The sequence below is a fragment of the Pempheris klunzingeri genome, chromosome 17 (assembly GCF_042242105.1).
Source record: "Pempheris klunzingeri isolate RE-2024b chromosome 17, fPemKlu1.hap1, whole genome shotgun sequence".
NCBI lineage: Eukaryota > Metazoa > Chordata > Actinopteri > Acropomatiformes > Pempheridae > Pempheris > Pempheris klunzingeri.
Window position 1 is genome coordinate 8,372,707 of NC_092028.1, and position 60,948 is coordinate 8,433,654.

Consider the following 60,948-nt stretch of genomic DNA (forward strand, 5'->3'; position numbering starts at 1 on the left):
ATATAATTACTCACCCTAGTTGATGAGTAAGTATTCATTTTGTAGCAGAGTGGCACCTTTCAACCTTTTATCAATAGATATAATTTGGACTAATACATTAATAGCATTTTAATGTCAGCAACATTTCAGTGTTGTAGGTTGTTGAGGTGGTGCTGCTTTCATGTGATTTTAATTCCTATTTAAAAGCATAAAATATTGATTAGGCCAGAGTTTTAGTTTAAAAGAGTTCAAGATCAACCAACAGTATCAACTGAATGTGGAGAAATAACAGTACTGATGTTCTGTCAAAGACGCCTTTGTACGGTTGCTCTCAAAATGATTCAACCCCTTTTCCACATTAGGTGTATCGGCAAAATTTAGAGACTTTCGCTGTGTTCAATGAATAACTCAAACAAGAACAATTTAAATAGCTCAACACAACTAATACTCCAGGTGGTTTCTCCAAATTCAACACAATATGTCACTTTTAATGACTACTGCAGTCTCAAAATTATTCAACCCCTGAATAGAATCCTTCATAAAAGTTCTCATTTGTAAATCAGGTGCTGTCTCAAGCACACATGTAACTAAACAAGGGCCTCATTAGTTGCATCAGGTGTGCTTGAGACAGAACACATCAAATACCCAGACTGGCTGTGGGTTTGTTTGATGTTTGGATGCATGAAATATGGGTAAGTCAAGAGAACTGTCCAAAAAGTTAAGAGAGGAGATGACTGCTTTGCACAAACATGTAAAAGGATACAAAAAGATAGCAAAGACACTGAATGGTCTTAGAGATACTGTTGGTAGCCTAGTTCACAAGTTCAAAGCAACAACAAGGAAAAGCACAAGACAAGTCGGCTCCAATAAGCTCAAAACCATATAAATAAGCCACAGAAGTTTTGGGAGCGATGAAACAAAAGTGGAACATTTCAGGTCTATGGATCAGCAGTATGTCTGCAGGAGGAAGAATGAGGCAAACGCTGAAAGGAACACCCTGCCTACAGTGAAGCATGGCAGTGGCTCAGTGATGCTCTGGAGCTGCTTTGCTTCTTCTGGCACTGGAGTGTTTGGAGGGCAAGATGGATTCAACCAAGTATCTGGAAATCCTGGGAGAAAACATCATTCTGTCTGTGAGGAAGCTGAAGCTTGGGCGTCATCAGACCTTCCAACAGGACAGTGATCCCAAACATACCTCACAGTCCACCAAGGTGGGCTTCAGAAAAAGTCCAGAAGATACTAGAGTGGCCGTCACAGTTGCCGGACTTGAATTGATAGAAAATCTCTGGTGGGATTTGAAGAGGGTGGTTTTTGCAGCATGCAAACCCAAGAACATCAGAGAGCTGGAGGCTGTTGTCCATGAGGAATGGACTAAGATTCTTGAGGAACACTGTCAGTACCTGGTGTCTGGCTATGCGTCATGTTTGCAGCAGGTCATAACAGCAAAAGGGCGCTCTACTAAGTACTAAAGATGCTTGTGAAGAAGGGTTTGAATAATTTTGAGACTGCAGTAGTCATTAAAAGTGGCATATTGTGTTGAACCACCTGTAATATTAGCTGTTTCAATTGTTCTTGTTTGAGTTGTTCAACACAGCTGAAAGTTAATAAAACTTTATTTGCAATTAGGGTTGAATAACTTTGAGTGCAACTGTGTCTATTGAAGTTAGCATGACTTGCTGATAATTCAACTTCATGCTCAGAAAGTTGAGTTTTTATGTCAAAAGACAAAAACATAAAAACATAGAGGTGAAAGATATGAGGGAGAATCGTTTCAAAAGCCGAGAGGCTTCCATCCAATAGGCCTTCTATTTATATTACAGTCAATGCATTGTAACTAGTTGCATTATTGGTAAGTAATACTGATTAAGTGGATGTAACAATACCACAAAGTAAAGATATTTCATCACAAGTATTCAAAATCCTACTTACTGCAAATAAAAGTATTATCTGTTTAATGAAGTATCAAAAGTAAAAAATGATAAAAACTAGTCTCTGTGACTGACACATTATTACATGTTACATCATCTGCAGTCGTATCAATGGCTGTTGTAGCTAGTTATCTGTAAAATATTAGTCTGCATCTAACCAGATAAAGGTAGATGAGCATCACCATCCCAGAAACATCACCTAGTGAAGAAAGAGAGCCGATAATGTAGTTTAACAGCAGCACCTGGTGGTTAGGAAATGTACCTACAGTGGGGCAAAAAAGTATTTAGTCAGCTACCAATTGTGCAAGTTCTCCCACTTAAAAAGATGAGAGAGGCCTGTAATTTTAATCATAGGTATACCTCAACTATGAGAGACAAAATGAGAAAAAAAAATCCAGAAAATCACATTGTCTGATTTTTAAAGAATTTATTTGCAAATTATGGTGGAAAATAAGTATTTGGTCAATAACAAAAGTTCATCTCAATATTTTGTTATATACCCTTTGTTGGCAATGACAGAGGTCAAACGTTTTCTGTAAGTCTTCACAAGGTTTTCACACACTGTTGCTGGTATTTTGGCCCATTCCTCCATGCAGATCTCCTCTAGAGCAGTGATGTTTTGGGGCTGTCGCGGGGCAACACGGACTTTCAACTCCCTCCAAAGATTTTCTATGGGGTTGAGATCTGGAGACTGGCTAGGCTCCAGGACCTTGAAATGCTTCTTACGAAGCCACTCCTTCGTTGCCCGGGCGGTGTGTTTGGGATCATTGTCATGCTGAAAGACCCAGCCACGTTTCATCTTCAATGCCCTTGCTGATGGAAGGAGGTTTTCACTCAAAATGTCACGATACATGGCCCCATTCATTCTTTCCTTTACATGGATCAGTCGTCCTGGTCCCTTTGCAGAAAAACAGCCCCAAAGCATGATGTTTCCACCCCCATGCTTCACAGTAGGTATGGTGTTCTTTGGATGCAACTCAGCATTCTTTCTCCTCCAAACACGACAAGTTGAGTTTTTACCAAAAAGTTCTATTTTGGTTTCATCTGACCATATGACATTCTCCCACTCCTCTTCTGGATCATCCAAATGCTCTCTAGCAAACTTCAGACGGGCCTGGACATGTACTGGCTTAAGCAGGGGGACACGTCTGGCACTGCAGGATTTGAGTCCCTGGCGGCGTCTGGCAGCTGGCAGCTCTCTGTGGGTCATTCACTAGGTCCCCCCGTGTGGTTCTGGGATTTTTGCTCACCGTTCTTGTGATCATTTTGACCCCACGGGGTGAGATCTTGCGTGGAGCCCCAGATCGAGGGAGATTATCAGTGGTCTTGTATGTCTTCCATTTTCTAATAATTGCTCCCACAGTTGATTTCTTCACACCAAGCTGCTTACCTATTGCAGATTCAGTCTTCCCAGCCTGGTGCAGGTCTACAATTTTGTTTCTGGTGTCCTTTGACAGCTCTTTGGTCTTGGCCATAGTGGAGTTTGGAGTGTGACTGTTTGAGGTTGTGGACAGGTGTCTTTTATACTGATAACGAGTTCAAACAGGTGCCATTAATACAGGTAACGAGTGGAGGACAGAGGAGCCTCTTAAAGAAGAAGTTACAGGTCTGTGAGAGCCAGAAATCTTGCTTGTTTGTAGGTGACCAAATACTTATTTTACCGAGGAATATACCAATTAATTCATTAAAAATCAGACAATGTGATTTCCTGGATTCTTTCCCCCCATTCTGTCTCTCATAGTTGAAGTGTACCTATGATGAAAATTACAGGCCTCTCTCATCTTTTTAAGTGGGAGAACTTACACAATTGGTGGCTGACTAAATACTTTTTTGCCCCACTGTACATTAGCAGTTACCACATCTTCACTGATGCAGCTCTGAAAAACTTTTAGGTTCTTGTCTCTAACAGCATGTTTCTGATTCCATTTTATAACACTGTATTATTGACACTGTGATTCTTAAAGGAACATGTTCGATTGTATGCCATGGATGGATGGATAGATGGATGGGTGGATGGATGGAGGATTTGAACATGCATCCTACTGGATAGAGGAAAAATGATATTTCTGTGACATAAAACTCGTCTTTTATGACTTTTCTCTCGTTTTTGCTTGCTTATGTTGAAATCCACCCACACAGATGAACCCACAGGCGCAGACTGATGCATGACGCCGTTAGATAATCTGAGCGACATCAACCTGGCTGCATCAAGAGATTAAGATTAAAAGAGATTAAGATTTGGGAGTCAGCGTCACACAGATATCACAGTGCAAACTTTAATCACAGTAAAAAGTGATGCAGCAACTCAGTAGTTTCCCTGATGCACATAATCTTTCTCAGGGGTCAGGAACGGACAGTGGCTGTTCATCAGTTAAGTGTTTTTAATGTGTATTTTCATTTCAGTTTATTGAGGATTAAGCACATGAATAGCAGTTCCTCATGTACAAAAACGCTTTTATTTCCCTCAAACTGTTCCCATACTCAGTCCATACACCTTCAGACCAAACATATAAGATCCGTCGTGTCTAACACCCCCAACCACCCCCAAAAAAACAACTGATGCCAATAAATAAATAAAGAGTCTTAACATTAGTCACAAAAAAGAGAGAAATGAAAGAACCAAATCAAGCATTGTAAAATGAATATGCATGTATAATCAATGAGAGTGTTTTAATTGAGCTTCAGTCTCCACTCAAGGTCCAGTTAGCCTGCTTGTTTCTTGGTCTTAAAGTAATTATGTCATTATTATTTTATTATTATTATTATTATGTTTGAAAGAGAAAAAGATTGTTTTTCCTCCTACAAATGCAAAGTTGAATTCACTGGAAATAAAACACAGTCTTGCTCAGTTTAATACCATCAGAGGTTTTGCTGCTGCAGCTGTACTGGGTCTGGTATTGATCAGCTTATGGTGTGACAAACTTCAGGTAGCTGCTTCTTCCTAAAACACATTACCGAGCGGGTGCACAGACTTTATGTTAATCACTTCTATGCCTGTGCCTCGCTTTAACAGTTTTTTCCCTTCCTGTTTTGTTTTCTTTAAGTTTTTTTTTGTTGTTGATTCTCCCTTTTGAGAATGTAATTAAGTTTTTAGCCTTTGTGGAAAACCTAATGATAATCTCATATTCTCTTTAGGGTATAAAATATTGGGTTATAAATGTCACATAAAGACCACTGATCATTTCTTACAGGTTCATCCATTCGTGCATGAAGTTGTCAGGAACCATGTGCTAGTTAACCATATGTTTGGTACCCTCATTATATGATGTAACCACCTTCATTTAATATTCTTCTTCTCACTGAGAGCGCATCTGTGACACTGACGTGGACCATGTGGCACTTCATGGTATTCTGATGTTTTTCTGAGGTTGCAGCCAAACACACAATGTGGAACTTTGCTGTAGTAAAAAAAAAAAGAAAAAAAAAAAAGGGTGGGGGCGAGAGAGACGGTCAGAGAGGAGGGGTGGGGAGGGAAAAGCGGAACCCGGATGCTGATGCTGCCCGATGAGGAGAAGGAAGCTCGAGAGAAGCAGGAGGAGGAGTGAGAGGTGGAGAGAAAAAAAGAGAAAGGGAATATTGGAGTGAATGATGGACACTCCAGTGGAAGCTGGCAACTTCTGACAAGATACATTTCCTGCAATTTTCTTTATTATTTTTTCTTTCAAATTTTTTTTTCTCGTTTTTGCGCGGGAGGCAACAGCTTAGCGCCGGCTGAGGGAGGAGATGCGGTGATATCATGAGCATAGCCGGCCGGGGAGAGAGAAAGAGAGACAGAGAGGAAGAGAGAAGGGGGGAGGGAGAGGGAGCTCGGGGAGGGGGAGAGGCGGGGTGTCGGCTTCCACCACCAGGCCAGCTGAGGATGCTTGTTGTTTCTAGAAACAGGATTAATCACCGGGCCGAGCGCTGATCCTCCTCCGGCGCACCGAGCGCACCTCTCTCCGCCGCAGCTGTCCCGACCGAGGGCGCGTTCCGCCTGTCTGGCCCGGTCCGCCTCAGGCTGTTTTGCCTGTTTGATGCTCTCCCCCCTCTTCTTCTATTTCGTGATGCAGGGCCGGGGAGGGGTGAGCCAAAGTGTGCACCGGATATTGGAAAACCCATTCTTCTTGCTGATGCTGTTGTGATAATAGATTATTATCTGGACAGCGCCGCATCTGCACTGAAAGACAGATCCTGACCAAACGAGGCCCGGCTTGACAAGAAATGGGGAATGTGTGAGCTCGGAGGGATTATGAAAACATTTTTGCACGGTAGCAGTAGCGAGGAGGGGGGTCCCTGATATCGATCAGAGAATGGATTCAATCAGGGCATTCTGACTTGGGATATTTGAGACTCTGCTCTTACAGAAATCAATCTGTGGCAAATGTAGCCTTCCTGTCCAGGTCTGAATGAGATCTTTCTTTTCTGCTCCACTTTTGGCCAGCTGCATAAGCTACACAGGACCAATCAGCTTTAAACTACTGTTATTTATAGCAGTGGGGGGTGGGTTTGGTGTGACACAATATTGTGGACATCTCCCATCACTGGCACCGGTCGAACCTCACACGTCCTCCTCTCTCTGATCTTTTCTACCTTCCCTCTGAATGATGCTGCTGTCTGTGCCGTAGTAAAAGAGACCCTGGGAGATACTTTATTCTAGGCCTTACAGAGTGGAAAGTGGCCCGGTTCTCACTCCAAGCACGGACCTGACGGCATGACAAGCAAGTGCATGGGAGTAGCCTGCAGGGCCCGACTTTAGATCACGACCAGCCCTCCGTACCTCTCCTCTCCACCGCCGTAAAGCCGCCTGTGATGTGCGTTACGGCATTACGCACGGAACGGGAGCGACCGCTATCTTGATCTGCCTTATATCAGAGCTAGAATTTCATCTCGGGAAGAATGAGCAGCAAGGAGCTGACGGTTGGCCAGTCCAGCCAGTATGTGGGGCCTTACCGGCTGGAGAAGACCCTCGGGAAGGGACAGACAGGTAGGAACCTCCTGCATTACCCCGGATCTCGTAGCAAGGGAAATAGGACATCTGCAAGGTGCATCAGCTGACTCCAGAATCACTGTAACATATGATATTCAGAGCTCATGGTGTAATCCTTATTCCTCTTGCAAGTCTTCTTATCTTCTGTGGTTTTATTCCGCTACAGCCTACTTAAAGGATCTCCTGACATTCATTACAGGGTGATACATTTCTTTAGTATGCGGGGAGGGAGAGGACAACAGACCGACCAGTCTCTTTGTGAGATGAGTTTGGTCAATGTTTGTGACAATGTCAGAAAAGCTTTTTGAATTATTTATGACATCCCCTCCTTCCTGTTTTCACACTGCATGATGATTTCTGATGCCCAAACACTTCCTTGCTCTCTCTCTTTCTCTCAGGACTGGTGAAGTTGGGTGTCCACTGCATAACAGGACAGAAGGTGGCCATTAAGATTGTCAACAGAGAGAAACTCTCCGAATCAGTTCTAATGAAGGTACAGTACTAACAATGTCCCTCATCTGCTCACCCATCTGTCTATCTGCTGTGCCTGTAGTCACTATGAGTGCTACCACGGTGGCTGCAAAGCTCGTGTAAGCCTGCACTCTGCAACCTACAGAAATAGCAACAGAATTGGAGTCTTTATTTTTGTCAAGAAAAGCCCGTCTGTGTTTTGTAACTTGGAGCTGCCGAGTGTGTGGGCACTGCTTCTGTATATCGAACAATAGAGATGATTTCGTTCTGCTAATTAAGCCCCGTGATGAAAGCCTCTGCAGCTGAAACACACTGGACTCAGATGAAATTGAAATAGCTGTTCATGTGAGTCTTTCTGATGTGGTTGATTCCTGCAGGTGTGTAAAATACAGCAGGGAAAACTTCAGGCGAGAGGACGTGCGGTGTTGTGGTGTCGTGTGTTTAGGAACAGATGATCTTAATGATGCTGATTGTGAATCAGAATGTTCTACAGAAGATCTGACACGTGTCGAGGGCCATGCCTGGGCTGCTCAAACAACATAGATCTGTGTGTTTTCTGTCTACAACCAGATCACATGCAATTGCAAGTGTGGAAATAAATAAGAAAGGCAAAAAAGCCGCCCTTCAACTCCTGCAAATGCCACTGGTCCCCGGTCCTCGGGTTTATACAGTACTGCCTTGGCAATTTGCCCGGTGCCTGCTCTGTGTGCTAACTGCCAGTAACTGCATTACTGTGCTGCTGTCTGCTAGCTTTAGCTGAACTGACACATTTCTGACAATACCAACAGAAAGGAACGTTATGAGCTTCGTAAAGAAGGATGTTATCACACAGCATTAGATTGTACAGGTGAACCCAATAAAATGGCCACAGAATGTGTGATTCTCTTACAGCAGATCATCACAGTCCCTTTAAGTATGTTTCACATTTCATATTTCAACACTAAAGACCTTGAATGACCTTAAATCACATCAAGAATAACATGAATTTACCACTCAATAATAGTTTCAACCATGTGTTGACCAGCTGATGTTGTACATTCATGTGTGAGACTGTTTAATAGGTCATACTAGCTGCTGGAGCTGAAATATGTGCTGATCAACTTCACTACACAACACACACATTTAGGTTAAAGGGTTATTAGATAGTAGATCACATCTCCACTGTAAAGGATGGGGGACAATCCAGATTCACGCAAAAATCCCTCACCAAAGCGAACGTGGGGTTTTCTCACTGCTGCAAGTTAAGCAAGAAACACCAAGATGGAATTTAATACTCAATAGACTTTATGTTCAGAAAATAACCATTTCATTTGCTTAATTGTGAAGCCTCATGTTGAGGAAGATTGATACTAGCGATTAATAACTCTAAGTCCAAACCTTTCTTTTAAACCTAGAACACTAACGCCGGGTGATTTTCACCCACGCGTGGGTTCATTAAACAATACCACACGTCTTTAGTTCGCACGCACTCCTTCATCAGAGGTGTTCATTCAGCTAAAATAGATTTGGTCCTCTCAAACACAGATGTTATTTTTGCAAAGGCAACAGATTAGCAGCCACGAAAAAAAGCCTTTTATGAGCATTTGTCGTTAAAACGGTCAGTATCATTACTCACTTTGACTCAGATTAGTCAGAGACGTGACGTCATATTGTAGAGATGCTTCATTTAGCTTAATCAATCAAATGGATAACGTCCATCTGTCATAACTTTAAACCAAGCTTTAAACATTGATATAATGCCACCTGAAGTTGATATGGCTAAGCAACTTAGCTTAGTGTTAGCAAACGTTGCCCATGTTTTGGTCTCCACCACCTCCTGATGGAAATATCTGTCTCATTATGTTCACCAGTTAGTCACTAACTTCATCTGTCTGTTGTTCTGTTGTCTGGTGCTGGACAGGTAGCATACAGTGGGTTTTTGTTGCCTCCCAGTGTTGCTGGTGGAAACAAAGTTGATGAGAGCAGTGAGAGGGAACCAAAACAGTAAAGTTATGGGCTGTAAAACCAAAACAATGAGCTGGTGGACGCTAAAACTCTCTTTAAAGCTCAAAGGAACACCAGAGTTGGTGATAATTCTCTTTGGTTTGTCTCCGTGAATGACAGCTTTTACATTACTCATACTTATTTTGTTTAAAGTTGATATAAAAATATTGACTAGTGCAGCTTTAAGTATGTTAGACACCACTGGTCTTTCCTTTCTATCTTCCATTTATTCTTTATACTTTTAAAACACATTTTTACAACCCCGACAACTTTATTCTGCCTTGAAATAAATACTATAACAATAATTTATGCTATTGCCTCCCTCTGCCTCACATGTACCTAACTGCGCCTCCACACTTGCTTCCTCCACCTCTCCACCTATCTCTTCCACGTGACGTTTCAATCCCCGTCATTTCTAACCTCGCTCCCCTCCTTTTCTGTCTCCCTCTCTCTTGACCTCTCTCCACATCTCTCCCTCCCTCTGTCTATCCAGGTGGAGAGAGAAATAGCTATTCTTAAACTAATAGAGCACCCTCACGTTCTGAAGCTGCATGATGTCTATGAGAATAACAAATACCTGTGAGTATCTCTTCATCTCTCTCCTTCCTTTTTTTTTTTTAATCTTCTCTCTCTGCCTCTGGATCTCCGCCAGAGCAGGAACAACCTTGAATCTGAAAGGGAAACAAGTTCTGTAAGACAAAACTGAGATAAATAACAACATGTCACGGAAGATATAGAGGTTATGAGCGTGTGTTCGAGAGTGTTTCTGTATGGGAGAAGCATCCATGACTTCCATACATGAATCCTGGTCTGTCTCTCTGTCTCCCAGGTACCTGGTGTTGGAGCATGTGTCCGGTGGAGAGTTATTTGACTACCTGGTAAAGAAGGGCAGGCTGACCCCCAAAGAGGCCAGGAAGTTCTTCAGACAAATCATCTCCGCCCTTGACTTCTGCCACAGTCACTCCATATGGTCTGTGAGAGGCTATTGATCTCATGAGGCCTGCTCAGTTTTATCTGTGATGCTTAACCTCGACCCAGACCTTACCCTAACCCCAACCAGCCCCAACACTGTAGTAGTGTGGAGTGCTGAACAGTTACAGCATATGTCAAATAACTGCAACGTGGTATCTTTTGTTGCATGACTTATTTCCTGTCTGACTACTCACTATCAGCTATCCAGCATTTTAAATATTAGCTTCAATAAACACATGACAAAAGTCTGTGACCTGATTAGTATGAATTATGACCATTACGACGGGAACGTACTTATTTGACCACGCTTCTTAGGATATCTGATTAAAAAGTCAGTCTTTGGTGCAAAGTTACCTTCAAGCTTACAACAGGCTTTACTTGCAGCAGGAAATTGATGTTTGTGTGATGAAAAAAATTGGCAGATGTAGGTTTTTTCCTGCCCTTGCTGGTGCATTGTTGCGTTTCTTTGCGCGCGATCGCCACCCGTAGATGTGCAACACGTCATTCGCGTGCATTCCTGTGCGCGTGAGCAAGACAAACAAAGAAGTGTAGAAACTGATTTATAAGCATGAATGAAACTACAACTTTTGATACCACAAACAATGTATCTACACTTTACCATTAGTCTGTTTGCTGCACCCAGCTAAAAGTGTATCTTTACTAAACCGTTATGTGAAATAACAGAGTTGGAGAGCTGCCATGTTGCTGAAGCACATAAGGTCAATAGGACGTTTTCCCTTTTTTTCCTTATGTTTTTATTTTGTTCTATACCTTTGTGTGTTGGCTGTTTCATTCTTTCTCAGTATTCTCGTGTGGCTGTCTATATTGTGCAGTGCTTCATCAGTCACACAAAAATGTGTGATTGATAGATTGATTTTTTAAAAAGCTAGTTTCGTACATATTACATACATTAAATAGCTGCTTGACATAAACTGGGGGATTTGTTAATATGTCTCATATTTGTCTGAAAAATCTCTCTTGAGCACATGTTCATGATTTAACAAGCTAACTGTAGTTCCAGAAAATGTTTACTTGTCATGCAGAAGTCAACCAAGTGTTAAAACGTTGATGTTTGGGGTCTGGAAAAATACTGAAGAACTTTCATTGAGCGTGTGTGTGTGTGTGTGTGTGTGTGTTTGTGTGTGTGTGTCCAGTCACAGAGACCTGAAGCCAGAGAATCTTCTCCTGGATGAGAAGAATAACATCAGGATAGCAGACTTTGGCATGGCTTCGCTACAAGTCGGGGACAGCCTACTGGAAACCAGTTGTGGGTGAGTACGGGGTCAGATGACTTAACCTAGCTTGTATGTATTTATACTATTGTTTATAATAGCTGTGAATGCTATAATGCTATGCTTATCTTTAATTATTTTTAATATTTAATATTGTGGTATCCCCTCAATTCATAATTGTGCTTCCTATCACATAATTGCTGGCCGTGTTCATTAAAAGCTTAAACATTGTCAAACCACCTGTCCATCAGGAAGGAAGGTGGATTTAACAAATAAATATATTGTGGGATTGTAGCTTTTACCTGGATTGACCTTGCAGGTGTTTTTAGTTTTTGTCCACTCAGGCTTTTTACATAATTCAGCACACTATATGCACAAGAACTACCTCCTTTATCTGTGTATATGTTTGTATCTGGTTACATCATTGAATCATTTTCTCCTCTTTATTTATAGATCCCCACATTATGCTTGCCCAGAGGTTATAAGGGTAAGTTATTTCCCTCTCATTCAGTGTGTTTGTGTGTGTGTGTGTGTGTTTCATGCTACCTTGTCCATTTGTATTTCAGGGGGAGAAGTATGATGGTCGCCGGGCAGATGTTTGGAGTTGTGGAGTCATCCTCTTTGCTCTTCTTGTGGTATTTAGTTGCTTTTCTTGCTTGAATTTCACTATTCAGTTTCTATAGAACAGTAACCACACTGAACCTCATTCACGGTTCCGACTACAGTCAGCGTATCAGTATCACTTCTTAAAGGTGCCCTGTGAAATGTGTGACCACTAGTTGTAAGATAAGATAAGATAAGATATTCCTTTATTAGCCCCCCATGTAGATCATAATCTTTTGTAAAATGGTAATTTGTCATTTTACACTTAAATTACTGAACAGATGAAACATACAATGTATAAGATGTTAATTATTGAGTTTCAGTGGTGCTCGTACATGCATTTTGTTACCCCTTTGAACCCCTGTTTTCAGTCTCCATGCTAAACTAAGCTAACCCGGTGCTCTTGGTAAAAAGGCAAATAGTGTAGTTCTAGAAATGTTGAACTATTCCTTTAATAGTTTAAATGTAGTCCTTTAGTTTTTTGACACACGAAACGACCAACCACAGACGTTATATGGTCGCTCATCCTATTTCATGTTCTCTCTGTTTCTTTCCCAGGGTGCCTTGCCCTTTGACCATGATAACCTGCGGCAGCTTCTAGAGAAAGTGAAGAGTGGGGTATTCCACATGCCCCACTTTATACCTCCGGACTGCCAAGCTTTGCTTAAAGGAATGATAGAAGTCAACGCTGAGAAGAGACTCACGGTGAGGAGGAAGGGACTATTGGGCTTATACACGGAGAGGAAAAAGATTATCTTGTTAACTGTTAAAACATTTAGCATTTACCATTTAGCAACAGACTTTGAATGTATGATATACTGATATCGTATATTATTGTATATGACATCAATACATACCGACTCATATTTTCAACTATAGTTGGGATATAGAAAATGTTATGTTTTCCCAACTGAAACATCATTTTGGAATCATTTTGGCGAGGGTTTTTGTCTGGATGCATGCATTTGCTTCATTGCGGAGCAAAATTATGAGATTATGAGACATGTTTCTACAAATAATACAATACATGGCAGTGCACTGGTGAGATAAGGCAAGATGAGATATGATTAAGCAAGTCAAAAAGTATCCTCGAGCATATTTCCTGATGGTATTTCTCTTGGTGCACATCTTGTGGCTATGATGAACAAAACTGACCATTTGTGAACAGCTATTTTCCAATCATGGCATAGCTACCTGCAGGCTTGTCAAGCTTTAAGTTTGTCCACGTGTTGAAGTGGTGTCCACGGGGCTGTACTGGCCAGAAAAAACTTTGTTCTTGTTCTTGCAACCTCGAGAAAACTAACAAATTTCTCTGTTCTTGCAGAGTATGTATAGACCTTAACACAGTCCTCTTTCTAAATGACTTCTATCTTGTAACTTTAAGAGTGAAAATATACCATTTGAAAGTACAAACAATTATGCTCAGCAGCCAATCAGGATTATGTATGTAATTAGCACTAAGTAGCTCTATACAGCATTACAATAAACCCCTTCTCAGAGTTCTCCTTTTAAAACAAGTCAGCAGGAAGCATTAAAAGTTGTGTTCATTGAACTAACGTTTGCTAAACCAGATAGCCAGCCATAGCTGATAAGATCAGTAGCCATTTCATCCAGAAATGTCAAGCCTGCCGACTGATCGCTGATTTGACTACCTCTGTTTGAAATGAAGGACCAGTTCTCGGTCATCATTATAAACTGCACATGAATGGAGTGGAGACAGGAAGGAAGGCAAGGCTCAACCGACGGTCAATTTCTGCCATTGACATTGCACAGCATTGGTTTCTACAGCATATAAAGCATGAACTAGGCATGTAAGAGGAAGGAAGGAAAGATAAAAGACCCAGCCCCAGGCTTTGCTTCAAGATGTGACAGAAATTGGCCCTGATGCGTAACCTTACAGATGGAAGAGAACGGAGATGAGGAAGGTGGAAAGAAAAGAGCACAGTGATGGGCCTAAAGGCAGCCATGACAGGACTGAGTTGTTATCTCTGTCCTCAGTGGCAAGGTTATTTGGTTACGATATATGTATGGACGATATGAATGAATGGATGGATAATGAAGTGGCTTCATCAGTGGCTGCAAAGAAGGATGGAAGAGATGAGGACCTTTCTTCCTTTTTCCCTAAATGCCAGATTTCCCTCCTGAAAGCAAGGCTTGTAAAGACACTGACAGTTCAGAGCCAGAGAGATAGACGAGAGAGGGTGAGTGAATGGATGAATGAATGAATGAATGATTGAGTGGAAGGACTGCTAGAAGAGATTCCTCTGCACCCAGGTTATAAAGAGCAGCTGGGATAAAGCAGGCAAGTAGGGGTGGAAATGAATTCATGCATGGAGACACCTGTGATAATGTGGCTTGCCAGATGCTGGGGAATAAAGTCAGAGAGAAAGAAGAAGTCTGGTCAGTAAGTCATTCAGCTACAACAGAGCAGATTTAATCAAAGCTGTGGGTCTGTTGATTAATGGAGCCTGAAACCAGGTCAGACTGTCTCTCCGTCTCTGTCTGTCTGCTGCTCGCCTCCATGGGAACCGACTACCACGCAAAAGAGACAGCTCACATTCTAGTTCAAGAGTATATGGTTAGCTAGCAAAGCACAAGATTAGGAGATGAACCTATGCATCTTTAATTCGGCCCTTTTTCATCAGTCCCCTCTGCGCTGCATACAGTTTTTTTATGCGCTAGTTAGCAAACACAAAGCTCTCACTGCATGCAGCTGCTTGCCAGTTTCCTCTCTACAAACAGTGCTCACAGCAGGCCCACTTTTCACTTTTCACATGCTTGCAGAACTTGCAGCTGCTCCATTACTCCAGCCCCCAGAGATACTGTGCAGTATTGATGTGATGGCTACCACTGTATGCAGTCCTAATGCAAAGAGGGGACTACAGATTGGATAATGTGCAAAGCTGCAGGGAAACTTTTCTCGAGGTTGTGAAAGCTGTGACGTTGCAGTTGAGCTAAATGGTCAAACATCGGTATAAGATGCTCACGCTGATGATGCTAATATGTTAATGTGTAGCAGGTATTTATATGTATTTGTTCATGGACCAAGATATTTTTTGATCTGATGATGGTGATTAATGTGCTTAAATGCCGAATGAGGTGTTTAAGACTAAAGCTCTATCAAACAAAATTTGGACGTATGGTTCATGAAGTTCACTGGAACACACTCACGCTAATTCCTTAAACACATTTGTTACTTTTTTGGTGTGCAAAAGAAGAGCTACATTTTGAGCACAGGTCCAAAGCTGACTTGGCAGCTTTAGACTTCCATAAGAAGGAACACAGAACCCAGTGTTCCGTCAAACAGCCGATCTTTGTTGTTGGATGTCATTGGATTCAATCAGTTTTTGAAATAGGTTTTGATCAGTGCTTTGATATTGTCTTCCATTTTTCTTGATTGCAGCTAGAAGCAATACAGAAACATGCCTGGTACCAGTAAGTACATTCATTTTTCTTACTTTTTACTTACTTACATCCACCACCCAGAGCATCCACTCCCACCACTTTTAATATTTTGTAATTATATCAAAATGAACCAGCTACCTACTCTAATATCAACAAAGTGAAAACAGATCCAACGCTAGAGTAAAATTCTCAATTTCTTCTTCTTAATTTCAACATTTTAACAAGCATGATACCAAATCACAGGATAGAGTAGCTTTAAAATATCCTCATACTAACTCTGGCCATATGCTATAATGCTTCTGAGGGTGTTGTATTGGTCTTTTATTGAAGCCCAGATCATCGTAGTGTAGAAAAATACAGGCAGCAGTGTAAGTGTGAATCAGCCTGATGTATTGTCAAGCCAAGATCCCTGCTCTCCCCCAGGTGGACCTCATGGTTTATCCGTTCCTGCTACAAACTTTGAGATGTATCAAATTGCACACGCTAACCACACATGCTGATTTTTCCTGTCAGGAGTGGTCGTAATGAGCCTTGCCCAGAGCAGCCGCCCCCTCGCCGTGTGTGTGTGAAGAGGATCCTTTCCTTAACAGAGCTGGACCCTGATGTCCTTGAAAGCATGTACTCCTTGGGGTGCTTCAGAGATCGGGTCAAACTCACACAGGACCTTACAAGTGAGGAGTGAGTAAATATACTGTACATCCACGTGCAATACTGTTGTGTAGAGTAAACACGCTAATTGGAAGAAATCAAACATCAATCTAACTGTTTTACAAATCGGCTTTATTTCCAAGTGCATGATAAATATTAACAGACAGATGAAGCCCATTGAAAACAGAAGGCTGCGTCTCCGCTGCACCTGTTGATCCCTGGGCATATGCAGCCATGAAACAAGTAGAACCGATATATCAAGTCTCACAGAGGCTCATATGCAATATGAAGGCTTGCTGAGAATAAGTTGCATAATTGTGTGTGTAGTTAATTTAATTTCTCTCTCACACTGTCACTCACACTCTCTCTCTCTTTCTCTCATTGTCTGTCTTGCCTCATTGTGGTCAGTCAATTACTCACATCATTAATCTGCCCGGCATGGCAGCAACAAGAGCACCAATATCAACAATGCCTCTTTTATTCCTTGTGTCCCCCTTTTATGCCAAACTGATCAGACCCAGAATGCAATAGCAGTAGCAGTGCAGTCCTCAATAGCAAGACAAGCCAACAGACGTGAAGCATTCACGTTAAAGCCGCACTAAACAATGTTTTTATATTAACAGTGAATCAAATGACTATGCGTCATGTGAAAGGGGTCGTTCATAGTTTTTTTTTTTTTTTCCTGTAACTACTGTTTTGCTAGCCTGCAGGCAGATGCTTTCAGAGAAAAAGCTCTGATAAATCCACTGGACACTACCTAACCAGTTGAAGAGCCACATATTACGCTCAGGAGTTGATGGAGACCAAAAACGGAGCAAAAACAGACATGACTCCAAATGAATGCTAATGCTTATCCGTGTTTGTTGGATGCGTAAATAAGCGACTGTTTGCTATCATGTAACTTTATAGGTGACAATATGTCAGTATTGTGTTTATCTAAGTTGCCAAATTATGTAACACAGTAGGTTTGAATCGGGCCAAATCTATGGTGACCCTCATTAACATTAACAACAGACACTGTACTTGTGGGCAAATGTCAACTGAGCTGACTTTTTAACTTCTTTCAAGCTGCAACTTTAAACTTTAATGTCTAATTTCAGTGTGTCACATTCTCCGTATTGTGTAACAGTGTATCAGATCATAGTTACTTACTATGTGACCTGACTGGATCATCGGTTACCATTATATACAAGTGATCCTCCAGAATGTCGCCAGCTGTAGTTATGAGGAGATTTGCGAGCCTCTGTCTTTCCGTGTTCTCCCACTTTTTCTCCAACTGTGTCAACACGAAGCGGTCTGTCTCCTCTCTTTCTGACCTTCAGTTTCTGTCTCTCATCATTGTTTCCTGCAGGGAGAACCAGGAGAAGATGATCTATTACCTCCTGTTCGACAGGAAGGAGCGATACCCCAGCTGTGAAGATGAGGACCTGCCACCCAGAAATGACTTAGGTGAGAAAACGTACTCTTGATTATGAAAGAAAATGTTAATTTTCCTCCAAACTGTGCTTTTACCATTGAAAAAATAACCAAAATGAACTTTTTGGAAGACGTAAAAGTTTATATTCTGTGTTAACTAATATTTCTGTTCTCCAAGACCCACCCAGGAAACGTGTCGACTCCCCGATGCTGACGCGTCATGGCCGCTGTCGTCCAGAGAGGAAAAGCCTGGAGGTCCTCAGCGTCACAGAACAGGGGTCTCCCACCCCACCTCGCCGGGCCCTGGACACGAATGCACACAGCCAGAGGTACGCTCCAGCACCGACATGTCATGACAGGTTTTTGTTCAATAGCTCAATATCAAGTCTTAGAACCTTAGATTCACAGAGTACCTTCTAGTCCCATTCACCTCGTGTTATTTGTCCTCACAAGGTCTCGTTCAGTCAGCGGAGCGTCCACAGGTCTGTCCTCCAGTCCTCTCAGCAGTCCCAGGGTAAGACTCTACTCTTTATTCTTCTATTCTGTTCTTAAACCTTTTTAATATAACAACCTATATGCTTCCACTTTAATCAACCATCCTTACGTCGCCAGAACTTGTGAGATTTTGAAGTTGCACAGCAACATCAGTCGCCCATTTTAATCTGTAAAGATGCTGGCCTGGTCTGTTAAATGGGCCGTACCTTACGTCACATAATCTGACTAAATGATTACATTCATGAGAGTGGGGGATTGACACAGAAAGCTGCATTAATGTGCACAGTTTTCCCCCAGTTCACTCATTCGTAGCATCTTCTGATTAAAATCAAATCTTGATCTGCAGCAACATGCAATAAGTGTTTACGTATATTGTGCTTAGTGGTGCTCTCTTTGCATTCAGCTTCACACACTATAACGGGCAAATGGAACACAGAATCTTTATCTAGTTGATTGCTTGCATGGGGACAGTAAGTCAAGGCTGGTTTTACTGGTGTCAGTGTTTTTACATGCTTTGATACAACAGCGCATGATAATAGATAATATATTATTGCTGTTGTTAAAGGAATAGTTTGGCATTTTGATGAATGCGTCTTTTGCATGAGAGAATAAATACTGCTCTAATGTCTGTATGGTAAAAAATGAAGCTCCCACTAGCATCCTGGTAGGTTGGCCACTTCATATTCATATCAGTAAGGAAATGGGGACGTTGCAGTGTCTCCTTTGTGCTGCATGCAGTTCTTTAGCACATACAAAGCTCTCACTGCATGCAGCTGCTTGCCATTTTTCTCTCTGTAGATGTACATATATTGTGCTTGGTGGTGCTCTCTTTGCATTCAGCTTGGCGCATTATAATGAGCGAATGGAACACAGTATCTTTATCTAGTTGATTGCTTGCATGGGGACAGTAAGTCAAGGCTGATTTTACTGGTGTCAGTGTAAACTACTTGGCTTGTTTGCCACTTTCTCTAGATTAACTAAGCTACTGCAGATTCTCATAGATATTGCTGCTATTGTTAAAGAAATAGTTTGACATTTTGGTAAATGTCAAACAATTGTTTTAGCCAAGAGTTGCATGAGAGAATAAATACTGCTCTAATGTTTGTATGGTAAAAAAATGAAGCTACCACAAAGCCTAGCCTTGCCAAAGATAACAAAATCACTTTACTAGCACCTCTATAGATCATCATGTTATATAATGTATTATTCAGTCCTTACGAGAACTTAAAAAATAAAAAGTGTTGTGATTTTAAAGGGGGATATGTATCCAACTATTTCAGTTGTACCACTACTAGTTGATTCTACAAACTAAACAGATCTGATATAATGTGTTAATGTGTTGAAAAACTATAGTCTGTTTTTATATATACAGCAAGACATATTGATTGGAAAATATTTTGAAAAATGCCCCTTCTGCCTCCTGTCGTGGACAAGCCTTCCACTCTGTCTGCACATGCAGTAAAGATCACGTCAGAAACTGGGATCATATTTAAGTCAGCTATTCCCTGTGATATTTACCTTTCTCCTATTATAAAAGCACATTTGATGGATGGATGGGTCAACAAATCCCATGAAAAGTATCTTCAGGTATATCAGAAAGTTGCTGTATATGTATTTGCAGTGTTTTATTACTGAGCACACAGTATATAATACAACATGTATGTATTACCATAGCAGCTTCAATATATAAATATCAGTTTTTGCCATCAAAAGCACAAAACAAATTTCCTGTGTTTCCTCTCTGATAACTCTTTGTCACACTGTCATTGCGAGCCATGCCTTTCCATCACACTGTCACATTCTCAGTCATACACATTCTCATTTCATAGACACACCATGCTGCCTCATGCAAAAGACTGACAACAAGACACACACACATAACTATGCACAAGAGTAGAGATCACCAAATCCATCTTCCATGTGATGCATCTGATTTAGGCTTGTTGAAGACTCGTTTCCATGAACCATAATTCATGACCATTGCTCTGTCTCATCTGCCCATTCCTCTTTCCCTCTCTCTCCCCATCTCTCTTTGTCTGCCCATCAGAGCCCGGTCTTCACTTTCAGCCAACCAGAAGTAACCCCCACCTCCACCTCTTCCTCAAAAGACCCCAAGCCAGGAAGTGCCATCACCTCTCGGGCTACCCGTCCGCCGCCTGACCCCAAAACCCAGACCCTGCCCTCTAAGGGGCCCGCTGACCGGCCCCAGCTCCACTCCATGAAGTCCCTCCCTCTCCAAACTCCACGCTCCCCTTCCCCGTCCCCCTCCCCGCTCCTCTCCCCCATCCCACGCTTCTTCAACTTCCCTTCACCGTCTGTCTTCAAGTCCAAGAACGCCCACTCGTCCTCTAACTCCTCTGCCACTCCTCCTCCTGTGTCGCAGGTCACGCCGCAAGGCTCACCGCTGCCCACCCCACTGGGCACACCCGTGCACCAAATCCAACACCCTTCCTCCACCACCCCTCCCTCCTCCTCCTCCTCGTCCTCTTCTTCCAGAGCGGACGGAGCCGGCGGGGCCTCGCTGTCACTGACCCCGCCCTCCAGCCCAGGCGGCAGTGGCGGTCTGGCCGCCTCAGGCTCCGCCCACTGGAGAACAAGGCTCAACTCGTTCAAAAACAACCTTCTGGGCTCGCCACGCTTCCATCGACGCAAATTGCAAGGTGAGTAAAATTTAAAGCAAACACAAAGTGAACAATAATGGTGTGAGTTCTCTCCACGGATTGGTTGAGAGAATAAATCCTAAAGACACCTACAGCTGTAGGATGAGAAAACATTTTCCCCATCAGTGTGAACTTGATGCTCTACTAACAGTTTCAATAATCAGTGTTCTCGTACTCCAAATCAAAGATAGAATCTGTTGTTAGCAAGCAACTACCTCCTTCCCCAGCTTGCAGCCTGTGGCTGTGCTGCGTGATGTCTGATTCTGTGATAATCTGTAATTAGGCCAATTCAATTAGGGCCTGTCATCAAGATTCACTGGCCTTTTCCTTTCCCTCTCTCTCTCTCTCTGTCTATCCTCTTTTTAGTCCCCACATCAGAGGACATGTCCAGTTTGACTCCAGAGTCCAGCCCAGAGTGAGTCTGCACATGCCTCAGTTTGTCTTTTTCTATTTTCCCAGAGCAACACGAAATTTCAACAGTTTGTCACGTTAACTGGCAAAACATTCTCAGCACAAGGTCCATGTAGTAGCTGCTATGGAGCTTTCATGCTTTCAAGCTCCAGAACAGAGATCACACTCATACTGATTCCACGGTTTAAGAAATTTATTTCAGTTTAATAACTTGTTGTAATACTTTTTGATGGAATATTTTCATTTTCACGATCCATGTAATAGGATGAACTGTCTCTTTTGCTCTGTTATGAAACAAAGCAGTGCATGTGAAGACATTTTTGAAATGTCACTGGAAACATTAAACATGCCAGACTGGTGGAACTAAACCTTATTTAACCTGGCTATAATCAATATCTGAAGAATATATATGTGTAGATAAATCTAAGAAAAACCTTTATTGATCCCAAGCAGGGAAATTAACTAAATTGAAGGAGTAGCTCTTGTTCATAAATAGAATTACAAATATTTTCAATATATTTGCATTACGCAGCTTTTGTGTTTTGGATTAGCATCAATGTTAGCCTAGATGTTGTCATTAACTTAAATTCCAGCAGCAGCAGGCAGCTGTTCTCAGTAAAACATTCAGATAAACCTACTGGACATTAGCAGCTCGCTGGTGCACATAGTGGTATCAGATATGTCTATCAGGAGTTGGTGGGGACCAAAAACAGAGCTACAATGGGAGCGGATACTCGACTTCCATTCATCAGGTGGTCAAAAACATGATTTCAAATGAACACTAATGTTTTTTCTGTATCTCCTAGATGTGAAAGTAACTGCTAGGTGGCACTGTTTGCTGGCACAGCTTCTTTCTGCTGCGCTCCAGTGTCTCAAAAATCAATCATTGCAAATTTAAAGACTGAATATGAAACTAAATGACTTGATAAACAAGACAGTTTATACGATATGTACTCTATGTACTATTACAGTATGTGCAAAATGAAATCTTCATATTTGGAGTCTTAATGTATGTATTGTTCACCTAAAGGCTAACTTGCCTCTAGCAGACAATTCCATATCCAAGGAATCTCAGACACAATTGTTTGTCTATTTTCTTTTTAACAATAATGAAGACTAGCAGTAATTCATTCAGTGCACTGACATCAGAACAGTCCCGACTGTTATCTGCTGTGATAACACACGTGTTTGATAGGGGGGCACTGTTTCTCACATGCAGCAGAATTCCCGTCTCTGCTTGGATTCTTTTCTGCTAAACGAAACTGTACGACCAAAACGCTATAAATAGACAATTCCTTGACATCAGTGTGTCTGACTGAACACTTTTGTCAGTCATTATAGGGCAGTTAAAAATAACACATCCAACCCAAATTCATTTTTCTACTAGTTAATTTGTACGTTAATGTGTGAAATGCATGAATGGAACTAATTATATATATGAAATTACTTTGCAGATTGGCAAAGAGGTCCTGGTTCGGTAACTTTATCAGCCTGGAGAAAGAGGAGCAGATCTTTGTTATGATTCGAGACAAGCCGCTCAGCTCTATCAAGGCTGACATCGTCCACGCCTTTCTATCTGTGAGTACAAGCGAGCTTAGACAAGCACGGACAACGTCCACCATCACTATATAATACCACTTAAGGCATTTTTTAAGATTTCATCTTTTTGACTGAGCATCACCCCTTTTTTTGTTCTTCTTCTCCAGATTCCATCCCTCAGCCACAGTGTGGTGTCTCAAAATAGTTTTCGGGCAGAGTACAAGTCCTCCGGAGGTCCCTCTGTCTTCCAGAAGCCTGTCAAGTTCCAAGTATTATTCCATTTTATACCGCTTCAGCCCTGACAGACCCAAAACTCCTTCTTTACAAATGCACATTGGCTGGCCATGCAGAAGTCAAAGCCACAGATGCTTATATCCAATTATAGTACTACCACCCTGAGAGTGAATGTAACTCTAACAACCTTAATCTTTGACTTTGTATGTGAGTAAACGTGAATTAATTCAGTCTTCCCTGTAGGTGGACATTGCTTTCTCTGAGGGAGAGAGGGAGCGAGAGAGGGAGCGAGCAGAGAGGGAAGGAAGAAGAGAGATGGGCATCTACAGCGTCACCTTCACTCTAATAACAGGTAGGAGGATGTGTTTATGGGGAAGAAGACTGAGAGCGACACAAACCTAGAGATAACGCACATTCATTAGCTAGTAATTGGATAGAAATGTGTGGATGTGTGGAGACTTTTATTGGCTTTTATTCTCTTTAAGTACAATCTCACTCACTAAAAAACATTATGTCTAAACAATACAATTTAGGCTAAAATATTGGGTAAATAAAAGACATCGATAAGTAGTGAAATTGGATTGGAATTGGATTCCAAATTGGATTGGAAATTTTGTATGTATTTTGTGTGTAGGTGTGAATGTGAGTCTCTGTCTGTCTGTATTAGCTCTATGATTGATGGGTGACATATCCAGGGTGTCCCCTGCCTCTGGCCCGATTTGAGCAGGGATAGGCTCAAGCTCCCTGCCGCCATGCACAGGATGAGGGGGCATCTACCTTATCCCTAGCCCCTGCTTCCTCGTGTGAAACGCCTGGTTATCGCTTTCACTGAACCAGCATCCGCAAGTTCAGTGAACGCAATCAGGATTTTAAAAGCTCTGAGGCCGTAAGGAACAATAAAGATTTGTGTCCCTTTTAGCATTTCTTCATATTTATTAAAGGGGCACGCTATTTTGCACTGTTGAAATGAACTAAAAGCACCATGTTGCAAAGAAGAGGAGATAAATAAGGCAGGAGGGAACAGAAAACCGCACCAATAGCCACTACGCCTGATTTATCTCTACTGACTGACTACTGCTGCAGAGGAAATTACTGCTGAAACTGAACATTTGGGAGAGTCAAATCCTTAGTGGTTTTTCTTGGATATGTGGAGAAAAGACTTACAAGATGACGATTTGTCACTACACTACAGGATATCGCTCGTCGAACACCACAACAACACAAGACAAAGGAGCAGTAATGCAACAGTGTATTGTTTTTGGGACAATTATACCGTTCTTTTTCGTTCTTGAATATGTGTTTTACTTTAATTGTAATGGCTCACAGCAGGTACAGACTGGTGCTATATAACTAAAGTAACTAATTAAACACTACTAGGTGAAGTGCTACAACAAAATCTCACATTGACTTTACATACATTTTGGTTCAACTGACAACATAAGGCTGTGAAACAACTCCCTTAACCCTAGAACACTAACCTGACAGTTAACAGTAACACCATCACTAACGTCGGCTATATTTGACCCGATATAATATACCTGATAAAAAAATACTTCTCATCAAAATATATTAAAGTACAACAATACATGGCAAATTGAAGTACTCTTCAATTATTTCCCTATACTACGTCTCATAAAACCAAAAAAAGGTATCATGGGGGGGACGCTATAAAAAGGCTCTAAAATTAGTGAAAAATTAGAGAATCGTTAATGAAAAATTCCTCTAAAAAAACACAATGAAAATCATGTGACCACAATCACTTCCATCAGTTTACCACAACTTCACTGTTCCAGTTCACTCTCTGTGCTCTAACAGCTTTGTTTTCAGTGAAAAAGCTGGAAAAAAACCCCAAGTTCATGCTACCTGCTTAGCATTAAACATTAGACAAAGTTAGAGACTAACTGGTGAACATAGTGGAGCCAGATATTTCCGTCAATAGTTGGTGGAGACCAAAAACAGAGCTAAAAGAGAATTAATATTGAACTTGAATTGAACCAGGCAACAGAAACATGATTCCAGATGAATGCTAATGTTACTTGTCTGGTTTGGTGGTGACAAATCGGCAACATATGTTTGCTAACAAGTTTGCTTCAAATGAACAAATGGCCTAATAAATCAGTTATTGCAGGTTTTAAAAGCTCCTGGAATAAATGGAATATGAGGCTAAACGTTTAGACAGTCAGGAACAAGTAACAAGTTGATCCTCTCTCCTCTCAGGTCCCAGTCGCAGGTTCAAGAGGGTGGTGGAAACCATTCAAGCTCAGCTGCTGAGTACTCATGATCAGCCTTCTGTGCAGGCACTGGCTGGTAAGTAGCATGCAAGCACACACACACACACACTACATACTCATTTTTCTGTTATTTAATTTGTTCTCTCTCTGACTGGACCGCATGTCCCTCAGATGAGAAGAACGGTCAGCTTTCCCGCCAGCCCAGCACACCTTCGCGTCAGAACTCCCGGCGTTCCGAAAGTGGGTCCGAACGGGAGCGCGGAGACAAGGAGCGTGCGGCAGACGGGGGGAGCGGAAGCGGAAGCGGGAGCGGGAGCAGCAGTGGGACCGCCTTACAGAGGCGAGGGTCGGGGAAAGACAAGACCAGACTCCTCTCGTCATCCAACGGGACGCAGTCTCATCCCTGAAAAGAATGTTATGGAAGAGAGGCGAGGGTCATCTGCCTGGCCTTTTTCTCTTCCTTCCCTCAGTCCTTCCGCACATTATTTCCTTTCCTATTCCGTTACTTCCTGCCTTGCTTCCCACCATTATTCCAAAGCAATGGGATTGAGGAGGGGGAAGTTTTTCCTTGATGCTGATCTAGGGATTTGACAGAGAATTCCGCACAAATTGCTAACTTTAGCAGAAATGTATACTTGTGTGGGAGAGGTGGAGCGAGTTAAGCGGATCTCTAGTCAGCCTTCAAGGGCCGCTTCACCCTGGAATGACGAGTCTGAAGACAGGGCGTCCAAAAGGTCCCACCGTACCAGAGAGATACAGGAAAAGAAAAGCTTACAACCAGGGAAACACATAGTTCACTCGCTGCAAGGAATCTAGAAAGCACATGACCTTCCCACCGACCAATCACATGCAGCACATGGTTCAAATCCAACAGGAAACCTCCCATCAGCCGGTCAGAAGGGCACAGGAAGACACAAGCTAATGACAGAGCCCCATAAGTCATTCTCTTTTATCATTTTATGACCAGCCAACTGTCACCTGGATCATCAAGTGTCCTCAACCAAACATGATGAGTCACATGACTGGAAGCCCGCTCTCCTCTCATTCCCTCACCTTCTAATCGAAGACGAATGTGACGACTGGAATGGCTGTCTGCTGAGAGAGGAATGAGAATTACAGAGGTATTGGTTCATCAGCAAACTTAATGCTGTACTTAGCCAATCAAGGAGTCTGAGAGCAGAGAAAAACAGGCAAAGAAGTGACGGAGAATGGATCTGACGTGGTCTACGTAATGTAGCCCTACAGCTTAGGCGGATATAAAAATGACACAGGCAGACAAGATGCAACGTTTCCTTGAGTGTATGAGCAGCATAAAGTCCCACAATTACTTCTGAATTACACTAATAAAGCTATGATACCGTATTGCCTTTAATGGAGGAGAAAAAGTGGATAGCTAGTTAGATTTAGCTCCATTTGGAGGACACTCGTCACACCACAGGTAGAATGTCTCACATGTAGAAACTCCCACTGGAAGAGGGGGAGATGGCAAGATAGAGAGAGACAAAACAGAGGATAGATAGCGACGGGTATCAGAGGAAGGACAAAAGGAAAAACTAGGAGCAACTAAGTAAAAACGTACTTACTTACTTAGAAATCAGTCAGTTCTGTTAAACAATAGGGGGAGGGTTTTCTTCCTAGTCTATCTCACCACAACATCCATGTGCAGCATGTGGACTGAAAGAGTTTTCATCTGCTTTAATTGTTCCTCCTGTACGTTCTGGATATGAAGCGGCCCCTTCCGAGAGACTCCACCCTGAAAGATAGGAGACACCATCCACAGTCTGTGCATTCTAATGTTTAGCCGAAGCTAATAATAGCAAGGGATAATGTACAGTAGTATGGGATAATGTATAGTAGTCAGGGATAATGTATAGTAGTAAGGGATAATGTATAGCGAGCCCTGATCTGCATTAGCCTGATGCAGGCATTGAACCATCCTGCTCTCTGTATATTATCCTGCTCATTAAAGAAATCAGCAATTTGACACAAAATGCTGACTTAAAAAAAATGTTATTGATTTAAAAGATGGTTTTATTGCTTCTGCTATCAGAATGGCGCCTGCTGTACACCACAGTGGTCCGCTATACAGAAATAACGGGCCGTAGATTGGTGTAATTGACCAATCAGAATAGAGTATTCAACAAAGCCTAGCAAACATTGGCTAAACTCCACCCCAGAACAGCAGCGATGCAGTCATAGCTAAGCAACCACAGCGTTGGATTTCTAAACATGCTGAAGTAGTGTGCATAGGCCTGTATTAGAAGAGATACCCTTTTGTCCTTATAGCCCAATACCAAGTATATAGCTATTGTGATTGTTTTCCCTATTTTTTCACACTCTGTTGCTTGTAATTATGCCACAACGATAGCACTTATATGTGACACAAGCAAAGATTTGCATTTAATTTGGCTGCCCCTGACTTCAAAAATTAGCATCAGCTGGATGTAAGAATGTATTTCAGCACCTGGACTTGGTCTCCCATCTCTTATGATAGAGTAACTCTGGGAAGGGGTCACTTCACGGCCTGTATCGAGAGGAGGAATGATCACAGTTTCTCTTTCAGTGTGCATATGGGCATGCAAACACAATATGAAAGTCACACGTTTCCTTTAACTAGGGCGGGAATTAAAGTCCATGAAAAAGTAAAGAGGCTGGTCAAACAGGACAACCAGGTCTTAAAGCTTTTTTTAGACCCACGATTAGGGAACCAAAATCCTTCCTACGTTCTGTTTTGTTTTTACAATGGATGCAGGGCGAAACCAAAGGCCCAACAAGAGCCTCTGCTTCTTGTGCCTCTCTGAAAGGAGAGACAGAGGGAGGACGGAGAGAGGCAGGTGGAGATGAACAAATGATGTACTTGTGACAAGACGGAAAACAAGAAAGCAAGAAAGAAAAAGGACTCGGGTGTGTTTGTTGTCATAGAAACTCTGCACACATACTGCCAGGAGGGGGAAGAGGAAAACTGAAGCCACACATAAAGAATGAATGCTTGTTTTCTTTTTTTATTTTCCACGCTGTTTTTTTTTTTTTCTACTCTGCTCTGGTCTTTCTGTCTCTTTATTTTCTTTATGTTTACATGTTTGCCACCAGCAAGGTAGAGGGCGGCACTAACCATGTGAATGTCAAAAATGAATGATAGCAAGAGTGTACACATTCTATTTATTTATTTATTTATTTATCTATCTATCTGTCTGTCTGTCTTGTATTTGGTGAAAGTGTGATTTTTTTTTTTTTTCATGAAAAGCAGGAGAAGGTGAAGAAAGGGGAATGTCACTTTCAAGATGTCTGACACCGCAAACTACCTTTCCCTGAGAAAGACCTCAAAAGAGCTCGTCTCCATCTTCTTTACATTCTGAAAACCGATGCTGCAAAAGTACCTTCCATCTCTCTGTTGTGTTCTTCATGTTTAGGTTTTATATTCGGTTCATTTATCACTGTTTGCTCCTGGAGATGTTCACGTCTCACGGCGCCACACAAAACGCACACACACACACACACACACTCACACGAGACACACACAGTGAGAGGCAAGCGTTGACTTTTGAGGTTGAGGGCTCTGACTACGAGTCATTTATCAGTGCGGAGTTATTTGTTCAGGCAAGTTAGTGTGTTCTTCTGTTCAGGTATTTTTACTGACCTAGATGGAGCAGAATGCTATGCTGGAATGTTGCATAATTACAGGGTGTGTATGTATGGTATGAGAAATGCACAGGCCTCTCAGATCAAAAGCCTTTTCTTAAGCCAGGCTCTATGGATGACAGTGTACTTTTGGTGCAGACTGAGATATCTTAACAGCCACCGGATGGATTTCCTTGAGATTTCAAGAATCTGATTTATGATGAAATACCTGCAAAACTGACATTCAGATCATCTCCAGCTGGGCTTTGTACTTAAAGCTAACTAGCCAGTGTCAGCATGCCTACAAGTTACACTAAGAGGGTGAACATAGCAAGCATTATGCGTGCTAAACATCAGCATGTCGGCATTGTCTCCATGAACACATTAGCATGCTGACGTTAGCGCTGCCTCAATACAGCGTCAGAGCAGCCAGCATGGCTGCAGACTCTTAGTCATCTTCATAATGCTAAATAATTCATAAGCAGTGGCTGCAAACGCAAATGTATTTCCTGTGAAAACACTGTTTATTCATGAAAACCAACACTCCGAAACAGTTACACATCTCTAATTGACTTTGTCCTCACACGGCCAACACGCTTTACTGAACAAGCTGAACGAGAATGGAGAGAAACGGCATTCATTCGCAGTTTTATTGGTCATTTTCTGCACTTTTTTGGGTTTTCACAAATTCCTGGAAAGCTGGAAAATGTGGTTAGCGATCGTACTTCAACGTAATTGAATCGCTTCACTCAAAGGACTAAGATCCAATTTCAGTTTGAACTTTTTCAGAATATCCTGTGTGATACGTGCGCCACACTGTAGCCTCAGGTTAGGTTACTGAACAGTTTTAGAGAGCTTTAGGAAAACTGTTTGGCTGTCCCTTTTCACAGTTGTGTGCCTCTGAGTGGCACAGCGCCCTCAATGGACATAATCAATAGAATCATCTTCGCTGGTTTAACAGACTTGTGTGTGTGTGTGTGTTTTTTTCCCCCTCTTGTGTAGTCAGAAGCTCTCTTTTTCCCGCCGCGGCGCTTAAAAGGGGGCCTCTTGAGGAATTCAAGAGTGGGATGCACACACGTGAAAGTTCAAAAGTCAGGGGGGTTTAAAGTTACACACTCACATACACAATTGAGTGTTATGCCGTAGTCAAGGTCAGAGTCAAGTTCACCTTCCATCCACTTTTAGAAAGAAAGAAGCTAGTTAAAGGGTAGGAAAGTGAAGAGCAAAGACAGAAAGGCAAAAAAAAAAAAAAAAACAGGCTGCTCCAGATCTTGCTCTACTCTCAAACACTGGATCAGATTCCATTCAGAGACACGACGGGGCCCTCGGCACATTTGCAGCTGAGAGGCTCCCACTCACAAAACTCTGCCATTGAAAAAAGTATCACCCCTCCCTCATTACTCCTTTACCCCCCCACCCACCTATTCACTTTACATTTTCTACACCCCCCCCTCATTCCCCTTCTTTGTATCTCCTGAATCCTGCCCACCCTTGTCCCAAATGCACATATCTCACCCCCTTATATAATCGCCCCCTCCTCCCCTCCCCTTGTATACATTTTATACACTGTATACTTCGAAGCAGGTGCTGTATACATTTGTATACACTGTATGCCTGCCTCTGTCTCCATTGTATGCCATCCATATCTATGTAGCATTCACTATCTTTTATCGACACTGTAGTCAGCGTACAACTCTTCCTCTCATCATTATTGCTCATTCTTCTTCCGCAGTTAGAATTGTACCACTATAATCTCTTGTCTACCCGCCCATGTTTCCCCTTCCGCCCCTGCCCCCCAGCCCCCCGCCACACCTTGCCCATGAAAACACCCGCCCTCCCATCTTGTCACCCTCCACGCCACGCAGTAGAGAAAGTTTTTTTCTTTTTTCACTCTGGAGAAATTCGTGACGTCAGAAAAAAACTCAAGAGAGGAGGAGGAGGTGTGTGGGGGAGGGTGGGTCGAGAAAACTGCTAACACGATTAACGATGATGATGACGACAATGACGAAGAGAAATGTCTGTAGTATAATTACAAAAAAGGAAAAGTGCACTATTATGACAATGATTATTATTGCCTGTGAGAAATACTGACCAATAAACAACAATGGAAATATATGTGGGCGTGTAAGTGTTCTGTTTCATGGTGCACCCATGAAAATGTTCAGTAATTAGTGGTAAGTAATTAAAATTACAAACAGAGTTCACCTGGTTCATATAAAGTCTTCAAGCACAGAGCTTAAATCATGTCCTCAATATGTTTCTATATGAAGAAAAGTTACAGAATATATGATGTTAACAGAGAAATAACTTGCCATGTTCAAGGTTTTGCATTCAGTATTTTTGATTTTAGACATTTAGAGTGGAACCTGTTTTTTTTTTTTAAAGTTTCATTTAGGTTTCTGTAGTTTGCCAAACAAGTAGGTCAAAGGTTGAGGCTAAATGGGGAACAGAGAGGGAACTGTAAAAGAAACTGACACGGCATAAAAAAGCCTTTGGAAACTAAATGAGACAAAATGAAAATTAAAAAATAAAATAAAGTCAACTAAAATAAAGCAGTTCTATATGTAGGCCACAGAGTGACCATCTTGACTCTACAAGCACCTCTTTTTTCAAATTAAACGTTTGGGCCAAGTGTCAGAGGTGGGTGTGTCGCCATATATGACGTCATTTTTTTCAACTTTCCTGCAGAGAGATTTGAAAATTAAGAGCTCTCACTCTGACGCTAATAAAATGTCCAGGGTGTGAAGGTGTTAAAGCTAAGCCCATCAGAGCAAGCCACCTTTTGATCAGATAAGTTGCAGTACAGATGCATTTAGACCAAAAAATAGTACAGTTTGTCACAGTATTTAAAACTAAACCATAAACAGAATAAAGACAAAACAGAAACATTTAACTACTATGTACATATATATAAAGTATACATACACATATGCACTATTTATAGCGCAATGCTGAAATGAATACAACAATTTCCTCCGGGATAAATAAAGTCGGTCTTATAGTAAATATCGAATACTTAATGTAACTTCATGAAATTGGTGGCATCTGAAGAAAGGTTCTATTATTACTATTATTATTATCATTATTATTATAATTAATTAATTAAATAATTATTGTTGTTTTTACAGTCCACTGTCATACCCACAATGCTTAGGCATCAAACGCCTACATTCGCACAGCTACAGTTCGGTCCCCTGTTTTTTAACCGAGTGCCTCATCGTCTGACACACACTATCTTCGCTCCGGCAGCGGCTGCCTGGCTGCTCTCTGAAAGGCTCACCCACTCAGTGCGCCGCTCTGTAGCTACACAAGCAGTGAGAGCTGCAAACATTGGTACGTTTCCGCATCAACCTTCGAAAAAAACTCTTCGAAAGACTCTCCAGGTACATTTTTAATCAACTCTCATCGAACTTCCGGCCCATGTTTCCCCTCTGTGTAATGTATTGAATTGTACAGCTTTCTTGTATCTGTCGCTTTTGTGCCTGGCATGGGGTGGGAGGTGGTGCTGGGCGTGAAAGGACCACTGTTTGTTGAATAGCGGTGATATGGCACAGGGCTACAGTGTGCCCACGCTAATGCACTGTACTTCCACAGTTTGTCAGCCAGTTTGTGTTTGCTGTGGATGTTTGTGTCCACCCGACGGGGACATGACGGTGATGTTGTGATGGAGAGCAGCATGGCTGCACAGCACACTAACTATTTCCTCGAGCGGAACAGGTTTGGGCTCTCAAAATAGTGCTGGGGACGGGCTCGTTAATACGGCTGTAACGTTACTCCGCGTTTATGTTGTTGCAGCTAACGCTAAACAGGCCTAACACACTCTGACCGCTACCTCTGCTACAGAGAGCCAGCAGAACCTTCTCTGTGGGAACATTAACGGCCTTCACACACGAAAAACGTCTCATTTTTCGAACATGAAACGCCGTTTATCACAACTGGGCCTGAGCTAACTATGGTCTGTTAAAAGGCTAAATACTGGTTGAACCGCTTTAGCTGAGCCTCCTGCTCGTCGTACAGACAATTTATTTTACATTACATCAAGCTTTTAGTCCTGCTAGCTAACACTGTGTGTGTGTGAGTGAGTCTTGGACGCAAGTTGCCAAGTGTGAGTCCATGCACGCGCCTTTCCTCCCGCCGCCGTCGTGCCCGCGCGCCGAAGCCGTCAGACGGAAGTGTTGCTCCAGGTGCTCGTGCTCTCCTCTCCGGCAGGTAAAACGTGTTAGTCGGCATCATCTTGCCAATTTAAAATCAAACAGTCAAGTCGTAGCGACTCGTTCTCGTTTTGAGATGCACGGTGGCAGATCCAAGGCCTTTTTTTTTTTTCTTAGAGATGCTGTTTATTTGAATGAATTGAACCATTGTTGCATTGATTCCTCACATCTGCATTTATTCACTTTGCTACTCAGTTTTTGCCCCTTAGCGCCTCTTACTCTTGCAGTGATTAAAGCATATATTTTTAAAGTATATCACTGTATATGTAAGTTATCCGTTTCCAGTTCCTCTTTGAGTGATGCCAAACTGGTCTGTGTGTGTGCTGTCACTTCTGTTTGGCTGAATCAGACCCAGAGATCAGCATCCCCTTGGAGACAAAATATTTACAACCTAAGTGGGTAAACGGTAACCACAAAAACAGTTTGGATCAGCTGTGTGCCGCTCTTGTGTTAGAAAGTGATTTTAAAAAAAAACAAACAAAAAAAACGTTTAATCCTGTTCCGAATATATTTCTAGTGTACTCAAAGACTCAGTAACCACCTAGGTGTAGAAATATTTTGTCGGTATGACTACAAAAAGTATTTTTAGCCTTTTTTTTCCAGGTTTTTATTCAACTGGAAATGGCATATCTCCTCACTCAATTTGTACAACCTGAACCTTAATTACATTTTTTAAAATCGGTTATATATTTTTTGTTTATTGATGCTTCTCTCAATCACACCTTGTGAAACTGGTGGGGTTGTTTTTGTTGTGCAGCAGACTGAATATTTGTTTCCCTCTGAGTCTTTGAGGAAATACCATCAGGGCAGTTGTCAGGGTTGTTAAAGGTCCTTCTGAGGTTTAGAATATCTCCAGGTGTGTGCTTAGAGTGAGCTCCGAAGCAAAGTTTTTGGGACTGGAATGGACTGGCAGTGGTAGCGGAGCTAGATTTGAAAGAAATGTGTTATGATGTGTATACGTGGACGCGGGACAAGACTTTTCAAACCAGCGTTGTTTGTTTAAAACCTTAGAGGCAACAGCAGAGACTCATAAAAAACGAAGCACTTGCTGCTTTAATGGATTAGTTAAAGTTAGAAATAGGTTAGGGTTTAGTTTAAGGAAATTATCTTTCTTAGTCATGAATGTAAATCATTGATCATCCTTCTATGCTTTTTGTCCCTCCTCTGTTCTTCTTGCTTTCTTTCTTTCAGACACACACACACATAGCTGTATGAAATAGTTGTGGGAAGTCAGAAATATGCAGCAATCAGTTAGTTGGCTGGACAGAGAAAAGAGGAAGCGATGACAGTGAGCTAAAGCACACACTGACATGGCTGTAGTGAGATGAAACGCTGACCTACTTTCTATAGGATGTGTGATGTAACTGTGTAGTGGTCGTATAGATGTCAACATCCACCATGCACCAGAGGGGTCGTCCTTCTGCAACAGCTGTGCATTTATCTGCCTTTTAGCAGTACAGGATTTCAGAGCACACACACACATACAATCCTGTAGGTGCTTGACCAAACAAATCTTTGGAGAAATTGAGCTCATGGACCTCACAGATGTGTTTCCATCCGAGCTGTTATTGTCTAATTAACCAGTAAAATTGAGCAGCACAGCGATGATGAAAAGTAGAAAAGTTCGGCATCCATGTGTCCCCTTTGTGAACTGCTTACACAGGAAGTAAAGGAGTTCAAAAACGAGTCAAGCAAATGGCTTGACTCGTGACTGATTGGTTTGCCAACACCCTGTCTGTCTGCTACACCCTGAGACACACTCAGACAGAAGTTACACAGACAAGTCTTCAGAAGCACTGAATTCAGTTTCCCCAAACAGTTTTGATGCAATAGAACACATTATAAAGTCTTACATTCAATTGACACTACTTACATTATATGTAATATCCATCATATTTCCTGGTACATGCCTTTTAAACTACATCCTGCTTTCTTCTTGCACGCTAACTGTTAACATGCCTCGCCTAAGGGTGAGCAGCAGCTCAGGGAATGTTTATTGTTCACAGTCTGACACAGATTTGTGCTTCACTGTTTGTCTCGCAGGCCTCATTTTAACTTGCTTACTTGGTAAGAGGTTGAAGGCTAAATTCTTCTTCTTTTTTTAATGTGACAAAGAAGAAAATGACCCCAATTGTCCTTCAGTGTTAGTCGAGGTCCTGATCGCATCTACACACTTAATAGTTTTAATTATGAAGAACGTGATGTGTAAGGCACGTGAACTGTAAAAAGTCAAAATAGCTATCAGAAGCAGAGAAGTGTTCATTAACAACAAAGTTTGACATGTCATGGTAGGAAAAACACTGGTTCTACTAATAACATTGACAAATGCTCTGTTCTGTTCATGTGTCCCAGTAAGCTGTGACAGGGAGCCAGTGAGCCAGTATAATCATTACCAGGACCCTGAAACTGAAGCAGCTAAAAGGAGTTAAGCCATCGTTATTCCTGTTATTTACGTCTCCTCCTGTGACCTATGTGTGTGAAACAGGTCTTTTCCTAGCTCACCTGCAAGAGCACTCATGAAAGCTGTTGCTCTTCAAGCACCACTTTGGAGGCTTTGGAGAATATTTATTGACAGCTGGGACACTAGGAATGGATTTAGTGGCTTTTGAAGTGAATTGTATTTAGTTTTATCTTGGAAACCGGATTAGCTGCATTTGGTTGAAGTTATTTCGAGGACTATTTCTCCCCACACAACCCTACCTTACCTAACAGATGGGACATCTGCTGAGCTGTTGATGGGGTAACTTGTTGTATGGACCTGTAGCCAGGCAGAGTAACTGGATGTACATTCACATAGTGAAGCGTTTTAAAGAGAGAATGGTCTGTGTCCCTGCCGTACCTTTGCATCTTGTTACCACTTAGTTTTATTGATTTATTAGTGACTTGCTTTCTCTGTTGTTTACCTGCCAGTATGATGCCAGAGCTAGCAGCTCGTAAGTATTAAATAATTCATCAGACTGACACGCAACAACTGACTGCCCAGGTAGGGCACCTGGATAAATGCTCTATATTAACTGAATGTAGCAAAACAATAAAGGTTTAATGAATTTCATGTATATAAAATGGTTTAAAATTATTTTATAAAAAAGTATGGAGCTTTGTTTTTCAATATTTGGTTGGTCGAAGTACTATGAGAGCTTTTTACTCAGTTATCTCAGTGCTGCAGCAAGATTCAGTGAGAAAACAACATTCCTCTGACACATTAAATTACTCAGTGTAGTCACACACAGCGCTCATACAAGAGACAAAGAAAGCATGAGGCTTAGAAAACTAGCCATTACAGTCCAAGTGAAGTAATGAATGGTTTCATACAATTTGTATGTTGTTAAAAATCAACGATATATTCTGCCAGAGGAATTATATGCACAGACATTGCTGCCGTAACTCTAATAAACGCCAATAAACTTATTAAATAAGCTTTTGTTCGCTTGTGTTCCCGTAGCGATGGCGGAGGCGCACCAGGCGGTGGCGTTCCAGTTCACAATAACACCAGAGGGCATTGACCTGCAGCTGTCCTACCAGGCTCTCAACCAGATCTACCTGTCCGGAGTACGATCATGGAAGAAGAGAGTCAGCCGCATGAGGGTGAGGATGAGGATGATGCAAAACATGTGTGTGTGTGGCACTGTATTTGTGTGAAAGTACATTCATGCCATCATTAGGGGTAGGCGATATGGCCAGTATCTTGGATGTAATTTTAGATGACGGTAACAGTAAAGTGTTCTGTAAATACAGTTAAAAAAGCACAGCATGCATCACTACATTCACTAAGTTTCTCATTTGGAGATTTCTTACAAACAAGATCAGCTGCCGATGTGGCATCTTCAACATTTTGCCTCACGCGAGAGATCACTTGAGTTAAAAACCAAAGACTCTCAGCACACTGGTGCTGTCATCGCACTTCGTGGCACAGTAAATGCCATCTCGCCCAACCCTAGCTGTGTCATGTCATTGTGTGTGTGAGATAAGATTAAAGGAGGCGTGTAAGGATGTGAGCAGGGTGAGCTGAAAGCACATGGCCTTATTACAGGGTGTGAATTCCCATCCGTATAGGTGAGGAATGATGAGCCTTTCCTTACATGTACCAACACGCATTGTCGCCCCTCCTGCAGCGACACAAATGCAGCTGTTTAGTTTCTCAAATCTCTTCACTAATCCTAATGGCTCCAGGAGATACTGATGTGGCGTTTTAAATATTTTCGTGGTATGTGGTACACATGGAACTGTTAAGGTCAATCAGGTCAGGTTTTTGAATGTAAATAACCTTGAATTGTTTCTCAAAGGAGCCTCTGTCTTGAGAGCCTCGAGCCTCTGGAAATGTTCCACTAAACACAATGCCTGCTGTTCTTTTGTGGCAACAGAACAGGGTGATCAAGGGAGTGTACCCTGCCAGCCCTTCCTCCTGGCTCTTCGTCGTCATAGCAATCCTGGCCACTATGTACATGCGCTCGGATCCCAGCATGGGGCTCATCACCAAGATACAGCAACACCTGCCGCTAAGGTAGGCAGGCACCTCTACTTTTAACTGACAGAAGATATGACTGACCGGTTTTCTTTTTAACACGTAGGTGTAGTAGGTGATCCATGAATTTAATCTCATTCCACTGTGGTCTCTGAGCCAGTTTACAGTCAGCTGGATGCCAAAGTTGGAAGGATTACTGCAAGGTTCTCATATTAGTCCATTTTATAAATTCAAACATTATAAACTTTTTTTTTGTTTCTCTCAAAGGAGTTTTACAATTACAATGCTCTCTCCTTCATTGCTATTTAAACACTGTGATGCTGTGACAGATCTATAGACGGAGATAAGTACTCTGAAACTGTTCTGATCTATTTTTTATATACATGACATCACACCACTGTTGTGTCTATATTAGCAAAGCAATTATTAGTTCAAAAAGTTTGTGCAGGCAAATACTGGCCGATTTTTGCTCATTGCACACATCTCTGTATCCCACTCAGAAACCCAGTAGTGGTTGAGCTGTATTTGAGTGCTGCCAGGTGAGAATGGCAGCTCCGCTTTAAAGTCCGGTCTGTCATGCACCACTGACAGACAGGAATTAAGTTTGGCTGCGCCAAACAGACACAACCTTTTAGCTGAGTCAGTATGGAGCAGTGTGGGCGCAGTACCTGTTCTCGAACTCTCCCCTACTTTCCTACAAATGTGTTCTTGAACTCTCCCCTACTTTCCTACAAATGTGTTGACTAACTTTAGCTTCAGATACTTACAACATCACTGACTCATGATTTACCTCCACTCACACGCACGCCTGCCACACTCCACCCTGATAATATTCTATATATTGTGAAATGAGGGACTGCAGATGTGATGCATGAGCCATGAGAGGCTGGAGGTGATGGAGGCTGCTCTGACTCACATTGCTGCTGGAGAGCACTGCCAGCTGAAAGTGACAGCTCCAGTTTAAAGGCTCAAATTCACCTCCTCATCGACCCAGCAGACGTTGCTGTTGCACTCCCTGAGTGTTCCTTACATGAGTGGGATGTGACATAAGGAATATGCAGTGGTTATAGACACTCGCACATTTGTCTGTCTTCGCATCTATTATTAGTCTTAGTGCAGTGTGAATCATCTGCCCTCTGCTGGCTGTAATGGTGCTCAAGTTCTGACAGGTTACCGTAGCATCTGCGATGTTTGACATGTACTTCACAGGATATATAGGTGTTACAGAGTATCATAACCAATCATAATTTTCCTAGTTTTAATTTATTTTTTTTACTTCATATGAGCTTTACTTTCCATAATTGGACCTCTTGTGTCTGGATTTTTTTTCTTAAAGGCAGAGTATGCAATGTTGGAGAAAGTAGTGTTTTTGAGTGTTTATTTTGTTCTTAAAGTCAGTTCTACATCTTAATATCTTAAGAAGTGCTGAATTTAGCTTTTTAACACAGACATCGTTGTATTTAAGTAGCAAGTAAATGGTCTTCCTCCCTTTGTCCAGTCTCCATGTCTCGCTCAGTGCCCAGGGTCAGACCATGCTGTCGGCGCTCGTCTTCAGCACTCTGCTGTGGCTCTCCCTCATCCTCGCACTCAGGTTTTGCCTCAAGCTGTTGCTCTCCTACCACCAGTGGATGTTCGAGCAGCATGGCCGAATTTCCAACACCACCAAAGTCTGGGTGGTAAGCCGTTGCTCTACTTGGCATCACAGCTCCATCCGGTGGCCGCTCTGCAAAAGTGGCTTAATCATTACAAGTGGAGTCTGTTATGTTTGTGTGTGTCTCAGTTCGTGTCTTTCTCTGTGTCTCCCTCTGTGTCTCCCTCTGTGTCTCCCAGAGTCTGGTGGGATTATTATCCAGCAGGAAGCCTCTGCTGTACAGCTATCAAACCTCTCTGCCTCACCTGCCTGTCCCTGCCATCCAAGACACCCTCAGCAGGGTGAGTGAACACATACAAACTCTCTTGTACACATATATTCATGGGCACAAACCTTTGCATTCAACTCATACATCTGGCTCTTCATATACAGCTATGATACACAAGAAGAAGAGCAGAAATTGATGCTAATTTTATAAGAAGAGAAGCAGGTTTTCACTGATGTTTCATTTCATTTCTCTCTCTGTCAGTACCTGAAGTCGGTGCGCCCTTTGTTAACCGATCCAGAGTTTAAACGAATGACTGAACTGGCCAATCACTTTGAGTCTAATCTGGGAAATCGCCTGCAACGCTACCTGAAACTCAAAGCACTGTGGGCCACCAACTACGTAAGTGTACTCAGGAACACACGAGACATGAAAGGATCAGTCAAATAATCACTGAGTGGATCGACGAGGTGGGAGGGGAGAGATGTTGACGGAACCGTCTTATCACTTACGAGGCTGTAGCTTGTGGTGTTGTTGAATTGTATTGTGTTATTTTTATTACTTTGCTCAGCTCATTTCTATCAGTGAGAACAGTAAGAGCCTGCTCAGTTTTTGCACACCAACCCCCCACTAGTGATCAATGACTGCAGTGTGAGCATATTGCTTTACCTGTCTGTTTGAATGGGATTCTTTGAGCCTTAGGCTCTGCAATTTGCCCCAGCTCGTTCCATTGTCAATGGGTAATATACTGTAGCAAATCCAATCTCTTGACCCATGATGCTCCTCAAAAATCAATGTGTGTGTAGCTGGTGGCAGGGATTGTCAGAACTAAAGGTAGAAGTCACCGACACTTCCTGGACACGCAATTGCATTATTGGTGTGTTCAAATAGCATCACTAAGCTAGCGTGCCCACTGGGTGGATTACATCAGTGAATAATTAAATATAATATGACCCTTTTTTATACAGAGGTCTAATATTTCTAAATATTTCAAACTGTAAAACTGTTTAAAAGTAGGTTATCCCAAACAAGTAAAAAGAAAAGGAGGAAAGCTGTTCAATCCAGGAAAGTGCTCAGAATGTGCACAAATGCAGGCATTTAAGGACCCAAAGCTGCTCTGGACTGCAACAATCTGTACATATTGAGCATATTGAAATGTCTTGTTTTTCTGTCTTAAATGGTTTCTGTTCTTTCTTCTTTTTGTTGTAATTTCAATGTCAATCTTTGATGTAGTGCAGCATTTTTTGTATTGTTCACAGACCTGTCTCTAATCTTTAAAAGAAAAGTAAATGATCGACTGTGTTTTCTGCTGTCTTTTCTGTTGGTGACTGATATTCAACAGAGAATTCTGGAAAGCTTTGTTCTGTTTTTTTCTATTTTAAACCCTCAGTAATGAACACGTTTTTGTTTGTTCATTTGAAATGAACAAAAGTACAACTTTAACGTCCTGTTTTGGTTCCAGGTGAGCGACTGGTGGGAGGAATATATCTACTTGAGGAGCCGAGGTCCCATAATGGTCAACAGTAACTACTACGGCATGGTAACCAGCTGTGTATTCACTATATAACCGCTTAGAAAAACCAAATTTTGTATCATGTGTTTTAAGTTTAGTCAAAGGGATAGAAGCATCTCTCTTCCTTTCTTAACCATTTAACCTCTCTTATTGCTTCTTCATATTCAGTTAGAATTATAGAACAATTCACTCTTCCTCTGTTTGTCCTTTCAAAAGCATAAATCTTGAGTGTATTTTTATCATAATTATAATTCTTATATCTGGTGTGCATGCCTTCTAGGACTTTCTGTACGTGACTCCAACCACGGTGCAGGCAGCCAGGGCTGGAAACACCATTACTGCCCTGCTGCTGTACCGCCGCAAGGTCAACCGGGAGGAACTCAAACCGGTAAGACCACATCCACATCTGCAGAGTCAAGGGGTTAATGAGCTGAAGTGTGTATGCATGCATATGCATTTCTAGTTTAGAAAATAGTACAGTTGCATTAAACAATAGATATTAATAATAGATGTGTTTGTTTTTGTGTCAGAGTCGTGTTCCAGGCACTGTCATCCCTCTGTGTGCCGCTCAGTGTGAGAGGATGTTCAACACAACACGCACACCAGGAGTTGAGACTGGTAACACACACATACAGCTGCACACACTTCACTGCTCCAGATATATCTCATACTTGAATTTTGATAGATGGAATTATGTAAGCTCATATTTGTACACTACGATAGTTTTCCATAAATCAACAGATATCTCACATGAAAAAACTAAATACATTTATATATTAAATTAGAAACCTAACACATATAGACTTACTTATCTAGCAGGAAAAAACTGAAATGGGAAACTTCAGTAAATATGTTATGTGAGAGCAGATGAGGCAGATGGGGAACAACGTTCCTTTCCTCCACAGATGTGCTGCAGCACTGGCAGGACAGTGAGTTTGTTGCAGTATACCACAAGGGACGCTATTTCCGCCTGTGGGTGTACCTGGCTGGCCGACTGCTGTGTCCTAGAGAGATTGAGTATCAGATCCAGAGGATCCTGGACGACCCTTCACCCCCGCAGGATGGAGAGGAGAAACTGGGAGCTCTCACCGCTGGAGACAGGTAGGAAAAATGGGGATGGGGGCACGCTCTGTATTGGTTTGTATTTGGAATGCATCTGTCAGTGTTTTCAATCTGATCTGAACTATGATTACCTGGAAGTCAAAGAAGTGGGTAGTGTGTGGCAATTGAATGATAATGATATGACATGCACTATATTGCCAAAAGTATTTGGACGTCTGCCTTTACATGCACATGATCTTTAATGACATCCCATTCTTAATCTGTACGGTTTGATATGGAGTCGGCCCACCCTTTACAGCTCTAACAGCTTTCCACAAGGTTTAGGAGTGTGGGAGTTTTTGACCATTCTTCTGCATTTGTGAGGTCAGGCACTGATGCTGGACGAGAAGTGGCTCTCAGTCTCCGCTCTAATTCATCCCAAAGGTGTTCTGTCTGGTTGAGGTCAGGACTCTGTGTAGGCCAGTCAAGTTTTGCACTTGGTGATGTGAGGCTCGGGTGCAGCTGCTCGGCCATGAAAACTCATTCCATGAAGCTCGTTACGCACTATTCTTGAGCTAATCTGAAGGCAACATGAACTTTGGAGGTCTGTAGCTATTGACTCTGCAGAAAGTTGGTGATATCTGTGCACCTGTGGCCATGGAAGTGATTGGAACACCTGAATTCAATTATTTAGGGGGGTGTCCCAATACTTTTGGCAATATTATGGCTTATGGTTCTGATGACAGATTATAAACACAGTAGTGTGTCAGTGTTTCTGGCCACCAGGTGGCACCAGAGGACACACATCTCACTTGCCCAGTGCCTTCTGTCCGTTTCGTATCATTAGATCAGCAAATGAAGTAGAAATGAGCATAATCATCATAATATCAATTGCATAATATTATACTATGCCGAGGAAGTGTTGGGGTGGAGTGCCAGGAAATTCAGACATTCACAGGAAAGCTTTTAGAAGTCTATTAAAGGTGCTTCTCTGTGATTTGCAGCATGATTAACGTTACCTGTGTGTTGTTCCAGTAAGAATTGTCTGTGTGGGCCACAATTTGTGAGCCCAAACTCTTGTTAGATTTACCTATGTTTATAAGGAAGTTAAGATGTTGTTTCTCTTTGCGCTGCACTTCTACATTATCTGTCTCCATCACCACTTTTTACAAGATCACATTACATCATCGCAGTCCATTTGCTACAATGGAACCCAGAAGTATTTTTGTAATAGGAGCCTAAGTGTGCTTGTGCCAAGAAACACAATTAGTTAGTTGGTGCCATAATAAGAAAACACCTTATTGGTCAATGTACTGCACTGTAACTGCCAAGCTGTCCTCATGTTGGGTTTGCAGATTTTTTAATCTGACAGAAAAAAACAAGAGTCTACCACCACTCTAGCTGCCCTGTGAGGCTGTACCTAGAAGTGCACTAACCTAAAATGCTTCCATCAGCATGGTACATAGCTCCAATGACACTGCTAACGTGCTCATGTTTAACTTGTATAATCTGTAGTTAATATCTGTTTATCTTAGTTTTGCGTGTTAACATGCTAATTAGCACTAAACACAAATTGCATCAGAGGCTTATGGAAATGCCATGAGTTTTTCAGGGATTTGCTCATAAACCAAAACATTAGACAAAGAGTCTTGCCTGTTGGATGAAGACATAATTTATGAGAATATGACAAAGGGGGATGCAGTGCTATAACCAGCTTCGTGTTGAAGTAAAGTTCTTAGAGTTGAAGGAATAATTTTGTGGACATCTGGGATTTGCACTTTTATGAACTTTCTGTACTCTTGAGTCTGTTAATGCTTTTTTTTTTTTTTTTTTTAATGAGCATTTGTCATTGATCACTCGTCTGTGTGTGCATATATTGGCAATGACTATAAGCATATGATCATAAGAATATTGATCTGTTGTCTGAAGTATTTCACTGTTTGTGTGTATCCATATCCCAGGATTCCTTGGTCTAATATGAGGAAGCAGTACTTCAGCTCTGGTATCAACAAGCGATCACTGGATGCCATTGAGAGGGCAGCCTTCTTCGTGACCTTGGATGATGAAGAGCAAGGAATGAGAGGAGAGGACCCAGCGGGAAACTTAGACCGCTACGCCAAGTCCCTGCTCCATGGGAAATGTTACGATAGGTGAGGATATATTATCTCATACTGAACTCCGTGGTTTTTAGCCCACTATGCTGAGGTGTACCTCCTTTTGAAATGTTCCATATTTCTCTGTCATTTATCTACACCTCCTTTTTATGCCTAAAGCTAATTTAATGAATGAAAATATTAGTATACATATTTATACTGTTGGCAGGCATGTGACCTACTTGTCTGATGATGTCTGATACAAAATGTTCTTTCAACCATCCCAGATGATGAAGAAAAAAATATTTTTCTCAATCTCAGAGACCATAAAACAAGCCAGAAACCAGCACATTAAAAACATCATGCCAGATGCTGGCAAAAAGTAATTATGGCAGGAATCCCCTCCTTTTTACAGTTTCCTTTTTAACTCCGTCTTCTCCCCTCGTCCCTCAGGTGGTTTGATAAATCTTTCTCCATTGTGATCTACAAGAATGGCAAGAGTGGACTGAATGCAGAGCACTCCTGGGCTGATGCACCGACAGTAGCTCATCTTTGGGAGGTTAGTGTGTATGTCTCTCTTAATAGACTTTTGTCTGTTCACTATTAATCCCCCACAGTCTGTCTGTAATGGCAGCTGACCAGACCAAGTGGGAGTTGGTGAGCTGCATATTTTTGTGATGCCATAATCAACAGCGGCATTGAAAAGACTTTGTAACAGTGGCTTGGTAAAAGCAATATAACTGTCTTCAACGGCAGCTATTCATTTCAGATATGAAAAATATAGCTGAGCGAAAATTTCCCCCTATGGGGGATAAAATAAAGAAGTCTAAAGTCTAAAGTCTATTGATTCTGACAAAAAATAAAACGCCTAAAGTGCGTGGATGCATAATTTAATAGGCGATTCAAATAGTACAGGGTGTGGGAAGAAGACATGAGCCTTGATGACACTCATGCTCATGCGTAGCATATGTTCTCTGCTGATAGCGTGTTATGCTAGTGATGGAAAGGTAACGAGGTGTTAATTTTCCAAGCACCATGTGGGCCTGCTGAAGCGCTAATCACACACAGAGCCTCTACCATGAATGCTACAGTAACACCCACTGGGGTGAAGCACCCCTCTCTAGATGGGAGTGGAACTTTCCAGAATCTTTTGAACTTGTACAATCAATGGAATTTAATGCATCGCATGCAAAGGTCAAAGGATCCCTATCATCACTAGTAGCAAGGTTGCAACCTCTATACCAGGGGTGCCCACACTTTTTCGGCTCGCAAGCTACTTTTGAAATGACCAGGTCAAAATTATCTACCTAGATTAAAAATGCTAAACATATATTTAGTTCTATATATACTGAGTATACTTCATATATACAATATATGTTGGCATACACTGCATAACTGAGACTAATGTAACCCTTGGTATTACACATAAAAATTGACAGCAGTAATGCACATAGGTGACAAACAGTGATGGAACCATCAATACTGCACACAAGTGACAAGAGTAACTGGAACATTCAATACATTTATGGTCACTGCTTTACTCTGATGACTTGCACTGAATGAAGTCAAATATCCCTTCCTATCCTGGTCCCCATGCCAGAGTATCCCTTCTTTAGTAGATATAAATTCGAGGGCTAGCTAGTAGCTAGCGCGTTTGACCGCGCATGTCCCTTCCCGGGACCCGTAGGCCGCCCTGTACGTCAATCAAGTCGCGACGCGACTTTTTTTATTTATTTTTTTTTTAATGTCCGGTGATCTACCGGCACTACCTCCGCGATTGACCGGTCGATCACCCCTGGGCACCCCTGCTCCATACTGTTCATTTATGTGTAATGTGTAAAGTACTTTCCATGTGCCGGAGCAACCAAAAAGTTAGGGATATTCGGCTTTCAGGTGAAATTTCAGGATGAACCTAAAATGCATTCTAAACTTTCCAGGTGAACTTAATGTGACCTTCTCTAAACCTTTGAATGCTCATGTCCAACTGTTCAGTGTTTCAGTACTTTTTGCACAAGTTGCTGTTCTCTAACAAGAAGCTTAACAGCAACATTCACAACAGGTTTGATCCATGAATCGACCAATACATTTCCTGCTTCAGTTAGAGTTGGTATTTAAACAGTCCTCCTCATCATGCTGTTCACATTCTGACATCATGAGACCAAGACGACACCTAACTATTGATCAACAGCACCTCGCCATTGCGAGCCTTCAAACAGGAAGTCCTCAGACGGAGGTGTTCACTGAGCTTAGAGGGTCACAGAGTGTCATCAGGTTGTAACAGTGATACAGAGTGACTGGAAGAGTCACAGAAAGGAGAGGAGTGGACGTCCTTTGGCCACATCCCAATTTATTGAGACACTGAAAATTTTTTGTTGTGGTATACCCACCACTGTTGTTAGATTTTCTTTCAATACATTGTTTAAAATGAAGAAATTACCATTGCATGCTACTACTTAAATGCCCTACTTTCATGATATAATATCACTGTCGCATTAACTTTTTACATTTTCCATATATTTCACCTGAAAGTCGAATATCCCTAACTTTTTGTGAGTAGTGTATATACTTCTATATTTACTTTACTTGTATATACTTCTACCATACTATCTGGACATGGAGCTCCGTTCTCACGGCCTCCTGATTGCTGTTCAGCCTCCAAGTGAAACCTGAATTCTCAGAGGAATGTTGGATAGAACTGCAGCCCAACAGATGTTAGAGTGGCTTTTCTCTCACTGTCTTTGCTATGGAGATACGTCATACGCCATGGAGGTGTTGTGCTTTTAGTGCATATAATCTAATTGTTTCCTAAACTGCTGATGACCTTGATGGTTTTGAAATCTAAGTGGCCTATTGACATATAGGCCTGGGTTTTGTTATTGTTTCTGTTAGTGCAGATAAGAAATATCCTTTTCAAGCTGCCAGTCAGCTTTGATAGCCTTCTTTTCATGTTTCATTTGAAATCTGTGGTTCACAGGAGAGAGTCAAGTTAAAAAGATGCTATAAAACAGTCGTATTTTCATTTTAGTATACTTCATTTGTCTTCTACATTAATTCTGTGATTTTTACATTTAAATGCAATTAAGTAATAAATCCTTTTTGTAATCAATTTTGATGAATTAAATTCAGGGTGTGTAGTGTATTAGTGTGTATTTGGATGCAGATATGAGCGGATCTCTTGCTTCCTCCAGTACACCCTGGCCACAGATGCCTTCCAGCTGGGCTACACTGAGGACGGGCACTGTAAAGGTGATGTGGACCGCTCACTGCCCTTACCCCAGAGGCTCGTCTGGGACATCCCCTCAGAGGTACGTGCGTGTGCGTGTGCGTGTGCGTGTGCGTGTGCGTGTGCGTGTGCGCGTGCGTGCAAACATTGCGCCCTCGCTCAGTGTTTGTCACTACAATGCACTAAGGTCCAGATGGGCCCCATGAGCACAGTTGTGATCATATCATGATGTTATGAACTTGCTTGAAAGTTTTCATTGTCTTACTTGTACCTTGCCCATACAAGCAGGCTGAAGACTTTGGGGGCCCTGCTGAGCAGTTCAGATGTATCTTAACTAAATACATTATGTCATGGCCGTAGTAATTTTATATTTAAACTGTCTGGGATGAGAAGAGAAAACAGTCTTTGCTCTCCTGCAGGATGACCTGCAGCTGCATCCTCCACATAGAGCAATGACCTTCCCTTTGTCATCTTCTTTCTGATGTAATCATACATGCAGACTTTTCTGACAACGAATGAATATCAATGATTTAAAAAGCCACATAAGGTTAAAAACAGAAAAAAGATGCACCTTTAAAAAAAAAAAAAAAAAGTCTATCAAATGTTCACCATGCCCAGGACTATCTTATGATATTTATCACGGCTCCATGCAAGCCATGTCTACTGGCACCAGTGCCCTCGATATCTATCAAAACACATCATTGCGAAAGAATCTGATTCATATCTTGAGCATTTGTGATGGCACTCGTTCAGAGAGCAGTATGAGCACGTGACCCTGCCAGCATGGCTTTGATAGTGGGCCACTTCCATATATGGGGTCCACAGTGTTGAACCAAACTGTGCTGTGGCTGAAATACAGTGATCCCTATACAACGCTGAGTACGATCGGAGTTATAGCAGTTTTTGATTAATCCATTTTGACTGTGCTGTATTGTGTCCTACCCAAGGGAAATCAAAGTAATGTTCTAAATGCCAGAACATGGTGCAGATAGTGATCAGTAATTCTCTCTCAGATGGTGCACAGTTGAACTAAAAGCCTGGTTTCAACTGACTTCCAGTTAAGACATCATTTAGAAAGCTGAACCCTTTGTGACAAAGCTATTGCTGAAATAATACTTGTTGACTGTCTAGAGGCGGAAGGGAGGAACACACAGCTGTGATGGATCAGGGATACCAAGGCACGGCAATTAGTCAGCACTTTTTATTTAGGAAAACTAGACCAAATAATACATGTGTTCATATGAGGTATCAGTTTATTGCATGCTTGTCAAGTAGGAAGGTATACAGAATATGCTACTCATGTTTTCCTGTAATTTGTATATTTGGTCTCACACCTTTTGTACATGGAACTGAGTCTGCACAACAACTTTTTAGGGCACGGCTTTGCTAGCTTACCCAGAAATGACCCAATGCAAGCAGACATGAACACGAATCAAGTACACAGCACTTGGTGTGCACCCACCATACCAGGTTTTTCTGACCATACAGGAGGTCCAAATAGTAGGAGGACATTTAAACTATTTTGTCTAATATGGTACCATTTATGTTACATAAGTTACTCGGTTATGCAGAGGGCCTTACCAAACCAAACAAACACTTTTACATGACTGGTGTTCCAAGATAAACACCTTGTGTTGTTGAGATAATCCCTCATAACTGTAAGACACATTGACCACCAGAGTGCCCACCAACAAAGGGCCTGAACTTCCTGGAAAACTGATACATTCTGGAGGATTGCATTTTCAGTGGTTATTTGTACAAACATTGTATTGCATGCAAAGTCTGGAAAGGGCAAAGGGCTTTACTGGCCTCCAACATTCCTAAATATAAGATAGTAACTCACAATTATGGCAAAAAACCTTAAAGAAAATAGTGTTTTTAGTTGATCATGGTCATTGAGGTTAGTTAAAGTACTAAGGCTGCTGACAAACAGTGCTGTTGGTTCATCACAGCCATAGTAAACTTTCTTCCTGCCTGACGGGCCAGATGTCAGCAAGTCCTCATGAACTTCTCATGAATCTCACGTGGGGCATCTTCAAACTTCTAGTTTTGTCTGATCAATGTTCCGGATCAAATGTTAATTGATAATATATTAAATCAACCATGATGAAACTCAGATGCATTGGAGAATCCTTTGCATGATGAATGACTGATCAATGATAAAAAAAAAAAAAAATAGTTGTAGATTTATTTTCTGCCAATCGATTAATTGACTTGATTAAAAGATGGAACTCATTTTTGTGCTGATGTGAAAGTAATCCCTGGGAACATTGTGCTGATCATTATGGACTTGTTGACTCACTTGTCATACGTGAATAACAACAGTTGCAGTTTGAGTAGTATTTAAGTATTGGTTCAGATACAAAAAATAAGGCTTAAGTAGCATGGGAACACCAGAAAGGAGGCCTAATGCCACAACTTCTCACAGCAAAGGGCCTGCAGGGCACAGGACACACAGTACACAATACACTGGCCAAAGGCAGCAGGCTCCGGGGCCACAGTACAGTTTTTAAGAGTTCACTTCAAAATCCAGTCAGAGCGGCTGCAGTAAAACTTCTTTGACATAACACAAATGTGTTACTGATTTGTTGCTGATTATTGCTAAACTCGTCATTGAGAAAGTCTGCCAATTCTTTTCTTGCCATTGTTCTAGTTTGTAGGGTCAGATTCCTTTTTTCTTTTTTTTTTTAAAGCGGGAATTCATTACAGGCGTTGAATTAATAGCTCAGACAGGCTACAACTTCATCTTGTGTGCCTGACAGCTGCACAAGCTTACATTTTTCTTTCAACATCATTACAAGAGGTCAGTTGAAAATGTCCTAAAGATTGATGTAAGCTTTAAGCTATTTCCTGGTTCCTGTTCAAACCAACGTTTCATTTTGTATTTGATAAAGCAATGCAATCTGACTGAATCTTAATTGTTTATTTATTATTATAATTTTCTTGCGATGCACTCATGTCAGCAGTGCAGTGAGAGTGTCTGTCCGTGTAAATGCCAGTGACCTAATTGAGTTAACAAATGCCACTGATAGGATGTGAGGTGGTTTCCTATGACAAGTCCTGTGGTTCCCACTGCTACAGTATGTGAGCTATTCAGACCCATAGGCTGTGTGTGTGTGTGTGTGTGTGTGTGTGTGTGGGGGGGGGGGGGCAGGGATTTTCCCCACAGTTGGTTTCATATTTGAAACGTCAACTGCAAAAGCAAATGGAATGGAAACAGACCTTTTAGCATAATGAAGACTAGTTCCATTTTGATTAATAGCCCATTCACTGCTCTCTCTTTACTCAGCCACTTATTGATTTGCAGTGTTTGTATTACGTGTGACTTTCTCTAAACATGCCCTCACCCTTTTGCCTTTTATTCTCTACAGTGTTAAACCTACACAGAAAGTGTATATGCGATAAAAGAAGCGTCACTTCCTTGTGGGTACTTTTCCTAAATCGCATGGTCCAGTGGGGCTGAAGTTGCATGTGAAGCATCTCATTCAAGCACAAAAGTAGTTTTGAAATGGCTACGCTGTAGAGATCTCAGACTCCATCCTCTGTGCACCAGCAAAGTGGCCTTACCTCAGGAGCACTGAGCTCCTTGAATCATCTGGACTGCTGTCGGGCTGAGTAGCAGCTCTGCATTCACTGGATGATAAGTCAGTCCCATGTGGAAAGGGGACAAAAGCGAGAGTGGCATGGCTTGGACTAGAACTCATCTGCAAAATAAGGAGAGAAAATAGATTTGCAGGTTACAGATGATAGATCCTTTTGGATTGAATGAAAGGTTGTAACCCAAATTGATTATGATTCAAGTGTGATTGCTTTTTTGACTGTGGTACTAGAGGCTTATATGCATAGATAGCTTGATATATATCCCAGTTTGTCCAGCACTGTAAAAGTGATGACATTCCCATCAGCCTCAGCTAAACTAGCACTAAAGTAAGAGGGCGAACATGGTAAACATAATACCTGCATCAGCATGTTGGCACTGTCACTTATGCATGTTAGCATTTAGCTTACAGTCTCACTGAGTTGCTGTAGATCAGGGGTGGTCAATCAAAGAAAGGGCCAAAATTTAAAACATGGTCTAAGTCGCGGGCCAAACGGGCTCAACATTTAGTGAAGACTCTAAAAGTGACTCTTTTATTATAGTATATAATATAATATAATAATATTTTATCCAGAAATATGAATGTAAACAGCCAAACTACAAACAACTTTTCCTCAATAAAATAAATAGAATTTAAATAATTTTTTTTTTTTTGTACTATCCTCATGTTTTGTCTCATAGTGTCGTCTTATATTTATATTCTTTAATTATGGCCACATCAGCTCCACAAACAAGACACACAGGTTTACCTCCGATATCGACAAACAGGTAAAACTCGGCCCCCCACCTGCTTTGAAAGTCTCTGTTCTCAAAGTCCACTTTTCGTTTAGCCATTTATTTTGGGGGGGGCTAGCTTAATGGCGCGTTTCCACTAGTACCTACTCCGTACCTACGCCGAGTAGAGCTGAGTAGGTACTAGTGGAAACGTGCCATAAGTGTCGCTGTAACATCGCTGATCGAGGCATTGATCTGCTGATCGGTGTGTCATTATACCTGCAGGAGGAGGGGCTGCTGCACGGGTCCTGACTAGCGTGGCAGCTGTTCAGTGCATTGTGGGATTTGTAGTATTAGAGGTTGGAGTCCTGTTTACGGCCATTCTTAATAGTCACATGAAATTATCTCGCGGGCCGGATATAATTGTATCGTGGGCCGGATGTGGCCCACAGGCCTTGAGTTTGACATATATGCTGTAGATGCTTAAACCGTTTCTCATATGAACTCCGGAGTGTCTGGAGAAGTGGGTTCGGACATTCTCCGGAATCGCTTTTTCACACATGTAGCAGAGAATAGGAGATCGTCCTCAGGAGGCAGGACATGACACAAAAAGTACAGTAAAATACTGTAAAGTTTTGTTACGGAGGAGACTACTGACTCATCCATAATGACTGTTTTTGCATTTATCAATATTACACTTATTTTTTACATATCCGTAATATCAATGAAAGAGTGGAGAGAAGTGTAAAGATGTTTGTATTTTACCCCAGTTACAGAAAAACATCAACAGAGCTGTTCCTATCGCATAGACTTAGTACTAGCGAGCTTACAAGTCCATTTGCATTCTCTCATACAGCTCCTCTGGCAAATGCCCCAGCAGTGCATTTGTGGGAAGGTACTAAATGAGCTGAATAGCTCATCTAGCGTTCTCAAAATTGAAAAGAGGGGGTCTTATTACATATATCGAAACAGAAACAGAAAGAGAAAGAATGAATAGAAAGGAAGGAAAGATTAAATTGATGCCTTACCATTTAGTTTTTTGTCCCTCCCACATTTAATGATTATCGTTTTTGCCTGTTCGGGAATGTGTCTAAATGTAATGTCTGCCTGAAGCATGCAACAGGAGTTTCTTAACAAGTAACATATTAGAATGTGCTTTTCAAAAATGCCACTGAGGAGACTTGAGTGGAATTATAAAAAACTTACTTGCTCTAGGTGTTTAAAGCTGTATGCTGTCTACATAGTTCTTGATCTTCAGTAAAAGACACATTGTAGTCCAAGTAGTTTATTTATTTGACAGAATTCTTTGTTTTAAACCTCTCTTGTGTCCATACTGGTAAAAATCATCAGAAGGACTTGCTAATAAAGAGGAAGGCCAGAGTACAGTTTTTTTTTTTTTTTTCTCAGTTCTTTTTCTTGCAAAGCTTGACACCCACATAGACCTAACAGAGAGTAAATCCCCTGGAGTTAAATTCAATAGCTCATAACTGATAGGACGTTGCATCAGATTTGTCCTCAAGCTGCTTTACATTTAAAAATAGTACCTGTGTAGGATACGCTGGCCAAAACCACATGATTGAGGTTGTCCAAAAAGGTTTCAGTAAGCTTTAAATGAATAAACTTGGCTCAGATTCTGTTTACACTGGCTCATATTTCTCTGCTAACATGGACGTGCATTTTACAGAAAGTCATCATGTCCGTGTGTGTTGTTTGTGTACTGTGCCTCTAGGTTAGAAATTGTCATCGATCTTGTATGTTTTAATGTATCTGATAGCTTATAAATAATTCTAATTGATTACATTAAAAAGTTAACTTGGCACACACACACAGCCAACCGAAAGTAATTTCATGGTGTACATCAGTGAAGGCGCCTTTCTTCTTCCCTGTTTATATTGGCACCTCCCTATCAAAATTCATGTCAGGAAGTTCGTGTTTGTGCTCCCAGCTACTCCGGCAGGTTCATTTGGGAACACACTTATGTAAGTATGTTTGTGTGCTAAAACTAGCCCCAGTGTCCAAGAACTGAATCTGAATTTGAAACTCAATGGGGTCACAACCCCGCAACATGAAGGTTTATGGCAGTCCAGATTTGGGTCTTGGCAGCAGTTCTAAGCCATGACAAGTCAAGCGTAACAAAAAAATAACTGCATTCAGACAGATGTTTGGTCAGACAGTGTTCAGAATGATGTCTCATGCTTTAATACATGATTGAATTGATTCTTTTATAAAAAGCAGGGTGAACTTGCTTACTTACGACAAAAATGGAAGAATGACCTTTTGTTCCAGGTTTTTTTCAGTCTCTCTTTCTCTGTCTGCCAGGTCAAGGCTCAGGTCTACAGCTCCTTGGCTGTTGCCCAGGCAGTTGCAGATGATGTGGACTGCCATGTGTTTCCCTTCAGAGAGTTCGGAAAAGGGCGAATCAAGAAGCTGCGCATCAGCCCAGATGCCTTCATACAGATCGGCTTACAGCTGGCATACTACAGGGTAACACTTTGACAGGCACACACTTACGAAACACAAACAAATGTGGAGTGGAGTTGGAGAGGTGTGTATTTTATGGCATTATTATTTATTGCATTCCACTCGAGAAACATAGTAAAACAATTACATTACAGCCATTGTAGCTTGTTCGTTGCCCATTCTTGGCTGCTGGAGGAAGCAATCTACTGCCCCAGTCATTATGATCTCAAAATGTGTAATAATAGGGCTCAGGGTGGACAAGCTTTTGGGCCTTTTTGTGTATTTTGCAAAGGCCATCAGATGTATTATTTTATGGATGTGGTAGAGTCTGTATATCCCTCTTACATACGGTTCATGTTAGAGCAAGAGAGTACCTCGAGTGTATATAGCCCCCTTTTGCATTTGAACTCACTAACTTCAGCAGTATATTCTTACAGTCCAAATATATTTATTTGGTTTTATATGGTTTGGTGTATTGTCCACCCCCTTGTCCAAACCAAGCAGCAGCCACCATTGCTCAATATCAAAGCAAATGCCAAGCATATTAGAGGAGACACATTACGGCCATTTTCAGGTTCATACTGGTGTGTTTTTGGAGCATTACAGCATGTAAACATGTTCTAGAGAGACCTCCAAATACATTATTTTTCTAATAATGTGCATACTGTATACCTCTATTTTCAACCTCTTTCCAAATACTCCGTTTTAGCTCCTCTCTGGCTAACCTGCCAAATAATTGTACTATTACCATCCCTCATTTAGAGAGCAGTACAAAGTGACACAATGTTACACCATTTTGCAGCCGTTGTGGGGACATTTACTGCCAGAGATTCATCCAAAATAAAGTAAAGTGCTGCAGGATCTAATGACTTGCAGATGTACGTGAGTCTAACAAGTAAAGGGAGTTAAATATTGATTTAGGTAATAAATAGCCTTGTACAAGACAGTAAGTTTTGGTCATAATCACCTCTTTTTAAACCAACATGATTGGACTTTTCTGGCTCCTAGATCTGCTGCCTTTTTTAGTTTCTTTGTCAGTCATCAAAGCAGTGTCCTTAGACTCTTGTACTGATCTGTGTGGTCATGTTGTTCTTGCCTTTCCAATTCAAAACAATAACTTTGCTTGTGTTAACCCTCCAGTTATGTTCATTTGTCAGGAACAGCAATGATGTTCATGGCTCAATGTGCTTGATTATCCAAAAGCTGTCAAAAACCAAAACATCCTAATAAACATTGTTTATATCTCATTACCAACTCCATTACTAACAATTCCATCAATATTTAGTGCAATAGTGTTCTTTACCTCACATAGATAATTCACTCGTTTTTCTTAAAAAATGCATGTTCAAACTTTTTCATGGGTTGATGTTGATAAATGAAGATTAGACGCCTCAAAATTGTCATCAAATTGACCTCTTCACTTAAAATCAAGACAAATGAGTCATCCTCCAAGTGTCCAGTGTAAACCTGCATGTTCAATGCATAGCTGGTGTTTGCATCACATGCTGCCCACATTTTTATGCCATATTTCTCTGGTTTGAAAGGCATGTATTGCCTAAATGGGCAGCAACCTCTCAATGCCACCAGCCTTTCATCCACTGTGACATTAGGGCTTGGGTTATAGAGTAGTGGAAGTTGCTCTACCCACTTGTCCCACACTGTCCTAATATACTGCCCACACTGCCAGTCCTTGTCTCTTGATTATCAAATCGGATTACTCTGGAGATAATGTGAAAAGTCTCCAGAGACATTGTGGCTCGAAATATAGCATCCCACAGACTGGCAGTCAATTCATCCTTCGATTTATATACCCCAGCCAGGATGAGGAGCCCCAAATACGCATGTAAATGTGTTTCGTCCAGCTCATTCCACTCCTGAAAAACACACCTCCCTTCTAGATTAGTCATTTCGAGAATGATTTTCTGTATTGAATTAGGCACGTTAATTCAGCTCAAAAGCTGACTCACTGCTAAACTAGCAGGCCCTGGCTATTTGGGGATGAGGACCACTGTATTTCACCTTTTTTTTTAATACATTTTTTGGAGGAATTGGAATAGCAATTTCCTCATCTGGTTCATAATCAGAATCATCAGAATTGACCTCAAGATGGTCTTCATCTTCAGACACATCCTCCTCTATTTCACTGTCGTGATCAAAGATGAGTTCCAGCGCCTCCAGAACCTCATCTGTTTGCTTCTGCTGCTCATTTTGTAATCTGACAGTGAGTATACTGTACGTAGCTGTAGAGTGTAAGGACTCCAATGCAGAGAATCTTTAGAGAATGTTTAGCCTCTCCCCTGCTGTGTCCACGGAGTGTGGGTGGAGTTTTCCCACGTGAACATTAAAGGGTCCCGTCAAAAGTCATAATAACAAATGATGACCCAAACAGTATCTATGCGATATAAACATGCAGGTGGAGGTTGCAAATATTTGAAAATGCAACATGACAGGAGGGTTAAACAGCTGTCTTTTTTTATACATCTTTGTTTTTAGACCACAGTATTCTTATTGCCATGTCTTTAACTCTGACTGCATGCTTGCATCTCTTTTATCTTCTCCCCTCTCAAACTTCGTCTCTCCTCCTCCTCCAGGATCGCGGTGGCTTCTGTCTGACTTACGAGGCGTCAATGACCCGTCTGTTCAGGGAGGGCCGGACAGAGACTGTGCGATCCTGCTCCAGTGAGAGTTCTGCCTTTGTCAAAGCTCTAGAGGGTGGAGAGGTACTGATACGTTCTGTGATGTTGGCTCTCTCTCAAGTCCAAACTGCAGACTAAAGTCATAATATTTTCACAGGGAAAATGCCAAGTCGAATATTGGACTAATGTCCTATTTGCTCACTGTCTGTTTTGTGCTGTATTTGTGGTAAATGTAAAGTTTATGGATGATTTATAGGTGATTGATATAAGTGTGATTTGGGGTTGACAGGCAGAGGAGCAATGCAGGCGTCTGTTCCGAATGGCTTCAGAGAGGCACCAGGACCTTTACCGAAAGGCCATGACAGGCGCTGGAATCGACAGACACCTCTTCTGTCTGTATGTGGTGTCCAAATACTTGGGGGTTGAGTCACCCTTCCTCAAAGAGGTAAGCGTTTGCTTTTGTAGAACTTCTGCGATTGCTGAGAGAAGAGAGAGACAGAGAGACTCAGAGTAAGAGAATTAATCCCAGAGGGAAACTGCAGTTCAATGACCGTAAAAACATACTTCACATGGGTGCTTGGGAAGAGGAGCGAGAGATTGTGACCATATTCAGTCTGTGCAGCTGCTGTTCTGCTCTCATTTCTGTGCTCCTTTCTGGCTTGAATATCTGTAGCTAATTTCACAGCAATCCATCCGAATTCTCTGGGGAAACATGAATGGCTGGTCCAGACTGAAATATCTCAACAACTTTAGGCTGAATTTTACACAAAGTGGTGCGCTGACCAACCAACATTGCCATAGAGCCATGCTGCTAAAAACCTTACAGCAACAGTCACAACGCAGATTTACTTATTTATCTGACGACAAAGTGATTCTGAGAGTTGTCAAATGTCTAAGACCTAATCACTGTACTGTACTTTGTACAAAATGCAACAGATTGCATTTATGGGACTTCTCTTTTTCATGGCAAAACCAGGAAATCCTGACAAAATCCACCAACAGTTAGAAAACAGAGAGAGAGGCCCGAATGGTTTGATAATTCACTGATGGTCTACCTTCACATGTGCTGCTTCATACCCCTCATTCTCCTCCTCCGCTCAAATTCCAGGTTTTGTCGGAGCCTTGGCGTCTCTCCACCAGCCAGACCCCAGTTCAGCAGATGGAGCTTTTCGACCTGAAGAACCATCCCGATTACATCTCACTGGGCGGAGGGTTCGGCCCTGTGAGTGTCACACACCTTCCTTTATTTGTAACAACAAATGTCAACAGTGTGTGAGGTGATACACTAACCTCATATGATCCCTGTGGTCGTGACAGGTTGCTGATGATGGTTATGGGGTTTCATACATCATCGTAGGGGAGGATATGATCAACTTCCACGTGTCCTCCAAATATTCCTGCAGTGAGACTGTGAGTAAAGCCTTGGTTACTTCTGTGTGTCTGGATAAGATATTGTTAAATTAAAACACAACTGACATGACAACTCTGAGGGATTTCATAATTTGAAAGAAAAACATGTTTGAAGGTGCAGCAAGCAGCAATGATGGAGAGCAAAGACATTTTGCCAGTGACGTTTTGTACAGACAAGTTTTAACCAAAACATTGAGGAATCTGCTGTAGAAACGATCATACTGACTGCACATTTGTGACAAAGATGTAAAGTGAATCCCCAGCATCCCTGCAGTTTTATCTATGTTCACTCTAACTGGACTAGGAATATCCATTGAGTTAAAACTGACCTGATGGCTGCAGTGACGATAGGGGAGGTGGCCATATTTAAATTGTCTGAACACATTTTAAAATACTGGGTGTTCACTTTTTTTTCTCAATCTGTAACTTTGTGGTCTGTTTTCATTTACATTTTCTGTGCAAAGTTGCAAAGCAGCTTTAAAACATGTTAGAGGCCTAACAAAGCCTCTTCATCAATCTCTAACTTCGCAACAATGCTACGATAGGTCACTTTTTTAATACTGTGCAGTTGTGTTCTGTATGAAAGATTTTAGGCCCTATTATTTCACAATTCTGACGCGCTGTGACAATATACATCAAGTTCAGTTTTCTTTGAATTTTCACTTCACTCCACTTCATTTTCCCCATCTTCATGTCACCATCCATTCATTTTTAAACCACACAGCACATGACAGGACGGGACAAACTTCTCTGCTTCGCTGTCTGTTTTCACTTCCCTGTTCTGTTTCATGTTTGTCATGGGCCTCCGTTGATGAATGGACTCAATCAAGCGAGACTCATCTAACGGCTGGGTGGTTTTATCAGCTGATATTAGCTCATTGCAGATATACTTGCATTGGTTTTTAAACTGTCAAATATCAGTATTAGTCACAAAGATCAGAATCAGATTTATTGTCATCATACAGCAAAGTACAATGAGATTTCGTCTGACCTCTCCCATACAACATACCAACAAGACATAAATAGAAATATAAGAATATAAAAATAAGAAAAAGTTATGTGTGTGTGTGTATTTCTTTTTTCTTATCTTTATATTCTTATATTTCTATTTATGTCTTGTTGGTATGTTATGGGATATATATATATATATATATATATATATATATATATATATATATATATATATATATATATATATATATATATATATATATATATATATATATATATATATATATATATATATATATATATATATATATATATATATATATATATATATATATACACAGTACAAAAATTAGTAAAAGTATTTACAATATATACAGAGCAGTGCAATGGCAGCATTTGATTCAATATCAGCAGTGCTATAGTACTCTCCCTGTTCTTCCTCTTTCTCCCTGTGGTTTTGAGGCATTATCATTTTTCGCTACTCTTCCCTTTTTTGCCGCCCTCTTCTTAATACTTGATTTTGCTCTGTTTTAGGACTCCCACAGGTTTGGAGCTCAGATAAGCAAAGCTCTCCAAGACCTCATGAATCTCCTCTCTGCTGACACCAAAACCTGCCTGTCATCCAAAGGCAGTACCCAGCCTCAGCCCAAGAAGCTCCTCTAAATGTGGCAGGAAGCACCTCACCGTGTGGACAAATATTCCCCTCAACACATCTGAGCTGTGTGTAGAAACTGCAAAGAATCCACTTTTTTTCGAACCCGTTATGTGAAGCATTTGTCCGACTGGCAAACATGAATTCGATGAGTAAAATCAAAGGGAATTTCTTTAGGGTAGGTGCTGTTTATTTCCACCTGCCACCATGTTAAGACCCACTTTTCTGAGGATATGAAACCTACAATAGGTGATTTTTAAGAAAGGGGGAGCAAAGGTCATCATTTAAGAAGGAAATGAGCAGTAAGCATTAAGAGGCTCTTAATCTCAATAAAAGCAAAACACTTTTTTTTTAAGTTTGTGAGCGGACCCAGTGAGGCGAGGCAGTGCAGCTCAGCCCACTGACAGTTCAGAACAATTATATTATCAATTAAAGATCAGAAAAGCTTAAGGGAAAAAGGAGGCATAACAAGGCAGAGAACTCTGAAGCAGAAATGCATCTCAGTGAAGGGAAAGAGTCACTCAAAGACCTCCGGAAAAAAAAATAGCCCCATTATATTTTTTTATAGTCATTTCATTTAATGTATCAAATGGGACTGGAAGTTTATAAGCTAGACAATGAAAGTCCCGATGTCATCTGTAAGAATGGCAACAGTTTTTCCAGTTGAAGGAATCACTGTATCCTATCACCTGATCTCTGCACAACCCATGTGCCACAGCCTGAATTAATAGGTCACTATTTGATGTTAAAATCTCTAATGGCAGGAAGAATGCGTGTTGCTCTGAAGACACCTGAGGTTCAAGAGAGTGTAAAAATGTAACTGTTACTATTATTATTATTATTATTATACAGATTTAATGTTGTAACTGGTTGTAAGTGTTCATCTGCAAAGAAACCAGTGGCTGTAGCTAAGTTTGACATTTTCACCTGAAACATAGTGGAGTAGAAGTTACTGAAGTAAAAGACAAGTACCCCTAACTTGCACTTTGTGTATTGCACCACTGGTTGAAATAAGAGGCAGTGATTTGGAACAGGAAGTGCTTCCCGGTGTCTTTGAAATGTTTCACACGGAGGGCTACATTTCTGGGTCCCTGTATGCCAACTGGATGGTTACCAACAATTTTGGACTTTGTGTAGCAGTACTGTTCCCTGACAAGATCCAATGGGAACATTTTACTCCATGCCTCAAAAATCTAAGTTAAATACCTGCCATTCAAAAACCAGTTTGAGTTCAGTGTTTCCGTGCATACATATATTTTTTCCCGGCTGAATTTTGACCGAGATCAGGTGATAACTCACAATGTAACTCTAATTTTATTTATGGCCATGTGTTGGAT

General features: G+C 41.5%; 2 protein-coding genes across 2 annotated transcripts; both read left to right on the forward strand.

The window, feature by feature from the left end:
- The first annotated feature begins 6,782 nt into the window (after positions 1 to 6,782).
- On the forward strand, positions 6,783 to 25,580 carry brsk1b (BR serine/threonine kinase 1b). The gene is made up of 20 exons (XM_070848025.1): positions 6,783 to 6,870; positions 7,272 to 7,366; positions 9,821 to 9,906; positions 10,157 to 10,297; positions 11,454 to 11,570; positions 11,985 to 12,018; positions 12,098 to 12,166; positions 12,693 to 12,839; positions 15,538 to 15,569; positions 16,053 to 16,217; positions 17,539 to 17,636; positions 17,782 to 17,932; positions 18,057 to 18,117; positions 20,146 to 20,758; positions 21,125 to 21,173; positions 22,624 to 22,747; positions 22,876 to 22,977; positions 23,186 to 23,294; positions 25,160 to 25,249; positions 25,345 to 25,580. Exons 1-20 carry the CDS (start codon positions 6,783 to 6,785, stop codon positions 25,578 to 25,580), a joined length of 2,607 nt encoding a protein of 868 aa, XP_070704126.1.
- Positions 25,581 to 32,089: 6,509 nt separating this feature from the next.
- On the forward strand, positions 32,090 to 60,214 carry cpt1a2b (carnitine palmitoyltransferase 1A2b). The gene is made up of 19 exons (XM_070848694.1): positions 32,090 to 32,174; positions 36,445 to 36,587; positions 37,364 to 37,503; positions 38,963 to 39,140; positions 39,295 to 39,396; positions 39,585 to 39,722; positions 40,783 to 40,860; positions 41,114 to 41,221; positions 41,364 to 41,451; positions 41,739 to 41,934; positions 43,836 to 44,024; positions 44,421 to 44,526; positions 47,156 to 47,272; positions 53,822 to 53,986; positions 56,554 to 56,682; positions 56,888 to 57,043; positions 57,707 to 57,820; positions 57,916 to 58,008; positions 59,494 to 60,214. The coding sequence occupies exons 2-19, from the start codon at positions 36,447 to 36,449 to the stop codon at positions 59,620 to 59,622; spliced, it is 2,367 nt and encodes a 788-aa protein (XP_070704795.1). The 5' UTR covers positions 32,090 to 32,174; positions 36,445 to 36,446; the 3' UTR covers positions 59,623 to 60,214.
- The last annotated feature ends 734 nt before the right edge of the window (positions 60,215 to 60,948 follow it).

Bases quoted from the DNA above. Each gene is read 5' to 3' on its own strand.
- cpt1a2b (XM_070848694.1), top strand. From the start codon at position 36,447: ATGGCGGAGGCGCACCAGGCGGTGGCGTTCCAGTTCACAATAACACCA. The intron at 47,273-53,821 runs GTACGTGCGTGT...TCTGTCTGCCAG, and splicing joins TCTGGGACATCCCCTCAGAG to GTCAAGGCTCAGGTCTACAG. The intron at 56,683-56,887 runs GTACTGATACGT...TGGGGTTGACAG, and splicing joins AAGCTCTAGAGGGTGGAGAG to GCAGAGGAGCAATGCAGGCG.
- brsk1b (XM_070848025.1), top strand. From the start codon at position 6,783: ATGAGCAGCAAGGAGCTGACGGTTGGCCAGTCCAGCCAGTATGTGGGG. The intron at 16,218-17,538 runs GTGAGTAAATAT...TGTTTCCTGCAG, and splicing joins CAGGACCTTACAAGTGAGGA to GGAGAACCAGGAGAAGATGA. The intron at 20,759-21,124 runs GTGAGTAAAATT...TCCTCTTTTTAG, and splicing joins CCATCGACGCAAATTGCAAG to TCCCCACATCAGAGGACATG.